General features: G+C 38.3%; 4 protein-coding genes across 10 annotated transcripts in view; all 4 read left to right on the plus strand.

Annotated features, from left to right (window-relative positions):
* LOC131301773 (cleavage and polyadenylation specificity factor subunit 3-II) overlaps positions 1-7926 on the plus strand; it is a 16846-nt gene extending 8920 nt beyond the window's left edge. For all 4 annotated transcript variants that reach the window (XM_058328185.1, XM_058328188.1, XM_058328187.1 and 1 more), the window contains 5 exons: positions 132-201; positions 1063-1167; positions 2167-2308; positions 4770-4866; positions 6937-7926. In XM_058328185.1, coding sequence (XP_058184168.1) covers positions 132-201; positions 1063-1167; positions 2167-2308; positions 4770-4866; positions 6937-7677 — 1155 coding nt within the window. In that variant the 3' untranslated portion in view covers positions 7678-7926. The remainder of the gene's footprint in view (positions 1-131; positions 202-1062; positions 1168-2166; positions 2309-4769; positions 4867-6936) is intronic.
* Positions 7927-27850: 19924 nt separating this feature from the next.
* LOC131301775 (E3 ubiquitin protein ligase RIE1-like) lies at positions 27851-32977 on the plus strand. 2 transcript variants are annotated; one of them, XM_058328189.1, is made up of 5 exons: positions 27851-28433; positions 29339-29467; positions 29596-29728; positions 29827-29985; positions 32461-32977. In XM_058328189.1, the coding sequence occupies exons 1-5, from the start codon at positions 27937-27939 to the stop codon at positions 32617-32619; spliced, it is 1077 nt and encodes a 358-aa protein (XP_058184172.1). In that variant the 5' UTR covers positions 27851-27936; the 3' UTR covers positions 32620-32977. The 2 variants fall into 2 exon arrangements, with proteins under 2 accessions (XP_058184172.1, XP_058184173.1); XM_058328190.1 differs by having other exon boundaries at positions 29348-29467.
* Positions 32978-41074: 8097 nt separating this feature from the next.
* Positions 41075-60150, plus strand: LOC131299918 (nuclear pore complex protein NUP155). Of its 2 annotated transcripts, XM_058325491.1 has the most exons (13): positions 41075-41460; positions 42726-42895; positions 44356-44482; positions 48953-49215; positions 49902-51516; positions 51842-52054; positions 52423-52670; positions 53023-53434; positions 53757-53965; positions 55136-55490; positions 56357-56575; positions 56917-57245; positions 59380-60150. In XM_058325491.1, exons 1-13 carry the CDS (start codon positions 41302-41304, stop codon positions 59495-59497), a joined length of 4437 nt encoding a protein of 1478 aa, XP_058181474.1. In that variant the 5' UTR covers positions 41075-41301; the 3' UTR covers positions 59498-60150. The 2 variants fall into 2 exon arrangements, with proteins under 2 accessions (XP_058181474.1, XP_058181475.1); XM_058325492.1 differs by lacking the exons at positions 41075-41460; positions 42726-42895 and having other exon boundaries at positions 44363-44482; positions 48966-49215.
* Positions 60151-65080: 4930 nt separating this feature from the next.
* The window catches only part of LOC131300497 (protein VAC14 homolog), a 15221-nt gene continuing 11426 nt past the window's right edge, over positions 65081-68875 (plus strand). The window contains exons 1-3 of one of the 2 annotated variants that reach the window (XM_058326375.1): positions 65081-65559; positions 65647-65760; positions 65865-65930. In XM_058326375.1, coding sequence (XP_058182358.1) covers positions 65470-65559; positions 65647-65760; positions 65865-65930 — 270 coding nt within the window. In that variant the 5' untranslated portion in view covers positions 65081-65469. The remainder of the gene's footprint in view (positions 65560-65646; positions 65761-65864; positions 65931-68875) is intronic. The other variant, XM_058326376.1, reaches the window with a different exon arrangement.

The following is a 68875-nucleotide window of genomic DNA, read 5'->3' on the forward strand; positions in this document are numbered from 1 at the left end:
GTATATTTCATTTGTTGTACTTGTTTTACGCATTGGGATCTAGAATGGTGTTATGCAAATTGAATCATTTTAATACTTGCTAGTATAAATCATGCACTCTTGTGTGACGATAATTATCTATCATCCAATAGGAACTCTGCATACTGTTGGATGATTACTGGGAGCGCATGAATCTTAAGGTTCCTATTTATTTCTCAGCAGGTTTGTAATGCTTATGCTTTCTAGTTACCTGTTTGACAGTTGTACGATGTTGGTTTTTAAATAGATATCCTGCCCATCATCTGATATTAGTAGCATGGATAGCTTGTTTTTACAAAATTGGCTACCTTGCTGGCACTGTTTTATTCAGTTCTGGTTACGTGATTCGTGGAGAATCTGGAGATGTCACGGCCTTTATATATGTAGATATTACTGCCTATACTTTGCATGATTTTGCTTTAAGAGATCTTACATTTTGCATGACTTTCTTCCTCTGATCTTCTCCTATTCCTTTTCATCTTAACATTTGTATCTTTTTTTGTTAGGTTTCTTCTCCAGTGTGGGCAAAGCTCACTCCTTTTCTCCTCTTTTCACATCTCTTCTCCTTCTATTTTGGCCCTCCCTTTCGCATTTTCTCACTGTCTTTTTTCTCTTCTCTGGTATACCATTTTAATATTTTATGAAGAAATTCAATCGAAGAAACATTTGAGAACACTTTATCTGCAAGTCCAATGGCGAAATATCTAGGAAGGCAATATTAAAATCTGGAGGGGCATTTTCAAGAGAAGAAATTCTAAGCTATATATTGATAGAACTTAGAAGTAATGTTCCAGTTTGCAGATACCTACTCATTTTATAGCGTATCCATTGTGAGTTTCCGTGATAGCATTTTAACTCTGACCATTGAAATAGCAATACTTGTACAGTTGTACTTATTTGCTTATTCCGACAATTTTTTACTTGTACCATTTTGACTGCTTTGTTCTCTTTCAGGTTTGACCATTCAAGCAAATATGTATTACAAAATGCTCATCAACTGGACTAGCCAACTTGTACCATTTTGACTGCTTTGTTCTCTTTCAGGTTTGACCATTCAAGCAAATATGTATTACAAAATGCTCATCAACTGGACTAGCCAAAAGGTGAAAGATACATACGCTACTCGCAATGCATTCGAGTTTAAAAATGGTATCCCTACAATTCTTGTTTTTCAATTAGAAGGGTGGAGATTGTTGCACTATTGTTTTAGGCAATGCATGCTTTCAACTGTCTTGGGGATGGTAGTCAGTGACTGTTTAATACAGTTCACTTCAATGTCAACGAAAATTAATACAGAATTCTTAAAGTCACGCTGCTTGTGGTTTATCGTGATTTGTGAGTATCATTAACTTGTGAGAATGTGTTAAACTATTGAGAAGCATATTCAAGGTGAGTACTTTAATTGTTAGAAAATAGTCAACCAAGACCATGTCTTTTTGTGTGAAGTGTGAACTTCTCTAAATTGAAATTCTGAACAAATTAGCAGCATCGCTGTATTTTAATGTTGACCCAAAACTGTAACTCTGCAGCCCGCAGTTGTTCACCTTTTGGAGGTCAAACTTTAAGTTTCCAAATATTAAGCAACAAGTTTGGTTTTGCCCAATTTACTTAAATCCGTGCTAAGAAGCTCGATTTTTTTATTCTTATCAAAATCTTCCCTGTATTTGTTTTTAAAGTCGCTAATTTGAGAATCACGTTTGATCTCATGACTTTGCTTTGGTGATATATCTTGTATTTTAGTATATGAACCTCCTGACAGCGTCAAAAAATCCATGGTCTCCATTTCATTTGTACTCCTGCAAAAATCTTTTGAGGTGACCCTTGAGAGAAGACTTTTGCATTGCCCATGTCCGTGTGATATCTTTCCCAATGAGCTTTCTGAAAATGTTGACAAGATATAGTACCACAGGAGTTGTAATTTCAGTCCTTTTACTGCATCCTCTATCTTTAGTGTGGATTTTTTTTGGAACAGCAAAAAGATATCTTTAGTGTGGATGGTGCAGTATTATACATCCATTGTTTGCAATTAAATTTCAATTGGATTGATCAGCGCCTGAAAAAAATCTTGTCGAGCTTTAAGTAGGTATTTAGTATTGGTTATGATGGTTGTTACTGGGTGCTTCAATGTTTGGCATTTTGATGTTGCAGTTCGCAATTTCGATCGTTCCTTGATAAATGCTCCAGGACCGTGTGTTCTATTTGCTACACCAGGCATGATCAGCGGTGGCTTTTCGCTTCAGGTTTTCAAGCAGTGGGCCCCATATGAAGAGAATCTTGTTACTCTACCAGGGTACCTTCGTTGTTACTTTGCTTATAGATTAAGCTTTAGTATCTGATGGAGATATATTTTTTGTCACACTGTGGGTCAAAACCAAGGAAACAGTCTTGTTTTATTAATACTCCAGCAAGCTGCTGGGTATGGAGGATCCAAGTTTCCTATCAACTCCTTGCTTTGGCTTTTAAGCTGGCTTTCCAGATTCAACTTTTAGAAAAAGCCAGCCTCAATGTTGGTAAGCTGAATCTTAGGCTTCTTTAAGCTGCTTTTTGCGTTTTGGTGAAGAATCTGGAAAGCCAGAAGAAACCCAAACTGTTAAATAGCTTGATATACATAATACATCCGTTGCCTTCACTAGATATTTTTTGATAATCAATCGACTTCACTAGATATGAACACTGCAATTCCTTATAGACCCATCTACTCCCCAGGACCAAGCCTCTTGAAAAGAGATGTAACGACATTATAGTCACTCCCATGTACCAGAGGCAATTCCAACTTTGCCTTACTAAAGAGTTTTTACCACAACCACCTCCTATCAAGATCATAGTTGGGGTGAGACAAAACCATTCTCCACATTCTCAAAAAATATAGGAAACCGCAAATGTGCCCACTGTTACCGGTTTTCACTAAGTTTTCCTAGGCAATAATAATTCCCTCTCACTGTACCTACAGCTCTCAATTCGTCCCAAAGACTTCCGACAATCTCTACAAAAATATCATCCTGTTTTATTTCTTGAATATATGCCAAACCTCTACATTTCCTTAGAAATGATTTTAATACCTTCCTTTTATCTGGATCATTCATCCCCTTACATTCCAAGAGACACTGGGGAACTTCATGAAGTAATGGCTAGATTCTCCAAACCCTTCCTCTCTCCTCCACAAGTTAACCTCTCCATTTTCTCTCTCCTAGCTTCATAGTTCACATAAAAAACAAGATTCTTTGATTTCCTCTCCTTTTTGGAAGCTGAACAGTACCCCCTCATTTTCTCCCTTAAATGCAAGATTTTTGATGTAATTGCAACATTTGAATTGACCGAGATTCTGCATTGTAATACTTATCACTCTGCGCTTCATAAATGTGGCAATTGTCCACTACTCCTCCATACAGATATACTGTTTCTAGTGGCCGAAGCCAGAGCTGTAAGCCATTTAAAAATGATTGACCTGTAAGTCCCAGAATTTGCCCTATGTATATATATTAGTAGACCTGGGTAACAGGTCGTGTCGGGTCGTGTCAGTCGGGTTCGTGTCACAAATCACCCAACCTGAACCCGACCCATTTAGAATTCGTGTTTCTCGAGTCGTGTCATTTTCGTGTTTCGTGTTAGAAATTGATGCAGCGCAGCCTCTTTTTACGAAACTATTTGCAAGAAGAGATCACGAATTTGCTTATGTTAAAGATTCTCTCTTTGAAACATAAACACAAATGGGTATGAACTAGAGGTACTCCCTCTTCAAACACACGATATGAGATAAATCTCGATTTTTCTTTAATTCAATAAACAACTAAATTTTAATCTCACCCTACAACTTATTTTATACTAAAAAACTAAGACCGAAAAGGAATCAGCAAAACAGGAAGCTGAATCTCGGTAAATCTCTTATTGACTCAATAATTACCAAAATCAAAAGATTTGAGCTATTCTCAAATTTGATTTCCAAAGAATAAAAGAAACTTACCAAAACAAAGAATCTCCTGCAAGAATTTATGACCAAAACAATAAAAACTAAATATTCTATTTCTCAAATGATATAATATTTTCATTCTACATCAGAAATGCTCAACCCTAACCCGTTAATTTCGTGTCCGGTTCGTGTTATCATGTCTGTTGCCCAACTCTATATATATGTTCGTGTTCATGGGTGACACAGATTAGTAACCGTGTTGGTCGTGTCAATTTCGTGTCTCGCGTGTTCAACCCGAACCCGACCCATTTAGAATTCGTGTTCTTGAGTCGTGTCATTTTCGTGTTTCGTGTCAGAAATGTTCAACCCTAACCCGTTAACTTCGTGTCCGGTTTGTGTCGTGTTATTGTGTTTCGTGTCCGTTGCCCAGCTCTATATATTAGGGCGTTTTTGGTTGGAGGAATTGCAATCTAGTCAGATAAACAAGTATAGTATTCTCATGAATGAACTTGCTCATCTATAGTTGTCATATCTAGTATCCATTTCGTATTCACAAATATCTTTTTGTGGAGCCAATAGATTATAAAGTGGCCAATTTTTATATGACATTTCTATTGAAGTAAGTTTCGTTTTCCTATCTAATAATTGAAAGCTAAGTGGCTAGTCAAAGAAGTACCTTGTTAAGTAATTGGTTGAAATTTTATTTCCATGTCTAAACCCACTTACCTCCCTTTCTTTTCTAAGGTTGCTGGCTTGCTGCTAGTTTGCTGCCAATATGGATTGTACTAAAACGAAATTCGCGGATTCAGTTCTCTTAATGCATGTTTCAGTGTTTCCTCCCCAGGTACTGTGTGGCTGGAACCATAGGGAATAGATTGATGTCAGGTAAACCCACCAAAATTGACTTGGACGAAAACACTGTAATTGACGTTCGATGCCAGGTACTTTTCTTCTTCACTTCTCACTTTGCACCTAATTTTCTTATATTGTCCACCTTTTCTTATTATATATGATCCTGATAAATTAGTCTTTTCCTGAAATTCCCTGGATTCAAGTAGTTGACCAGAGTTGCAAAGACCAAGGGCCATAAAAATGGATGAACATTGATTTAACCTTTCAGCCCATTTTATTTTCTGCTAACCTCCACCAAGGCTTCATGAATGTCTTAGGCATACTTGATACTTAGATGATCACACTTTTTTTTTTATCGGCAAAAAAAGTTTCCAATTCATTAAGAGTATGAAAACCTGTAACAATACAACAGGAGTAGAGATGCATTGAGCTCCTTCATTTCGCGAAATCTAAACCTATCTTTTCACCTCTCGATTTTCGTAAAAAACCTGTTAGCAAGACACCAACAGGACCCAATGGGCCTGGCCCAATCTATCTACTGTTTGAAACCCAAACCCAAATGCCCCGAACCCAAGAAAAACACCCAAATGCCACCAAACTGGGCCAAGCCCAAACTGGCCGGCCCACACCTTAAACGAACAGCCCACACCTAAACCTAACACCTCCACCGCACGCTGCCGATCCACTGATTGCCACCGACACATCTTCACCTCTACTCCTTTACTACTCCTCCGCTCCATGCTGCCGCACCACCTCCACATCACCACCGCTGCTGCAACTCCACTCCTTTATCGCTGCCACTACGTCTCCACTGCTCCTCCGCCTCCAAAATGCCATCCTATTCTTCCCGTACACCGCTGCTACTCCTCCGCTTCATCACCGCTGCCTCCGCTGCTTGCCGCCGCTGCCGCTCCACATCATCACTGCTGCTGCTTCTCCGCATCATCTCCGCTACATGTCGCCGCTACTCCTCCGCATCACCTCCGCAACTTCACCGCTGCCCCTTTGCCTCCACTGCCTCTCCATCTCCAAATGCCTCCCATCAGAACCCCTACATCCAACACACCACCGCACACCATCAGATGGAAAGCCTTCACCGTTAGGCATCGCCGGAGCCACCCATCAGTGATCACCAGCGGCTTTCACATCACCGCTGCCAACGACAACACTGCCACCGCTTCACCCCGACGCCGATCGTTGACTACCCCGCCGTTAAGTCTGTTCTTTTATGGTATATTAAAATTATGGAAAATGTTCGGAAGCATGACCTAGCTCCCTAGATTTAGAGGATAAAGCTTCTAGGAGGATTTTGTATGGTAGTTGGAGACAGTTTTGTAATAGTGGTGCTCCATTTGGTCCAGAGGGGCTTGACCTCCTTGTTGAGGACACTCTCTCTCCAGTTTTTTTTGGTTTTATTTGATGGTCTAACTTTGGTTTTTGTTGAGTTTTCCTTCTGTAGCTCGCTGTTGAGCTTCTGTGTATGTGAGTTGCTCCTCTCTCTCTCTCTCTCTCTCTCTCCGGTCTTTTTTAGTTTTATTTGATGGTCTAACTTTTCTTTTTGTTGAGTTTTCCTTCCGTAGCTCGCTGTTGAGCTTCTGTGTACGTGAGTTGCTCCCTCTTGGAACTTGCGGATCTTAAAAAACACAGAATCTCGGCCTTCTGGTTCTCTCCCTCGCTCACAGGAACACATACACAAGCGCACACATGCACTCGCCCTGGCACTGGCACATGCACTTGCACACATCATTCTTCTTTGTAGCCTCTTTCCTTTCTTTTGTGGCCTCATTTTGTTTTCATTTCTAGGGTTTGAGGGTGTGGTGTCCGCAAGCTCCTCTACTGGGCAAAAGCACAAATCTCTATACTGTTGTCTGTTTCCTTCCTCAAGTACTTTCTCCAGGATACGTTGTTCTCAATATCACATATGTGTGTGCAACAGAAATGCATGAAAGTGCATCTCTACTACCCCATCCTTATTCTTTACTTGTTTATTCTACTTGTGCTCCTAAACACTCAAGTTGTTGACTGCTTTGATACTGTTCGATTGAAGTGAAACAGTGTATACTCTTCTCTCTTTCTTTTTTTTACCTTTTGTGATACTCTACTGGAATTAGATTTTAGCTCTGTACCTTATAATCATCCTTCAATTTTGGCATTATCAGATTCATCAGTTGTCCTTTAGTCCTCATACGGATGCCAAAGGAATTATGGATCTGGTAAAATTTCTCTCCCCCAAGCACGTGATTCTCGTACATGGCGAGAAGCCTAAGATGGAGTCACTTAAAGGAAGAATTCAATCTGAATTGGGGATTCAATGTTACGATCCTCCAAACAATGACACGGTCTCCATTCCTTCAATGCACTACGTAAAGGCAGATGCCTCGAATGCATTTATCCGAAGTTCCTCAATTCCGAACTACAAGTTTCCAAAAATTCCAGGGGGGAACTCTGAATTAGGTGACGAAAGAGTAGCAGAAGGGGTTCTAATTATGGAGAAAAGCGAAAAGGCTAAGGTTGTACACCAAGACGAGCTTTTGGAAATGGTAGGAGGGATGAAACACGAAGTCCAGTTTGCTTACTGTTGCCCAGTGCAAATTAGCAACACTGAAAGGACCTTAGACTCGGAGCTTTCATCCCAAAACTTTGGCCTACACAAATTGCTGGCAAAACTTTCAACTGAATTAACTGAAGACAGCATCCAAGATTGCGGGGAACACCTTCAACTAGAGTCATTATACATCTCTGTTTGTTCAAGGGACAACTGCACTTACAGAGCGACGGATGACTGCGTTGGCGATAAATCTGCAACAACGTATTTTTGCTGCACTTGGTCAGCGGCAGATGAGAAGCTTGCCTGGGAAGTCATTTCAATAATGAAGAAATTGCATGTTACTGATACTTAGAGATATTTTAATTCGTGGAGCGTAGTGGAATTCCTGAAACTTTTTACCTTGAATTTATTGGTCCAACTATTTAGTTCTAGAGTTTTTCCGAGGTAGAGATCAGCTCCTATTTCCAACTCACTGTTTTGGGTTATATTTGGTGTTCATGTTAAGCGGAGCTATGTTGGGGCCCGGCCCCCCAGGCCCGATTATGAGTTTTAATTTTTTTTATTTAATTGATTTTGAATATAATTGATAATTATTTCTATATAGGTATTCATAATCTTAATAATTTTGGTTTGATTTGCTAAAAAATTGGTTATTTTACATTCTCAATTTTCTTTCATAAATAAAAAATAAACACGTGATATAATAAGTATACCTAAAGAAAAAAATAAAATGATTGGTATACTTTAACTGTATTAGACTATAATCATTTCAATGTACAAATTTAATGTATTGGAAAGCAAAATATTTATGATATAATTAGTATACGTTCCGATAAAAATATGTCTATTAAGCTAGCCCTTTGCGAATCAAAATCTTGGCTCCGTCATTGATTATAGGTTTATTCAGTTGGAGGAAGCTGATTTATTTAGAAGTGTTCAAATTTCTTGACAGTGTTAATGCAAATGCTATATAGGAGTAGTTACAAAAGGTTTTGCTTGACAATTAAATATTGAGAAGCATTCCTTGCGGGTTTTGGAAGCATAATTTTTTCTCTACTGTGTCGGTTTTAGGTATAGGCACCCTTTGGTTGAAGGTCGTTTGAGCCTTTGTTTATTGTTTTCCCCTCTTCTGTGTTGAAGATTAAACTTTTGTTCGTTTTTAAATACGGGGACTGGCCTAAAATCTATTCTACTATTTTGAGGGATAGCACCACTTTGGTGTCTCCCATTTTTAAAGCCCCGTTGTAACAATCCAAATTTTAGGCCAAATTTTTTAGAATAAAATTAAACATTTTATTAAATTATTTTTGTAGAAATAATAATTGTTTTTGTTAATTGATAAACCTAAACCTAGACTTTCTAGGAAACCCTAACCAAATCTTCTTCTTCTCCAAAATTTTAAATCTAGAAAAAGATATAGAAAGTACCTTTGGCATTAAACCCTAAACTTAGGATTTTACCTAAGATTTTTCTAGGATTTGCCATGATCTTTTAATCCTATGGATTGGGGATCTAGAAAACCTAGGTGCATGTGTGTGTGTTGGGCCGAGAATGAGAGGAGGAAATTTCCTCTTGTACCTTGCATATCTCCCTTGTACAAACCTTAAAGATTTGGCCATGAACTCTAGTTAGTATTTACTAAGAATTTGCCTAAGATTTGTTGTACAAATAATCACTAGATTTGATTTGGAGAATTAAATCTAGAAGATATGAAAGAGAGAGATAGGAGTGTACTTGAAAGATTTTTCCAAATCTTGTACATAAGATACATTTGTACCCAACTATTAAAACCCCTAAGATCTTTAACCTAAACCCTATAGATTTTCTCCTAGATTTTTCTCTTACAAAATCCTACACAAACTTGTACTTACAACTCTAGGCAATGCACCCATGTGTGAAAAGAAAACACAAAGAGAGATGAAAAAGGTGAGATCTTTGACAAATCTTGCACATGTAAGCATTGTACTATAGCCATTAAATCTTAGATTTGCCCTAAAACTCTAGGATTTTTCATTAAATTTCTTGCTAGATTTTTGTACTTTGAAATTTCCTAAATCTAGGAAATTTAAATATGGAGAGAGAGAGAGAGAGAGAGAGAGAGAGAGAGAGAGAGAGAGAAAAGTTAGTCGTGGGAGAGAGGGAGAAAGGAGAGAAGCCTTTGCCTATATATAACTCTCAATCCTTCACCAATTCTTCGCACCTCACTCCATCCTTTCTTTAGGTGTTCTTGCATAATGATTTGAGTTCTAGAGAGATAGAAAAGAGAGGGGAAATCGGCAAAAAGGGTGAGAGGAGAAGAGTTTTTAGGTTCACCACTACTCCACCATTCTAGACCACCCCCCAATCTTTCATTTTTTTCAAAATCTAGAAACTGTTAGATTCGTGGTAAAGATGAGAATTCTTTTTCTTTTTCTTTTTTAACCCAGGCGATGTTACTCCATTCACAATTCCATCCAACGTATAATGTTGATGTGCTATATGATTAAATATTGAAATTAGAATTTTTATGGTATCTCATGTTAAAAAATTATTTATTGATTTTAGAAAATAAATGATGAATACCGTTATTATCAATCACAAGGTAAAAACCTCCTATCTACTCACCTAAGTATAATGTTGATGTGCTATATGCTTAAATATTAAATTAGTACTTTTATGATATTGCATGATTAAACTGTTTAAGTTGAAAAGTTGATTCTATCGTTGTAATATTTAATTAATTGCATGGTTAGAAATTAGGGCTGCTCAAAAAATCCGGTGAACCGTGAAACCGGTCCGGACCGAACCGATCAGTACCTTTTAGATTTTGTCAGTGGATTAATGGTCCGGACACGGATTGAAAAATTAGAAAACCGTGACTCGCAATTCGGTCCACAGATTTTCATTACGAAACCGTGGACTAACCGAACCGGACCGTGAGATATTTATTTTATATAAATAATATATGTGTGTGTGATTAGCACCCAAAATTGTATAATCTTGGGGCTTAAATCCTCTAATTTGTAGCTTTGATGCGTTTAAGTAGTTGTTTTTATCCCATTTTGCACGTAAGGTATTTGTGTGTGAGTTTCAAGAAAAATGTGCTAATAAGGTGGTTTTGAACGCCAAGGGACGTTCCGGGATGTAACCAAGTGCTCAAGTGCCCGACGGCACTCATTTCATCGCTATCGGTGCCTAAATGGTGCTATAAGAAGCCTTGGAGAACAGCCGGTGGTCAAATACGACATGGAGTGAGCCGAAGCTCATGAAGCAAGGCAAACGCATCAAGGATAGTTCCGAGGACATCCGTGGGACCAAGGCCACATGGCATACCTCTGTCGAGTCCCGTTGATCATGTAATGAAGCATTGGAAGGCCGTCGGGGCACGACAAGGCATGATGGCCCAAGCTGACCCTATTCTGCAGTTTTCACACAGAGGTACCAATACCTCATTTTTTAGGTATTGGTACCATCATGCCGAATTGGAAGACAGTTCAGTTGGTACCAATACCTCATTTTTTAGATATTGGTACCAAAGCCCGTAGTGCAGATTTTTGTTAACTTTTTCAACCTTCCATATATGGAAAGTTTCTACTTCTAGTATGTTTTTGAGATATTTTAGGGACCTTTTGGTCCATTGTATGACTGATTTGTAAGGCCTATAAATAGCTTTGTAAGCCATTAATGGCCATAGATAGATAGTTAGTTTAGGCCAAAGTCTTTTTCTTGCTTTCTAGGATTTCCATGTTGTGTTCTTAGTTTTTCAAGCTTTCAATCTTCAATAACTCAAGTAAGTTTAAGTGTTTTGATGTTTTGTCATGTGTTAATGTTGTAGCTATTGTATGGATCTTCTCATAAATCAAGTTTATTTCCGTTTTTATCGGTTAATCATGTTTACCTTTCCAAGCATATTTTCTAGTCTTTTTGCTATGAGTGAGTAGTATATAGGTTTGGTTATGGGGTGAGGTTCACTCTATAATTTAGTGGTTTAAATGGTTTCTCTTAAACTTTAGCTTAATTTCAAGGTTTTGAATGAATTAAACCCATGATTTCTAGTTTTGATCATGGGGTTGATGGCTTCTTTGATCAATGAAGTTTATAGCCTCGTGCTACGAGCTTGATAATCCTACGTGTGCGAATGATTCTTTTTCGTCTCTCACTTGCGTTAAATGAGTTCAATTTGAATTAGAGCTTTGAATTAAGTTATAAGTAGTCTTCAGCTTTTAATTCTTTTAGTGGAATCCGGATGGTTTCAGTCCACTCATGAGTTAGATGAAGAAACCGTTTGACGGCTAAGTCGTGGGTAATCGATCCTTTTGACTTGACCATCTCTAATCTAGTTCAATTTCAAATTTAAATTTCGTTATTCAAATCAAATACCAAAGTTGGCCGCTTGAATGCCACAACTCTATGCGCAACATCTAATCCAAATTCGCTAAAGAAGATTTCTCTGTGGGAACGATTCCGGTCTTACCGGTTATTATGCTTTCAACGACCTCGCCCTACGATTGGGGTGTAAACCTTTCTAAGAGGTTAGGTTGAGGCGAAGCATTTTTGGCGCCGTTGCCGGGGATGTCTTATTATAGCTTATTTGGAGGTTCGACAAACCACTGTAAGTATTCCACTTTATTTTACTTTGCACAATTCCTACTTAATTCTAGCGGAGACCTCTAACCGATCATCTCATCAAACTTGAGGTGTAACGAAGCTAGATTAAGTATCGATTGCCTTTTCTTTTTGTTGTCCATATAACGTGGTGGTGGCTTAACCCCACAAAATTGTTTTGAGAAAGAGGTGGCGGCATAGCCCCTCTAGCCTGTTTATTTTATGTCTTATCTATCTAATAGAATGGTGGCGGCAAATGGGGAAATAGTCCCCATGACTATGTGGGAATACTCTTATCCCGATCATGCTTATCCATCTTCTTGCATGGTTACCCCCACCGCTCCTGCCGTCAATGTATTTAGGATATAAATGAAATTTTCCAATTTGTTGCCCCGCTTCCATGGCATGGATCACGAACACCCTTACAAACATGTTGCGGCTTTCAAGGACAAACTTGGTACCCTTGGTGCCATTGTGAAAACAGAGTCTGCGTGGGTGAAATTCTTTTCTCTCTCTTTAAGGGATAGTGCCAAAATTTGGCTCAATTCCTTGAACCCTCAATCTGTGCTGACTTGGGTTGATTTGCTAAATGAATTCTACCAAAAGTTCCTTCCCATTTTTTATACGTGGGTTCACAAGAAACAAATTCAAACCTTTGTTGAAAGAGAGAATGAGTCATTTTATGCATGTTGGACAAGATATAAAGATTTGCTCATTGCGGTCCCAAATCATGGCTTTGAAAATTTTCAAATTGCTAACTATTTTTATAACGGACTTTCTCCAAAGAGTCATGTTTTCATAGACATGTTGTGTGATGGAAAACTATTTGATAAAGAACCCGCTGAAGCCTTAGATTTCTTTGATCGATTGGCTCAAACTTTGCAATCTAGGGTTTTTGTTAAACATTGTCAAGAGTCCAACTCAAATGTCATGGAAGAGGGATTTGAGCCACATAACTTTGTTGAAAATGTTAGTTTAGATTGTGATAGCTCCTCAGAGTCTGCATGGAGTGATGAGCTTATTGATGAAATTGAGGTCCAGAGTTCTCCTCTTACAGATCCCCCTCTTTGTGATGATTTGGGGGGAGAAATGCCTCACCGCTAAGGCTGTCTCTTCCGATCTCTCATATCTTGATCCTTCCTCGGAGGAATTACTCCTTGCTCATGAGATGCACATGCTTAACGCATCGGGCGTCTACTATGACGATCCGTTGGCAAAACCTCTCACCGCCAAGGAAATGGATACTGAAGTGGATTACTTGTATTCGTTGTTGGCTAAACAAGATGGTTATGAACCAATCTTTGAAGAGTTGGAGCCCATGGAAGCTGCAATTGTCCCTTCGAATTCTCTGTGTGATGATCTTCTCACCGCTAAGGAAATGGATGGCAAGGTAGATTCCTTACACTCTTTGTTAGAAAAACAAGATGCATGTGAGCCTAATCGTGAGAAGTTACCAATCATAGAACTAATTGATTTTCTTGGTGTTGAGGATGTTGATTTGGTTTACAATCCTCTTATAGTGGAATTTCTCAACAATTTGAAAATTGATTTATTCTGGAATATGCACTTGGTGGAACTCAAGTTTATGAAACGAATTCGACAATTGCTATATTCTAAGTATCTTATCTTGTGGCATGGTCGAATTCAATTCTTGACAAAGAGTTTAGAGTTAGGTGGTATGTTCATTGTGATAACTTTTGATGATGTGATATATGTTCGAAGCCCACGTGTGGCTGAACACTCTTTCTTTCTCTCCCTCTCTTTATCTCTTTTCTTTTGCTCTTTTGATGGTCCGGTATAGCCATTCATTTCGAACTTGAAGTTGTTGCATGACTTGCTCTACGATGCTTTGAGTGAGAAATGGGGAGAAAAGTAGTACTTGTTCAATCACGTGACGATTTGGTGGATTTAATTTTACTTGTCAGTTTTTGAGCCCGGATAACACGAGTCGGGCAGTTCTAATGTCATTTATCTCCTAGTAGGTAGTTCGAGCTTAAGTCTTTTGCAGGGTGAACGTGCTACCACACCAGCCTCGGTGGATTGGGTCTAAAATCGCAGTGAATGAGGCATTCAGGAGCCCCTAAGCATGGGTGCGATTATGTGTCGCGGTTGTTAGTCCAATAAAGCTTTGACCATGACCCTGTGTGACTAGTTGTGGTTCCGTTGGAAGAGCCGAAGGAGTCGACCTTGGAAGTTGTTCGTATGACGAAACAAGACAGTGACACAAAAGCCTCCAACTTGGTCAAGGTATACGGGGGTTGACATTCCCCCGGAGGTACGATTTTTTGTTCTTTCCCTCTCAATACTGTTGTTCTCCATGCTATGAGGACATAGCTCATTTCAAGTTGGGGGGAGATATATATATATATATATATATATATATATATATATGCTTTTATTCTTTTGATAAAAAAAATTTCGTTTTTATTAGTGCAATCCTTCCATAGTACATATTTTTGGTATAACACATCTTGCACATGCTCATTAAGTTCTTAAATGACAAGAGTTTGATGTAATCTTGAGTGTTTATCTATATCTCAACTCATTTGCATGATTAAAGGATGAATGATCTTGGTGTTGAGTTGGTTCTTAAGTAAGTTTTACCCATATCCCGTCATTTTTATCTAATACTCTTAGTTTAGGTACATAATTTCATGTTCATGCCTAATTGTGTTAGATGTCTATGTTGAATCGTTTTGGAATCTATGGCGTACTTAGGAAGTGATACAAGGCATTCTTTGATTAATTAAACCACAAATGTGTCCCTCGTCCTATTTTGTATCCTAGTCCGTGTCCTACATTTTTCTCATTAACCTAGGGATCCGGATGTTTGGAGGGTGTGTGAGAAGGTGTGTACAAGTTTGCAAGGTGTTTTGGAGGTGTTTCGTGTGAGTTACAAGTGGTCGAGGCATGAAAGAGCCAAGGAAACAGTTTGTACAGGAAAACCAGAGAAAGGTACCAATACCAAGTGCATTTTGACAGGTTCCAGGTGTTTTAAAAGGCACGATCTTGGCCATTATATTCAAAACCCTCGGTTCTCTCTCTCTCAACTCCTCCATATCCAACACACCTCCCAAACCCAAACCACCTAATCCACCAAAATCCCTCCAAATCTCTCCAATATCGTTAATCTCCTCCATCAATCACCATGTGGCCATTCTGAAATGTTTATGGAAGAGTGAGGAGAAGAGGAAGAAAAATAAGAAGAAAAGGAGGCAGCTAGTTAGAGAGGTTGGCAAGCTCAGGCATAAGTTACAATGGCATACGCAATATGTTTTGGAGGAGGTGGTCGATAGTAGTGAGGAAGATGATGAGGAGGGTGATGACGGTGATGAGGATGAGGACTAGAGTCGGTGGTTTTAAAGTTAGAAAATTCCACCGTTTATCATGTCTTTTTATTATTTTTGTTTTAGTTAAACTTTTTCTAGTAAGATTTGCAAGTTTTTGTAAGGCCGGCATGTGGCCTTTGACTTGGTGATATCTCGTGTCGGTGGCGGTCAAGGGTATTTAACCAAGCTAGATATGGCCGCCACCCATTTTGCTAACCGTTCTTGTTAACCAAGGTCATTATATGCTAATGAAGTCCTTTGTTGATCCTTAGTACGCCTTGATTCCTTGTTGATTCAATGTTTGATGTTTGGCATAGTTAGTTTGTGGCATGCGTTTCTTTCGTAAATCAAGTTTTTAGTTGTTTAGCTATCACTTCTAATCTAAGTGCTCTCCACATATGAGGCGTAGCATTTTTGTTCACTATTGCCTACTTTTCGAGCACTTTTGTGGGATATGGCTGCTAGCGGGTGCGTGCGTTTGCAATATTGGCGTATCCTTTCTTTGGATGTAAATACAAGCCTTTTGTTACTTGCTTGGGACATGCTTTGTACTTAGTTATTCGTTTTGTATCCAGCTGCGAGTTGTGGTATAGATGAACCGTGATTATTGAACTCTTACTAGTTTGGATACGGAATGAGTATGTTCCTTAGTTGTGTTATCGGAAGGATTGTTAAGTTTTTCAATTGTTAAGTTTTTAAGTTTTATATTATGTTTGCTAGGGACTAGCAAAGTTCAAGTTAGGGGGTGTGATTAGCACCCAAGATTGTATAATCTTGGGGCTTAAATCCTCTAATTTGTAGCTTTGATGCATTTAAGTAGTTGTTTTTATCTCATTTTGCACGTAAGGTATTTGTGTGTGAGTTTCAGGAAAAATGTACTAATAAGGCTGTTTTGAACGCCAAGGGACGTTCCGGGATGTAACCAAGTGCTCAAGTGCCCGACGGCACTCATTTCATCGCTATCGGAGCCTAAATGGTGCTATAAGAAGCCTTGGAGAATGGTCGGTGGTCAAATACGACATGGAGTGAGCCGAAGCTCATGAAGCAAGGCAAACGCATCAAGGATGGTTCCGAGGACATCTGTGGGACCAAGGCCACATGGCATACCTCCGTCGAGTCCCGTTGATCATGTAATGAAGCATTGGAAGGCCGTCGGGGCACGACAAGGCATGATGGCCCAAGCTGACCCTGTTCTACAGTTTTCACACAGAGGTACCAATACCTCATTTTTTAGGTATTGGTACCATCATGCCGAATTGGAAGACAGTTCAGTTGGTACCAATACCTCATTTTTTAGATATTGGTACCAAAGCCCGTAGTGCAGATTTTTGTTAACTTTTTCAACCTTCCATATATGGAAAGTTTCTACTTCTAGTATGTTTTTGGGATATTTTAGGGACCTTTTGGTCCATTGTATGGCTGATTTGTAAGGCCTATAAATAGCTTTGTAAGCCATTAATGGCCATAGATAGATAGTTAGTTTAGGCCAAAGTCTTTTTCTTGCTTTCTAGGATTTCCATGTTGTGTTCTTAGTTTTTCAAGCTTTCAATCTTCAACAACTCAAGTAAGTTTAAGTGTTTTGATGTTTTGTCATGTGTTAATGTTGTAGCTATTGTATGGATCTTCTCATAAATCAAGTTTATTTCCGTTTTTATCAGTTAATCATGTTTACCTTTCCAAGCATATTTTCTAGTCTTTTTGCTATGAGTGAGTAGTATATAGGTTTGGTTATGGGGTGAGGTTCACTCTATAATTTAGTGGTTTAAATGGTTTCTCTTAAACTTTAGCTTAATTTCAAGGTTTTGAATGAATTAAACCCATGATTTCTAGTTTTGATCATGGGGTTGGTGGCTTCTTTGATCAATGAAGTTTATCGCCTCGTGCTACGAGCTTGATAATCCTATGCGTGCGAACAATTCTTTTTCGTCTCTCACTTGCGTTAAATGAGTTCAATTTGAATTAGAGCTTTGAATTAAGTTATAAGTAGTCTTCAGCTTTTAATTCTTCTAGTGGAATCCGGACGGTTTCGGTCCACTCATGAGTTAGATGAAGGAACCGTTTGACGGCTAAGTCGTGGGTAATTGATCCCTTTGACTTGACCATCTCTAATCTAGTTCAATTTCAAGTTTAAATTTCGTTATTCAAATCAAATACCAAAGTTGGCCGCTTGAATGCCACAACTCTATGCGCAACATCTAATCCAAATTCGCTAAAGAAGATTTCTCTGTGGGAACGATTCCGGTCTTACCGGTTATTATGCTTTCAACGACCTCGCCCTACGCTTGGGGTGTAAACCTTTCTAAGAGGTTAGGTTGCGGCGAAGCAGTGTGTATTTATATAATAAATTGTTGGTAATGTTAACACTTTTTTCCACCAATTTTAGTATTTTATCTTAATAATGGGATATAGTGTAGATGAACATAAAATATAAGCAGTTAATCATAGGTTTTTCTATAAATTACGAGTAACCTTAGTTGAGTTTCAGTAGTTCGCTTTTTTTCGGTTCTTTTATGTTATGTAATGTACTATAAGTACTATAATGATACAATCCTACCAGTGTTGTAGATTCTTTTGAATTTGATTTCTAAAGTAAGCCTTTGGTAGTTTATGTAACAAGTATTTTCTGGTGGTGTTAAACTTAATTCTGAATGTAACCTTCTTCCCTTTTATTGTGGGATATATGCTTGAGTTTTATTTTTGCTAAAATCCGTGGACAAAATCGTAACCGATTCGCGAGTCACGGATCGGATTGGAACCGGACCGTAGGACTTTTAGTCCGGACACGGATTTCATTTTGTAAAAACCGTGACTAGTGGTTCGGTCCTCGGATTCCTAAAAATTCGAACTAAACCGGACCGGCAGCAGCCCTAAATGTTGTGTTTGTTGATAAGTTGTGATGTTATAATTTTCAATGTTGTCAAAAATTGAAATACATGAAATTAGAGATTTATTATTATCGCATTATTATAGCAAGCTTTGAAAGAATAATGTAAACGCGAAAAAAATGATGCATGATTATGAGAAACGAGAAGTAGAATACAAAAGTAAAAAGAAAACGAAATGTGAAAAGATTAATAATTGTGTGAGCATGAGAACCCGATGGAATCTGAAAGATGGTTAGCAGAATCATGGCTCGGGTGTGCGTGTATGAGCATGAGAATCCGATGGAATCTAAAAGATGGTTAGCAGAATCATGACTCGGGTGTACGTGTGTGAGCCTGAGAGCCAGATAAAATCTGAAAGATGGTTAGCGGAACCAGTGCTTTTGGGTGGAAAAATTAGCCTGGGAGCCCGATGGAATCTGAAATATGGTTAGCGAAACCAGTGCTCATGGAGATATAATGGAAATTGGAATTGATACTTGAAAAATGATGAAACGATTTACGATACGCTGCGATAACTCTGAAAGGATACCGACACCTTTGTCTATCTCTGTGATGTGAATTTTTTTGCAAAATGATAAATTGTTATATGCTATTTTTGTTAGTGTATGAGACATAGGGGTAGGAGTTAGCTACTGAGTTTAAGCTCATGGTGCTACTTTTGTGGTCTTAGCATTTTATACCAGTCCTAGGTGACGAACAGGGACAATTTTTCCAACTAGAAGAGTACGGTGCTGATCAGAGGCTTGTTGAGGAAGAAGAACGACACAAGAAGAAGATTCACCTTAGTGCCCTCCCCTATTTAATATGTAATTGTAACTTGAGTTTTAAGGAGAAATTAGTTTGTATTGACTTTATATTTAATAAATGTTAAAAATTTATTAAATTAACATTTCTAAAAATCGAAGCGTTACACCCATCACAAAAGTAATTTTCATGATTACCCCTCTAAAAATTAAATATTTATTGCTATTTTTAAGTTATTGTTAATAGTTGTTATGGGCAAAATAGTAACCAATTTAAAACCACCCACCATATAACACCCCACTATCCCCACCTATTCTAAAAATGTGCACACGGCGTGTGCCCACCTTCTAATTAGGCATAAATCTGCAGGGGTGGTTGTACCTGAGAAGTTCAAGCGAACCTCTTGGAAAAAATACAGGATTTTTTTAACATGAGTTAGATTTTTCTTAGTATTGTCGGTACTTGGACACTTGTAAATTAAAAATGAAAATCACACACTAACAAACACGTTGCACTCACATGTTTTTTTTTTTATCAGCAAAAAATAATTCATTAACTCGGGAAAGAAATAATAGGGGCTTGGGTACACCGACCTGACCACCCAAGATCATTTTCTCCAAAAAAAACGGTGAAACTGATTTAGGCCCAACAGACTGAGCCCAAATTAGGGAAAAAACCCTAGAAAACCACATGGTTGGTAAGGAACCAACCTAACCCTAAACAAAAGGAACCCAGCCTAAACAAGTGGGCTAGACCCAAAACACCCAAAACAAACCAACCCAAAAAAAACTCCTTAAACCCTTAGCAGCTTCAACCACGCCATCGTTGCCTCTGCACCTCCACCGTCCGAGACCCACAACCACAAACCCCCTCCATCAGCAGCCACTAAAGTCGAAAAAGCGGCGATACATGCTTGCGCCCTCCACCGAACAGCCAAAAACACCGGACGAATACAGAAATGAAGACGGCGACAACAAGAGGAGACACCACCACACCGCCGCCACAAACCGCAACCATCACGAACCCCTCAAACCAACACCAACCCTCAGAACCGTATCCACACGCCACCTGCAAAAAAAGAAATCAAAACCTAAGCACAAACTCCACCAGTCCAAACCATCAATCTCCTCCTCAGCACACACCCAGCAAATCCACCGACACCGACGGCCAATCATCAAACACCCCCAACCCAAAGCCCGAACAAACACCACCTGCAGCCACCAAAGCCGAATCAACAATGCACGCTCGCTCCTGACTACCAAACAAAACAGGGCAAAGGGTGGACCTCGGAAAGAAAGAAAGATAGCTAGAGAAGAAGATTGCCAAGGATACGAAACCTTGCCAAGCCGTTAGGCGTACCGAAGTGAGGCCCAAGAACTGAAGTTGGAGGGGGATCCCGCATCATTGCCACCCACTGCCGCCAATCGGTTACCCTCGAAAAGGAAACCATCGGCGAACGGTAGATCGGGAGTGAAGCGAAGCAAACGCGAGAGAGAAAGAGGATGGCCGGAGAAGGCAAAGCGCAGCTAGGGTAAAGGAAAACCAAGAAGGAAACAAAATAGGTCCAGGGGGAAGAAGGAGGGAGGCGCCTCCCCTCCCCTCCCCTCCCCATCCCATATAGGTTTGAATACTTGAGAAACTTTTATGTATACCAAGGATACCAACACCCTTGGTATCCCTTTCGATACGTTTCTCATTTTTTGGTCATTTTTCGATCACATTTTGATGATCGGTTCTGTTCATTTCGTAGAGTTCAGTGAAAACCTTATTTATACCAAAAATCGCATTTATCGGACTTTATTTAATACATGATCGGTACACGTAAAGTCGCAAAAAAACCAAAATTAGGTTCCGATTCAATGTGTTTTTGGACCTAGTTTTGGTTTTCTTCAATTTTCACGTGTATCGATCATGTACCTACTAAAGCTCGATGAACACGATTTTTGGTGTGCTTAAGCTTCTCGCCGAACTCTACAAAATGAACGGAACCGATCATCCAAATGTGATCGGAAAATGGCAAAAAAAATGCAAAACGGACCAAAGGGGATACCAAGGGTGTTGGTATCCCCGGTATACATAAAAGTTTCTCTGAATACTTATGTTTACATTCTCAAAATGCATTCTTGGCCCATTATACCCCTAAATATATACATATATGTATATAGCTATTTATTTATAGATATTTATACCCCATTATGTTCCCATGAAGAATTTTTCAGCTCTGAGTAGGTACAACGTGATGCTCGCTCAGCGCATCCAAACGGTCCATTGCATTTTTGGACGGCTCGAATTTGGAGAGAGAAAAAGGAGAGAAAGTGTTTGGATGAGAAAAGAGAGAGGGTTTTAAATTTCAATCCGAACCGTCCAAAAGTGCATCGGACGGCTCGAATGCGCTGAGTGGATACAATGTGGGATATACCCACTCGGCACTGAAAAATTTCTATGTTCCCACAATTAGTGGGATTGGGCAATCACAATTGAACAATCCTAATTGAATTAGTTCCTATTTTTCCATTCATTCCTATTTCCCATAAAACTCTCTTTCTCGTAAAACTCTCTCTGGAATTGAAATTGCAGCACATCGCCTCGCTGGAAAATCTCAATGAAAAATCTCTTCCTTGCTGGCCATATCCTTCCCACGCACACTCTCTTCCCTCTCCCCATCAATAGAGACCAAAAACATGGGAGGCGATAGGACACCGGCGTGGCGAACGACGATGTCGTTGGCAGAACATTGTTTAGATCGAAAGGAATAGATTGAAAAGTTTGTACCGACAGCCATGGCCGCTGCTGCCATGGCCGTCACCATCTTCGCCTGCGTAAGCGATAAATAGGATTCTTCATGAGGTCGTTTTAGGAGGATCAAAAGTGGTTGTGCTTGTGTTGGTTTTTGTATTTGCTGATAAGCACCCAATAATGCATATTCTTGGTGCTTAAGTCCTCTAGTATGTTGTGTTTGTACATATATATTGTCGTTTTTATGCGATATTGCATGTAAAGTACGTTTTTGTGTAGGTAAAACGTGTTAATAAGGCGGTTATGAACGCCAAGGAATGCTCTGGATGCAACCAAGTGCTCAAGGCCACGTGCCACCCCGTTGTGGTGCCCGAAAAGTCATGAAGAGATGGTTTGGAGGTTGGTCGGATCGCCCAAGGGTCAAGGGAATTGAAGGAGAAATGAGGATTTTACCAAAGCAACTCATCTTCCGACCAACTGAGGGTAGAATTGTCATATCTTTTGATGTACAAAGTACTTTTGATCCAAACCACTTGGGTTAGAAAGTAGACTCGTCGAGCTTTCCAACGGTCCAAAGAACACCCAAATCCGAGTCCGGGAGTGTCCGGAGCGAGCCCGTGAAGTTTCCCAAAAAATCTGTCCAGTTGGTACCGGTACCTCAAAAACATGGTACCGGTACCTTGGTGCTAAAATGGAAGACAGTTGGATTGGTACCAATACCTCATTTTTGAGGTGCCGGTACCAATGCCCTTCGACAAGCACCTTTTTTGCTGAATATTTCAACCTTCCATAGGAAAGTTTCTACTTCTAGTATGTTTTTGGGATATTTTGGGGGCCTTTTTGTCCATTATAAGGCTGATTTTATAAGCCCTATAAAAAGGCTTGTATGCCATTTATGGAAAGGATGGCCATTAGTTAGTTTTTAGGCCTAAGTTTTCTAGTTTTTGCCCTAGGCTTCTCCATAGCTTTGTTCAAGCTTTTCTTGTCATTTCCTTCAAGAACACTTCAAGGTATTGGTTGTATGTTTAATTCTCAAGTATTAATGTTGTAGCTATGGTTTGGATCTTCTATAAAATCTAGTTTATTTTCGTTTTCATCGGTGAATCATGTTTTCTATGTTTAACTCTTTTTCTAGTCTTTTTGCTATGAGTGAGTAGTATATAGGTTTGGTCATGGGGTGAGGTTCACTCTATGATTTAGTGGTTCAAATGGTTTCTCTTAAACTTTAGCTTAATTTCAAGGTTTTGAATGAATTAAACCCATGATGTCTAGTTTTGATCATGGGGTTGGTGGCTTCTTTGATCAATGAAGTTTATCGCCTTGTGCTACGATCTTGATAATCCTACGCGTGCGAACGATCCTTTTTCGTCTCTCACTTGCGTTAAATGAGTTCGATTTGAATTAGAGCTTTGAATGAAGTTATTAGCAGTCTTCAGCTTTTAATTCTTCTAGTGGAATCCGGACGGTTTCGGTTCACTCTTGAGTTAGATGAAGAAACCGTTTGACGGCTAAGTCGTGGGTAAATCAATCCCTTTGACTTAACCAACTCTAATCTAGTTAAATTCCAAATTTAAATTTCGTTATTCAAATCAAATACCGAAGTTGGCCGCTTGAACGCCATAACTCTGTACGCAACATCTAATCCAAATTTGCTAAAGAAGATTTCTCTGTGGGAACGATTCCGGTCTTACCGGTTATTATGCTTTCAACAACCTAACCCTACGCTTGGGGTGTGAACCTTTTTAAGAGGTTAAGTTGCAGCGAAGCATTTGCCACTGATGCGAGGGTGGCCTTTGGATAGTAGTTGAAGTTGAGAAATTTTTCATCGAGCATTTTAAGGATCGAAAGGGAGAGGGGATTGGTGTGGGGTTTTGTGTTTGTCGTGTTCACAGTGACTCCCACCACCACCGACTAGACCTCTCCCCCTTTTTGGGTAATCAATTTGTATCTTTAATGTTATCATGTTTGTCACTAGTGTTTTCAAATTCATCATATTCATTAGTGTTATGCAAATAAGAGTAACGTTGGTTTTAGAAATTTGTGATTGTTTGGGTTTGTTTGAAAGTTATCATGATTTCTGAGTTTCAACGATAGAACTTCAAGAATTTTTATTTTATTTTATTCCCTTTGATTTGTTCGAGTTTCATGGTAGATTGGTTTTTCATGATAGTACATGGTAAGTATGAAAATGTGGTGTAATTAATTTTTTCCAAAATATGTCATTATAATTAATGGTAGATTATTGTATTTGTAACCTAATTCTATCATTATGTAACCTATTTATCATGTTTGGGATGCTCTAGGTTTATTTGTACGAAAGTTATCATGATTTTTTTTTGTAGTTTGATATTTTCTAATTTTGTATTTTGTTTTGAAATTTTAGGAGAATGAAAATGTGAGAGAGAGGATTAGGAAAGAAAGAATTTTAAAAAATTAGGTGAGAGAAAGGTTCGAAATGTTAGAGAGAGAATTGGGATAATTAGAAAAAAGACAAAGAGAGAGAGAAATATTTGGAATTTAAGAGAGAGAAAGGGTAATTTAGGATTATTTGAATTTGAGGATGAAAAGATAAGTTCTCAAACCTACTAGGATGAGAACTTAAGTATCTATATAGGACAGGATCTCTATTTAAGTTCCCCTTTATTTTTGCATAGATTTTTTCATGTTTTAACATGTCGGATATTTTGTCAGGAAAAATCTTGAAGCTGCACCCATAAAAATGTGTTCACCTATTTAATAATCCCTCAGTCCCAATTTATTTGCTCGCTACGAAAAATTCTCCAGTTTAATGGGTCAAAGCCTTTGAGAAAGTGTACATATTTTCAAACTTACCTAGTTACCCTTCAAAACTGAAAATAAATACTTATTCAATTCAAAAAGTGAAAAAAAAAAAAGAGTGAAAAGGATAAATTTGGTAGTTTGCCAAGTCTTTGTGACTTACTTTTGAGAGAGAGCAAACATTTTGTGATAACCCTAAAATTAGGACGTAGTGAGTAGTAGAATATAGAATAGTGGTGTTGTCTGACGAAAGATAGCGAAAGTGATTGCCTAATTACATGACGGAAAGAATATAGTAAAATAAAAGTGGTCGCCCATTACCTAATGGCAAATTAATACTACTAGTAGTAACAATAATCGTGACTCTTTTTTTTTATATGCTGCGTGTAGGAAAATTTTGATAGATACATTACACTTTATTGTAACTCTATTGTTTTGATCTTAAAATTTTAAGTCACCAATTGAACCCTGCAACCCTATCTCTCTCTCTCTCCCTCCCTCTCAATTTTAGCCACCACAACTTCTCCTCTCCCCTGCGGGTTCCATACCCTGTGCGGGTGCGGCTATGGGAGAGGAAGGCCATGGTATTATTTTGACTCCATTTTTTTGTTTTCACATTTTTTTCTTCCGTCTCTCCAGATCAACGATTTGTCGTCTGATCTGTGAGAGTTTTGTCTCTCGTTTACGAGAGTTGTTAGTTTCGTCTTTGGACGAATTTTGTCTACAGATCGGATTCTCTCAACCGAGATTGCTTCATAACGATATCTGTGCTTCAGTGTTCTATTCCTACACGATGTCTTTGGTGGAGCAAATTTTGGCGGCTTGGCAGATTTGTAGTTCTTGGGAGTTCATTGGTGTGTTCATCCTTGGTTGGAATGCACTGGGTATTTGGTGTCTTTTGTTGTTAACTTTGCACTTTTTCTCGTTTGTGACTCCTAATTAGGTGTTAGGCAGTTTAAAAGTGTCGCTGTTGCTTCAGGTCATGCCTGAGTTCGGATAAAAGACATCGATTGCCTTGTAATTTACTCGTTTTGTATTTATTAAATGATTAGTTTGGCTTTGTCCAAGTTCTTTGTAATGATCTCCATTTTGTAAGTGCCGTTGGGTGTTTATCAATACAATCTTCTCGCTTCTGACAAAAAAAAACTTTGCCCCGTTTCGATAAGTGTCTTATTTTTTATATACTTATTTTGTTTTACGAGGTAGGTCATTCTCTCATAAATACATCACCGTTAATTCAAAAAGTACTTATATAATGATCCACGTTAGCTGACCTACTAACCTTTAGCCTAAAAACATGGCTCAAAAGATTAACTTCAAATTATTAGTAGTTGGTGGGCATTTTTCATATATACAACTCGACAATTCTACACCTATTCGATGTGGGATTTGGGGTTCTCACAACTTCACTTATTTTCCTTAGCTGAATAAGTTCAAACCATAAAAACAAAAAAAATAAAATTTTAGTGATAACACTCTATTTTTCATCATTTGTACTCCTTTTTTTGTCGTTATTCATGTATGTTTTATTGATTTATTTTTTACGCTTGAAAGAGTAATGCAGTAAATTCACATGAGCTAACACAAAAAAATAAAGAGAAAGAGGGCAACTAGTAAAAGGTAGAAGTTCAAAGAGGAAAAGGAGAACGCAAAAATCAATTTTCTAATTCTTTTTAAAAAACAATGCTTCATCCAAGGATGCAAGAGGTAGTTTTCTTTAACTTTTTCCCCTCTCAGTTAACCATTTTCATTTTCTTCCAAATTTTTCTTTTTAAAAAAATCACTGGAAATCTGTCTTCCCATTAAACAGAGACCTTTTTAGCTTCTTTTTTTTTTTTTTTCCAATAAAAAAAGAGAGGACCTTTTAACTCCAGCGGGAAAGAATCGTCGTGGGATCTCTTTTCCATTTCAGCCGTTCAAATGTTTCGTAGTTCCCACCATGTCCCCGTTGAATTGTAGGTAGGTTACAAACACATTCCATTCCATCCATCTCCACCCATTCACTCATCGTTGCACACCCGCTAATGTTGTGCCACCACAGCCAGCTTAGAGGGAAAGTTGTCGCTTCCGACCCCTAATCTTTTGGTTCGAAGAGGGCCCCCAAATATACAGTTTATAGTTTTAAATAATGAGGAGTTCCAATTACAACATTTTCTTGGTGGTGTGGCAGTTTAGGTTATTTGGATGCTTGAGGAGTTGAGTTTGAATCTCCACCCCTTGACTCTTCCTCAAGTTATTGCATTGCAAAGATTCGTAACCCCCAATAGATGGTCCCATATTAAGACTTTCACATCGGACCCAAATATCTTTGAGTCAGCACTGTGTACCACATCAACACGCATCTCACAAAAAGTAAAAATTAAAGCAATGGCCTCAGTATTTTTCGCTCACATTTTCAATTAATCTTTGCTCTACACTTGAGCTGTTAGTCATCAGTAAAATTACACCAAATCATTTTACAAAACTAACAATTGTATAGTCCAATGTTTAACTGTAATCTGAATATAATTTTAAGTAGTTAAATTTGCATTCTTGAAATGATTTAATCTAAAAATTCAATTTTGTTTTTTTAAAATGGACAATTTATCTTTATAATTATTGACAATATCAAACCGTCCATTTTATAAATCAAAATTTAAATTTTGATATATCTACCGATGTCTGATTAAGTTGACTTTTTGCAAAACAATATTATTATGCGGGTCCTACAATATGAATACTCCAGATTATAACAATAAACCCTCAGTAAGACCCATAATGAGTGGTGGTGGAAAAGTGAGGGTTTCTACCGGCGTGGATAGTATTTATTCTTTAACAATTTACCATTTATCTGAATTCATGTTAGTTACTACTACTAATAATAATAATTTTAAAACCGTTTTCTCAAATGTTATTTGTCCATCCACCCGTATCAAATCGTTCATTTTATAATTTCAAGTTTAAATTTTGATATATCTATTGATCTTTGATTAAGTTTATTTTTTGCATAACAAATGCGGGTTTTACAATATGAATAGTTCAGATTACAACAATAAATCCTCGATGAGACCCACGATGAGCGGTGGTGGAAAAACGGGGGTTTCCACCGGAGGTGTATAGTATTTATTTCTATCAATTTACCATAACGGTTGATTTTGCCACTCTCCTACTCCTCTGCAAGTGTATGCAAAATCATTTTCCTTTACCATTTATCATAATTCATGTTTAGTTTAGTGGAGTACTACTTAATTAATACTTAAGTTCTATTTGGAACCCATAGAAAGGAAAAGAAAATAAAAGAGAAGGAAAATGAGAGGAAAAATTTATTATTCACAACATTTGAAATTCTTATTTTCTTTATTCTTTTTCTTCCAACCAAATGGAAGGGAAAATTTATTTTTTAATTTTCATTTCCTTTTACATGGGTTCCAAACAGAGCCTGAATTTTAAAACTGTTTTTTGCAAATGTCATCTGTCCATCTACCCGTCAACCCAGCCAGAGTGGTCCGAGAGCCCACCTTATTATCGCTCTAAAACTGTGACTTCCTCTCTGCAGTTCAATTTTCCTCGTTCCCGATGGCGGAGACGTCTTCGACGGCGGTGACCGAACCGGAGGCGACGGCGCCGCTCCTTCGACCGCGCCAGGAGTCGCGGCCGACGACGACGCTGGCGATGCTCCTTGGCCGCGCCTCAGGCAGGCGCGGCCCGTCGATGCTTGTGCGGGAGACCGCGGCGCGCCAGCTGGAGGAGCGCCGCGCCGACTGGGGGTACTCAAAGCCGGTCGTGGCGCTCGACATGATGTGGAACCTGGCCTTCGTGGTGGTGACGGTGGTGATGATGGCTTGTACGACGCGCGAGCGACCGGACGTGCCCATTAGGGTTTGGATCTGCGGGTACGCACTGCAGTGCCTGGTGCATGTGGTTCTGGTGTGGTTGGAGTATAGGAGGAGGAACGTGAGCAGTTTGCGGGACGAGGAGGCGGCGACGGGCGCGCAGTCCGATTTGCGGTCAGACGGGAACGAAAGCGAAGGCGACGAGGCGGTGGGGGCGATGGGGATTGGTACTCGTTCGAGGTGAGTCGAAACCCTAATTTGTTCGGGGTTTTTTTTTTGACTTGTGAATTTGAAACTTGTTTTTGTTGTGAACTGTTCTATTTGGTTTCTAGTGCTGGTGTGCTTTTAGCTTGGTGTTCCATATTGACATGCCATGAAAAATTAAGTTTGAATCGTACGAATTGCAATCGTGAGCTAAGTCACATAATGCGCGTGCGTGAGCCTGAAAGCGTCTTCAAATCACATCTCAGATAACTAAAATCCGCGAGAGCGAGGATTGAGAGTGCAAGCGCAGTGCGAGGATTGAGAGAGGGAGCATAGAGCATTTTTAAGGATTATGTGACTAAGCTTGTGAGGCACTAGATTGAGAAGTTTGAGAGTACAATAATTGCACTTGTTTGGTTAAATTGCATGTTATACAGGATTCATTTGTACCAATGGTTTCTGTTTTTCTTGAAGAACCATTATTTATGCACATTGGGGAAAATATCCGTTATCTACGTAGTGGGACAAGTAAATTCTATGGATGCTTACTTGAGATGCAGTATTTGAAACTAATCGTGCCTTGGTGTCTAGATATGTGGAACTGTCCACTGAGAGTTAGTTGGAGCTTGATATTGACGGTTTTTCAGGTTGTACATGTGAAATAAATAATTTTCAGTTTTTCTTTAACAGTTTTCTGAAATAGGATTGACCTATACTTGAGATGCAGTATTTGAAACTAATTGTGCCTCGGTGTCTAGAGGTGTGGAACTGTCCATTGAGAGTTAGTAGGAGCTTGATATTGATGAATTTTCAAGTTGTACATCTGAAAGAAATAATTTTCAGTTTCTGTAACGGTATTCTGAAACCTTATTATTGTGTTGTATATGCTGCTTCAGTGTCAATATTGGGATGCATTCACCTTGACCTGTTACTAATTTTAGGTATTTCAGTTTTACTAAGCGATGCGAGTCTGCGAATACAATGGCATCATTTCTCTGGTGGATAGTTGGCTTTTATTGGGTAGTCTCTGGTGGTGATATGCTTTTGCAAAGTGCTCCACGCCTGTACTGGTATGTGCTGAATCGATCTAATCTCAAGATCCTTTAATTTATGTTTGTTTCTGACCAAGTAGACAGCTAGCTGGGACATGTCTCTCTTTCAGAAAGACTCCAGTGATATCTTATTCTGGATTTTGCAGGTTGGCTGTGGTATTTCTCGCGTTCGATGTGTTCTTTGCCATCTTCTGTGTTGTTTTGGCGTGTTTGATTGGGATCGCTCTTTGTTGCTGCTTGCCCTGCATTATTGCAATTCTTTATGCTGTTGCAGGCCAGGTAACAAATAACCATTAGCATGACCAAAACAATGGTCTACATTGGATTGTGTATTTCTCTTGTTTTCTGCCAATGCTGATTCTCATATGAACAAGCAGGAAGGTGCATCAGACACAGATCTCCGTGTTCTTCCTAAGTACAGATATGTAATGTCTAGCAATGAGGAAAAGGCTGGTGGTGGAGCAGGTAGAATGATTCCTGTTGAAACAAGTGGTGGATACTTGGCGAATGAACGTGTTCTTTTACCTGAGGATGCGGTAAGTTGAATTCCTTCACTCGGTTGCGAGGCCAGTAGAAGTGCTTGTGTTTCAGCATGATTGAACTATTTAAAGGGAGCTCCTATTTTTTGTTCCTTGGTTTGATTTTAGCTATCACAGTTTGACAGGGAATTGGAGATTCCAGTCTTATTTTTTGTATAAGCTGATAATATACCTCATGGATGTATCTGTATTGTAATTTTTGCTGATTAGTCTTCGGAAAAGGTAACATGGCTTTTTAACTAATAAAATGATGAAATAAACAAGGAAAAGTAATGGCTTTCCATGAGTTTTTTAAGTGCAAGTGCTATCTGAATGCGCGTCGAACTGTTTTATTTGTACTTAAAGAAAGAAAGAAAGAGGAAAAGTAAATGGCAATTCGAATGCTGAAGGTTATAGTATTGGAAGTGAAATGTATGAAATATCCTTAGGATCCACCCTTGTATACATATTGAACCTTGGAATTTTAGTTCTTCAAATTAAAGACTGATTTTCAAATTTAGAAACAATTCCAACCCTCCTTAGTCCTCAGCTAACATGTCAAAAAATTTTTTTTGATGCACTCATGGCCTTATCCCCCTTTGCTCAACTTGATGTTCTATCCTAATTTACAAATCACTGAACACCCTTTACCAACCATTCCATCTGGAATCTGGAAATTGAAGAATCGGAAAGTGGAGAATGGAGATGGTGACTATCTGCCCTGTACTATATATAGTACTTATACCTAGAGTTGTGAAAAGAGCAACATGAGAATTAAGATAGCTATCCACCGTGTACTTTAAGAATTCTCCCTCTCTCTCTCTCTCTCTCTCTCTCTCTCTCTCTCTCTCTCTCTCTCTCTGTGTGTGTGTAGAAGTTTTCCTCAGTTTCCCGCACAACACATTCTCCACAGTTTAGAGACTCTAGACTAGTGATGTGTTTTCCTTGTATGATTTCTTGAAAGGTATGACAAAGCAGTTTGTTAAATATGTTTGAGAAGTATATGTAATTTTGTGTATACCTCTGTTATTGATGTTCAAGTTTTGGTTTAGTTTTTGCATATTTTCCTAGTTTTTTCTTGGTGTGAGTGTTTGGGGTTGGTGGCTCACGGGTTTTTGTTTTGGAGCTGGAGAATCTGTAGAGAGTAAGGGAAGTAGGCGGTCTTGGTGTTCACAGGTGAAGGGGGAAGAGGAGGGATGGTTGGTTTTGAACGAGAGTGAGGAAGAGTAGGGTGGGTGGGTAAGAGAAAATTGGTACTTAGAATGGATGGATGGATGGTTAGAAATGACTTAGAATGGTACCACTGTAAAAGGTATTAGGTTTGTTGTTAAATGAATTGAGAATGCATGTCTAATTTGTTACATGGGTCAAACACTAGGATTACTTTGATTATTTCCCCAGATTTTACTATATAGAATTTTTTATTTCCTTTTACTTGCTTCCATATTCAGACCATTAGCTTTTGTATGTGCATACTTTGGGTGTTTTCCCAAATTTTGAGCTATCAGGAGCACAAATACTTATTTCTCTTGCTGTCTGTTGGGAGATGGTAGGGTTTTTCTTGTGGCCTTCTCATGTGTGAGTTTATTATGTATAAATATTCTGGATAGAGCGTGGTGCATGATATGAAAAGGAATAATGGGGGTAGTATATAATAGAGTGCTATCTTGATAGAAATGCGTGCCTAATCTTCTCTTTTGCTTGCTTAAGCTTCTCTTGTGCAAATTAGTCTGATCAGGGATTGGTCTGTATGAATCTGCTTTGATATCAATTTCAGACAAAGTGCTGAGCAATATTTGACAGACACATGTGATTAAACCTTCAAGACTGGGATGCTCTTTCCTTTTCTTTCGTTCGGTTCTAAGTAATTATTAGCTGAAACAACGTAATTATCAAGCTGTACATTGAGCAATGCATTTACACTTGCTTTTACATGACTTTTCATCTTTTCCGCTTCTCTCCATGGTTACAAGTCGTTTACTTGTTTGCTTTTGTAAGAATACGATAGTATCTATGTAGAGAAAGGCTTGGTTTTACTTGAGGTGCATCAGTAGATTCTCTGGAGTCGGGATCATGTTCCCTGAGTTCCCTTGGATGTCCTCATCGTCTTGTTTTATTGCCTATGTAAATTGCTGCAGCTACAATAATAAAAAGATAACCAATACTATTTTAAAGTGAGGAGGAAACAATGAAGAGTGATTGGGTCTGTCTGGGGAAAAAGGGTGTTCGGGATTATTCGTAAGTTGATTGCACTAGTTCCAATTTTGTTTGCACGTGTTTAGAGAGAAAATTGATTTAGGTTCACATATTTCCAAAGATGCATTTCTGTCCTCTAAAAATATACTATTATTTGATTGTCGTGAAATAAAAGTGAGTAGATAATAATTTGCAGGATGACTAAATAAAAGTGAGTAGATAATGATTTAGGTTCACATATTCGTACATCAGTGCGTACGGACATATTAATACTTGTCCCTTGTCTTTTTCTTCAAGGAATGCTGTATATGTCTCAGCCCATATGAGGATGGAGCAGAGCTCCACGCTCTTCCCTGCAACCATCATTTCCACTCTACGTGCATTGTGAAATGGCTTAAGATGAATGCAACGTGCCCGCTCTGCAAATACAACATCCTCAAGGGACATGAAGTTTGAGAAAAGGAAGACCGAAGAAGGTTCTCAGAATGTACAGGAGAAATCGAGGCAAGAAATTCATCATTCCCGATGTATTTGTCAGAAATAAGTTGTAGCATTCATTTGATTCTGCTTCGATTTTGGGTGTTTGTTTTTCAACATTCAGGACACGTCTTTGTTTAGTGGCTTCATGCATATAGGCGTGAGAACACTTGCCCATTTCCAGCCTTTCTTGTTTTGTAACTGATTAGTAGAAAGAAGGAATTCCGGTTTACGTATAGACACATTACACTGTTACAGAACTGTAGTCAATTGTTGCGGTTCTTGTAGTTTATATGTAGGTACGGGTTTACGGGGAGTAAATTTGATCTGATTTGGGGAGATTTATAGTTTCCGTGATTCATATGCAGTATTGCATTGGCAACTGGCAGAGTCCCCTTTAATTACCTCTACCGGGGTATCACATCCGGCCTATATTTCGTAGCAATTCTTAGCAAGGGATCTATATCTTTATTCTGGCTGGAAAACAGAGATTTTCATTTCATGATCTATGGATATGAACAGGCTGCGTCCAGAAATATTAGTACTATTGAAGATGAAGTACGAGATACACTTGCTTGGCCGTTCGGTCCACTGGAATGCTTTGTCTGAAGGAATGCAGTTTTGGCCTCCCGTTGGAATGGTTATTCGTCTATATTTGTGAACGATGATTCCGCAACAATGCCCGTCTTGTCACTTGTTTGCGAGCCAAGCATCAGGATGAAAACTGGAAATGTTAAAACAGACCATTCTTTTTCTTTTTTGATCCGCTATATAGGAAACACAAATTACTCCCTTTTAACGTCCTAAAACAGACCGTTCGTTTCCGTTTTCATTGAAAAATGAACGAAAAATTACCGAGTCCTAAACTGGACATTTTCCCCCTACCCAAACCGATTGGATGTGTTTTGTCCCTCAATTTTTGTTGAAGCTGTAATTGGAGACAGTAGGCCGCGCACCTCAGACTAATTCATACTGTTCTTTCCACAGCCGTTTCACACCTTACGTGTGGAGGTAAGGTGACCCTAAGAGTTGTTGACAAGAAAAATCAAACCTGAGACCTTAAAGTAGAGCAAACATTTAAGTCTCAGACTAAGATCATTTGGTTAGTACCTTCAGGTTAACACATTAGTTGTATTACAGACGATCGTCCAAACACAGTAGTATATTACAGACGATCGTCCAAGCACTTGATTGTCAAACATAACAAGTTGTCTGCACGTAATTAGAAGTTAAGAAATTTCAAGCACGATAGTCAATATTTGTTTTCATTTTCAAGAGCACTGTTTACGCATATAAATAAAGACAAAATAACCGTGGGCACCAGATTGTGTGAAATCCATCTCTGGGTCCTACATAAATGATCAGAGTCGTTCAATTTGTTTAAAACATGATTTTAAAAGTCCAGAAAAAAATTAGTTCGTTCGAATATCAACAAGGGCTTGATCAATGTTAATCCCTGAATTCGCAGGAACAAAAATTGAATGAATTGAACAAACCCTTGACGATATCCGAATTAGTTGATTGTATGTAGAGACCATTAAAAATAATATTTTAAACAAATAAAACGACTCCGATCATTAGTGTAGATCCTCAAAATGGATTCTACGCAATTTGGTGTACACCAAAACTATGTACCCATAGTTGGGCTAGTGGGTATTCGGCTATTCACTCACGAACAATTATTGAATGTCCTTAGAGCACCGGCATGTGGTGTCCTGGCCCCTTAGTCTAATACACATTGTGGTGAGACTCAAGACAAAGTGTATGAATTCCACTACTTATAATTCCGAGAACCTTTAGTACTATCTTGTACCCCTGAACTAGCAGCCTTCGCGCGCAAGCAATTTGTGGTTGACAAAGGACCTGGTCGGCCTGGACATCATGTGATGATGCCTAAGATTATTAAAAATTACTCTTTGCCCGCATGTGATTTCACCTGGTAATCTTTTCTTTTTCTTTTTCTGTCACATTTTATATATCAGCGGAATCGGGGGAGTTAGTAAGTTTCATGTTAGTTTACATGAGATTCAGAGACTGTTCATAATCTTGAACTCTACCTACACCTCTCGTAGGGCTCGAACCAGTGCCTCCATCAAGGGAGAGGTGAACTTATGATCTAAGCTAACATGACAATTCTTTCACCTGCTAATCAGCCGATATCATTGTTGGACTTGGATTGACTTGGACCAAATTACCGGCTCTTCAATCGGTTCAGCCTGTCCGGGCTTCAAATATTTGGATGCTAGGAGCGTGCTGCACAGCATGCTGCGCGGCTGACCGTGCCGCCTTGTCGGCATTGGTCCGACGATCGGAGACGTCCACTGCGTAGAGTTTATCGAGTATTATAAGTATACCAAAAATTAACCTGATCAAATATCGTTAAATACTTCATCGGAATACATATAACTTGGAAAAAAATGAATCCTAATGGATACGAAACATTGGATCAAAACTACTGAATCCATTCTTTTCGAATTATATGTGTTCCGATGAGGTATTTAACGATATTTGATCGGGTTGATTTTTGGGACACTTGTAGTACTCGACGAGCTCTACGCAGTGGACGTCTTCGATCATCGGGCCGATGCCGGCAAGGTGGCACCGGCAGCCGCGCAGCACGCTGCACAACACGTAGCTGTGCAGCACGCTCCCAGCATCCCAAATAGTTGCCTAATTTGCCCGCCACTACTCTTGGAAGTTTCTTTTTTCGATTAAGTACTACTCTTGTCTTGGAAGTTGGAACTATAAAATCCAACAACAAAAAAACCGGACTCCGAGTCCCTACAGTGTTTAAAAGAATTGCAACTTGCAGCCCAACAAAACGGTGTTGTTTTGGACCAAGATGCACACAAGTCCACTCTCTGACGACTCTGACCCATTTGTCCTCTTCTCTCTCTCTCTCTCTTGTCAGACCCATTTGTCCTCTTCTTTGTGATGGCTCCGGCTGTGGTGCTCCCAAGTGGTTTGGGAGCACCATACTCCCAAATTGTACTCGCACTTTCTTCACTATTGGATTGAAGAACAATAGATCTCCACCCTTGAATTCCTAAAAGCCCAACAGGTTACCACCCGGTAACACTTTTCCCTTTCTCTTGGGACAAATTATTCAGTGCTCCTGACTCTTGTTACTTCCAACCAACCATTCATGTTAGCATTGGGCTACCTAACAAACTATACATTGGCACTTACAGTTTTGCTGGGCTCTTTTTCTTTTATTTTCTTATATATTTTTTCTAATTGTAAATGTAGTCACGTGGTGCACACTCTTGTTCTCTTGGGTCAATGATCATTTACATGAATTTTTGGTATTTTTTATTTTGGTATTTTTTTCCCGTTGGTTTTAAGAATGGTTTGATAAATTTACATTAAATTTTTTTGAATTAATCATTTGTCTGCCTACATAGTGGATTATTCTTATTTATCCAAAAAAAATTGTTAAATTTTAAGAATAATTCGTTCATCTCAATGAGAATAATAAATAAAAGAATAAAAACATGAGTCAACCTTAAAAAAATTGTTTGTTTTTATTATTTTTATCTTCAATGAACTTTTTTAAGCATTTGGTAATACTATTAAATAAGGATGGATAGAGGATAAGATGGTAGAAGAGAAGATTATGTGATTGGGGGATATAAATTTAGTATGGATAGAGTTGGAGGTGACTATAAATTGTTCTACTGCAGAGGGACTTTTGCCTTGAGAAAAATAAACATTAAGAACTACAAATAAATAGTTCAGATCATTATGTGCAATCGTGGTGGATCCAGTTTTGCATCATATGAGGGTTGCATGAGAGGATCCACACTCATTAGTATCATATTGTTTCAATCCATAATAACTAATAAGTACTACCATATAAAGTGGTATGTATTGTCATAAACAATGGTAAGCGTAACCTTAAAAAATTATAAAAACATGAAAATTAAAGCATGGTTAGATTATTGTGAAACACTTATTTTTGTGAAAGCCTATGAGCTACCAATTAAAAGACTGAAATGGCTTCCAATTCAAGAACCAGGTAGCGATGATTGTGGCGTGTACACTACCAAGTACTTTGATTTGAAGCAATTTAATGAGGAAGAAGCCGCTAAGGTATGAAATTAGTCTTTTTATTCATCTTATGGTTACAATTCGTTTAGGCCACTCATTATTTTTAATTTTTGGTTATTTTATTAAATGTAGTTGAAATTCACTTCTGAAGAGGGTAGGAACAACTTGATTTTGGACTTGATCCTTTGTGGGGAGAACATAATCAGGAATGAAGTCATTCGAAAGGCTCAACAAAAATATCGCAACACTAGAAGGATAACTTGATAGCAATTGGAGTTCTTTTTTATGACAAATGTAGTTAAAATTCAGTTATGGAGACAAACAATGATATGGCAAATGCTGTCTTTTTGTGAACTTGATGATATGGCAAAATTCTACCATGTTGTAAACTTGATGAATGTGAGGTGCCTTGGTTGCTTTTGTTGTAAATTTGATATGGCAAATGCTGCATTTTTGTAAACTTTGTGGCTCTTGGTGTTTGGTAAATGGTGATCTTGGTTAGTATCTTTTTGGTGTTGTTTCGTGTGCCATGAACAAGTTGTACCATTTCAATACCCATATGTACAGAAATCTGGGCACACCCATACTTACAGAAATTCGGGCATACTTCTTATTTCTATAGCAATACTTACCATATAAACAGGGTATGCTTACTAAAATCTGGGGATTCTTACCATTTCAATAACCGTACTTACAGAAAATCTGGGGACACCCATACTTACAGAAATCCGGGCATACTTCTCATTTCTATAGCAATACTTACCATATAAATAGGGTATACTTACTAACATCTGGGTATTCTTATCATTTCAATAAACGTACTTACAGAAATCTGGGCATACATCTCATTTCTATAGCATTACTTACCATATAAACAGGGTGTGCTTACTAAAATATGGGGATTCTTACCATTTCAATAACCGAACTTGCAAAAATCTGGGCATACATCTCATTTCCATATAATTACTTACCATATAAACAGGGTGTGCTTACTAAAATATGGGGATTCTTACCATTTCAATAACCGCATTAATCGAACTTACAGAAATCTGGACATATTTCTCATTTCCATAGCATTACTTACCATTTCAATAATACTACTCACTGCCTTTCCACGACTATAGATAAGTTCTTATTCAGATCATTGCCTTAGTTTTACTAAATTAAAAGATTACAATAAACTTCTTATCCCTCTACTCACTGACTTAATACAAACAAAAGGTTACATTTATCCTTCACAATCCTTGTCTGAAATCATCTTCCCATCCTCCAATGTTGCTGCCTTGGAATTGGGCTTGCACACTATCGGGATTTGTTGACAGTTCAACTTTGAAAATTAGTGAATGGACAAATAAATAATAGTTTATCAACTAACTAGATAGTAAGAGGCTTACCACGAATACAAAGAACTTATTCTCTTAATACTTCCTAAATACGATTTCATCCGTGATAAAAATACCATAAAAAGAGGTATAAAACGCAATAGGCAATGGTAAGTATAACCATAAAAAACATAAAAACCTGGGAAGCTTTAGATTATTGTAAAACACTTATTCGATAATATTCTTCAACTTATGATCTTTTGGTAAGTTCGTATGAGGTAATCATCACAACTACATTCAGTTTGTTCTTCAAAAAAACTTACTTGGTGAGCTTCTTCAACTTCTTATGGAGGTTCTTCTTAAATTTTCATTTTTTCTTGGACAAGAAGAGAGATGAATGGGAGTTAGAGGAGTTAGAGTGGATAAGTTTGCAGGGAGATAGAGTGAATAAGTTTGCAGGGTTTAAGTTGGTATGGAGAAACCTAGTACCATAAATGTCATAATTGGTGGTAGGTAAACAAAGCAATTGGCAAAAGGTGATCAATTTGTTTGGTAAAAATGGTTTAAGCATATAGTCATTTTGTCCTTATTTCATGGTAAGTATTGTCAACCACGTAGTAAGTATTATCAACGAATATTAGTCCATCGTAAAAATTCAGTTGTTGTGGTATCTCTAGCCTTGTACTTTGGTAAGTAAACTATTTTCCATAGTAAGTATGGCATTAATGACGTGTAGGTATACATTTATGTATATCATCATTATATCATATTACCTACCACATGAAATTTTATTTGGATCTATTTTATTACTTTTAGGATAAATTAAATAAAAGCATTTATATTAATAAAATTACTTTTAAAAAATGATCAAATAAATGAGATATTTCAATTTACTGGCTCACTAATGGTTATTCCTACATTAGCCAAGTGATCAATGTTAACCTCAAAGACTGTTACTCATTCATTTGCTAAGTGATCAATGTTAACCATCAAATAACCATTTTTGAAATTTGCTAATTGTGTAACTTGAAAGATTGAAATAGATAAGTCTGTCGTTAAGCAATTAAACAAATTAGCCAACTTACTTTAGTCAATTATATTAATTTTCACTAATCACTATCAATCAACATCATTATTAACTACCCTATCTGTCAAATATGATCTTAATTGATTCAAATTGTTTGATCAATTGGCTGAACATATAACCAGATCAATCAATTACAAATGAATCAATCTTCATTGATTGATTGCTGCCAAGTATATTAGTATTAATATTATTAATTGTTAGATTTGCAAAATATATCATATTGATCACTATAAACTATATTAATGAAATTGAATAGCCTAATTTCATTAAATACTACCATAAATTTAATTAAGAATCCTACAAAATTATTCAATAGCTATTAAACAAAAATATATTTATTGTTCAATTCTGTTGTGACAATCAACTTGTAGCGTTATTTTATAATATATATTCATTAAATTTGTAAGCTATCAAATTATTAAATAAATATCCTATTTTTTTCATAATATTTAAAACTAAGTTACTTAAATATATCTATAATAAATGACCATTTGAAAATTAATTAATTAAATACATTTATAATGTCATTTGGAAATTATGAAAAGTATTTTTCAAATTTTTTTTAGATAATTCTTCTAATTATATTTTCATAACAAATTAAAATTTTAAACTAGATTTATAAATGAACACCATTTTTCAGATAATTCTTCTAATATATAAATCCCTAAAATCTCCAAATTTTCCCGCCAAATAAAAAGTTACTATTTTTTTTTTAATTTCATGGTAACTTGTTACCTAACCAACCGGTTGTAGTAAGTATGCCTGTTTGTATGATAAGTTTTACCTTATACAATAGTAAGTGTTGCCTTACCAATAGTAAGTATTTCCTGTTTCTGTGGTAAGTAATCTTCCGTTTTTTTGGTCAAAACCACATCGTTTTTACGGTCAAAACCACATCGTTTTTACCAAAACCACTCTACTTTTAGTTTTTGGTTTTCATCCAACGACTGTGATTTATCTATTTTCAATCCAAAGACTATAATTCATTGAGAGTATGGTGCTCCCATACCACTTGGGAGCACCACAGAAGTTTTGCTTTGTGATGGAGTACTCCAAACCAAAATCTATAATTTCTGATCAATTTTGGCCATCAAGCAAATATTTTTTTTTACTTTTATAAAAACTTCAATTCTAAATCAGATATGGGAAAAATGCTCCTAACTAAAACTCATTCCACTAGCACTAAAAGGACTTTTAGGACTTTTTTATTTTTATTTTTGTCCTTATTCGAATTTTTTTTTCGTTTGTTAGTTTTGCGCAATTTTTTTTTGACTTTTTGATTCGTCTTGACTAAGAAAAGTAATTTTTTTTTACTTTTACGGAAATATTTTGAGAAATAACCATTTTAAGTAAAAAATATTGACTTTTTGACTTTTTTTTCTTTTGTAAAAAATGTTAATTCTCAAAATATTTAAGTAAAAATAATTTTCTTTTACTTTTCCGATTCGTCTTGTCGAAACCAATAATTCACAAAAAATTAACATAAAACGAACAATCGCAGAATTCTTTTGAATAAGGACAAATGTTATAAGAGAAAAAGTTCTTAGCGAAACTTAAAATTAATTTGAAAAGGAACCAATTTATAAAATCTAGTAATTCTGGATGAAGAGATCCAAGTAACCAACTTTTTTTTTCCATGGAGTTTATATTCTTGTTTAGAATCTCTAGCAAACTAGAGTGAACCACAAGAACAGATAGAAAAAATCCAATCAACGATTAAAATTCATCAAAGCTTTGCTAAAAGTGTTCTTGTTCCTCTTTTTGGATATTACCATTAATTATAATTGCTCACGTAGAGAAAGAAAATTTGCGGAAGAAATAAAAAAGAGGGGTGTCTCCATATCAGAGAGAGAGTATATGTGCGTGTCAGATAAAAGTGAGGGAGAGGGTTTGGCCCAAAACGGCGCCGTTTTGATGGGCTGCAAGCTGCAGCTCGTTTAGAGCACTGCAGGAACTCGTAGTCCAAAAAAACCCTACACAGTATAGGGTCTCTCTCCCTCCAAAACCCCCCCCAAAACCCCCCAAACACCCCCCCCTCCAATTTCCCTCCAGCTGAGTCAATCTCTCCCAAGTTAATACTGCGACACATCCACAGTTCCTTCTTGCGGTCCACTCTAAACTGAACCCTAGAACTCTAGCCTCCACTAACGGTCTGGCTCCGGCTTCGTTCTAGGGTTTCCGCCGTTACAAACCCGCGGAAACATGTCGTCCGAAAACGAGATCGTATTGCGCGACGTCACGAACGCCTGTCTCGTGGTGAGCGACCGCATTGGCCGAGACCTCGCGGCTCACAGCGACCTCGAAGAAGCACTGGAAGCTTCCAGATACGCCAGTCATCCCTACTCTACTCACCCCAGAGAGGTATACTACAAGTTTAAGAAAAATCAGAATTGTTTAATTTTTCAGTATTTATGTATTTTTTTAAGGATAATAGTATTTATGTCTTTTTTTCAATGGTAATGGGAGTGCACTAGACATAAGGGGCTAAGGGCCTTTCAGTAGTTTGTACGGTTGGGATTAGAGAGAAGTAATCCTTTCGTTGACCACAAACCAGCTTCTTGAGGTATTACTTACCAAAAACAATTCTTGATCAAATACTAGTGTATACAGCCCTTCTGCTGGTTTTCTTTTCCAAATACGGGTGATACTCCGTTTCTTTTTCTTGTATGCTCATAACTTATTAAAGGTGAATTTTTTAATGTTCTCTTGAGATATGATTATATATTGTTGTCTTTAAGATGTTGAGTACAATTTGAGGTATGTTCGTAGTAGATGATCAAGATACTTTTGAGAATGACTATTTTTAAGGGTTGGGTCCTGTCTTTTGATCTGTGAAACTACATCAAATAGTATTAGGATGTAAATCATGGTGAAGGAGTTGAAATTGAAACTGGCGGCCGCGAGGGATGACTGATGTCTAAATCCACATACCCAAGAATAAAAGGGCATAAATTTTGGAGGGCTAGTGGAGACAGAAGGCTAGTTCGGTGGAGCACGAAATTAATTTGGGATGCACCATTTTGTCCTTTTCATCTTGTGGACATAAAACATGCATATTATTTGGATTTTCAAGAGATAGGAATGCCCAAATACGTAAAAACCCAGAAATGGCTCAAAACAGAGCTCACTGTTAAAGTTGTGCGTGGCAAAACTGGCTTCCGATGTATAGTCTCGCCTGGGGTTAAGTTCTCATGTCCACTTTCAAGTCAGGGACAAAATTGTGTTCATTTAAAGTCATGCCTGCACTGTATTATTCATCCAAGGGAAGTTCAAAATATGGTTCATTCATTGGAAATCATTTGAGGTTCTTGTTTGGCGTAGTGATTTTCCCTTCTTTGGAAGGGAGGCTCTGAATTTTCCTTGTCTGGTCATGGTATGGCACGTTCATATATGCATTCCATTGGCTTTTTGCAAGCTGGTTTATTTTTAAAGGAAGGTGGTTTCCATTTTGCACCGCCCTCGTTAATAAGTTATGAGCCTGGTAACCAGTGCTCCTTTTGATAAAATGTATTGGCGTGAATGTAATTTCCTCTGTACACGACGTCTGATTATTTATTTTGCTTGCTTGTGGCAATGGATTTTCTTCATCATGTTTTTTATTTTATTTAATTGTAATGCCGCTGCAGTGGCCTCCTTTGGTTGAAGTGGTAGATACCTGGGAGCTGCCTCCTGTACTTATTGAAAGATATAATGCAGCTGGTGGGGAAGGAACTGCTCTGTGTGGAATATTTCCAGAGATACGGAGAGCTTGGGCAACAGTAGATAACTCTCTGTTTCTATGGCGTTTTGATAAATGGTGAGATCTATTGTACATGAGGAAGGTTTTCCTATTTTTCATTTTTTCTATCTCGAGGTTCCCTTTTCTAAAAACTAGAATTCTCTAGTTAGTTAGTGCTTTGATGAGCTTATAATCAACAAATCAATTATGCTTCTTACTAGGGAGCTGAATTTCACCCCATTATATCATTGCACTAAATACATGGTATTACATTGTTAGAATTTCACCGCATTATGTACTATCTATCTGTCTTCCTAATTACAGTATGTTTGGGAAGTAAGAGATTGTGTTGTGCTACGTCTATAAAAGATTTAGTTTGGTGAAAACTATTTCCACAGGGGTTTTCTTGCCTTTAGAATATACTAGTTACAATAATGATGCATTTTCTTTGGAATCTTTCCTGTTTGAGTGGATCCCAAAATATGTGATTGTGTTTTGAAGGCATTTGGTATGTCAAATTGCATATCAAGGTGTCTATTGCCTCTTAGTATGGACACTTGCTTTGTCAGAAATCCCGGCAGTTGACAAGTTTTGGTGTTGAATGTGCAAGTGGAAAAGGTTATTGCATTTGGGTTAGTTGTTGGGTTGTTGGCATGGTAGTTATCTCACCAGTATAATTAGTTTGTAAACCGTATGGTTCGTTGAGTGTTAGAAGGAGAGTGTCAGACACACATCTGAAGATTGAGACCTTGACCTTAAAGTGAAATATTTCACTTATGAAAAGATGTTCAGCGATCGAGGTCTTGTTCTAAAACTGAATAAATACTGCCTACCGTGGTCCAGTTTTTATCGGAGTTATGTGGAGCTTGCCTTTTCTTTATACTTTTTGTTTGCATTGCGTATCCCTTTTTGGTTCCCCCCTCTTATCTGCCTTCCAGTGTTTTGTAATACTTAGCGGTGTACGTAATAGCTTACTTTTTGTCTTACTTTCTGGAATCTGTAAAGAAACTACACGACCCTTGTCAATAGAGGAGTAAAGAATCTCAATGACATCCTGTGTTTAATCATTCTACATGATTCTTCATGCAGGAAAATTCATTATCTGACTTATAATATCTACTACTGAGAGAGGACTTGAGATCGATGAGTTTAGTAACATTAACAACCAACTTGTGAACCTATTACTCTATATTGTGCAAAAGGTTTGAAATTTTTTGATATGTAAAGCGAACAGGCGAACAGTCCTCCAATTTGCTTTCGTATTAGTGAGCGATCTCATGGCCCATTCAATTGTATCCTGTTTACAACATCTTGTTTCTTTCCTAATATCTGTTTTTTTCTTTTTCGCTTGGCGAAAGTCAGTATTTTTAGTTGTAGTAAGTGAGGTTTGAACCTCTATCAAATGCATGGGAGTACATGGTGCCTACCATTTGGCTACCACTCCACTTGCCTTTCCTATTATCTGTTGAGGGTTGCTGCAAGATATTATCTCCGCATGCTTTGCATTCCTTGTTTTAATTGTTTGCCTGTTTGTTTAGGGATGGTCAGTGTCCTGAATATAGTGGGGAGGAACAAGCTATTTGTGCTGTTGACCTGGCCAAAGCTAAACCTGGCATTTTTGTTGAAGCTATCCAGTATCTTTTGGTCTTAGCAACTCCTGTTGAGGTAGTGACTTTCCCCAACTCTTCTATTCTTTTCTCAAATGGCTGCTTTCTGATGTATTCTTTGCTTGGATAACCCCTTTTTTGCTTACTTGCGCTTAATGTCACTCAGTTTGTTCTTGTTTTGTAAATCATAAAAATGGAATATCTTTTATGCTGATACTGAATACTGAATTTTTGAGGGAGAAATAATTACCACTAGGCATTCATGGTAGTCATTCTCTGGTTTCAGTTTTCCCCTAATTTAATGTGGAGACCCCAGATGGCACCTTGTTATGGGATAAAATTCACCAAGGAATTTTGGTTCGCTTGTTTCTTATGATTAGACTGGATGGGAATTGGCAAATTTTAGGGGCATGGAGGAATACTTAAATGATTTTAGAGATGCTGCTAGTTAGATCACCTGTTTCTTTTCTCTTTTACGCATACTGTTTCCTCTCTTTCAACTGGTATTCCAAGGAGCAACTTCGTCTACAATCCTTTGCTTTTTTGAAGACTAAACCCTTGCTTCGTCTCCTCCACTAGCAAGATTTGATAAAAGTTAACTTGTATAGAGGTTCACACTTGGCTCAAGTCATGATCAGCACTAATCTTACTCTCTGAGTGGTGCCTGGTGCCCTACTTTCACACTCACCTCAATGTCACTATTGGTTTTGAAGTAGGTTCTGAAATTGGTTGGGCAAGTGGCTGCTCAACCTGTGAACCTGTTTATGATTCTGGAACTTCTAAAATTCCTAATGTGGTGAATAGAAAGGATTTTGTTGGTATCATACCAAGACAGAGGACTAGGGCTTTTTGATTTAATTTATCAACTGCTCCTGGTTTGAATTAGGCACATAATTTTAGTCTTTTTGAAGCATAACTCAGAGATGAAACTATAGGCAAGACACAAAATTCATTGATTGGATGGCGCCTTTAGAAACATTATTAACCTTTAATAGCAGCACAATTTATGAATTTGCTTTAAGTAAAGACACAAACACATGACGCGACACAAACACGCCGACACGTCGATTTTCAAAAAATGCAAGACAAGCTTGATACTTGGTAGTTTTTTATATTTTGTAAGTATATTGATGGTCTATGTGCTATACGTATGCATAATTTATAAGGAATGGAAACGTGCTGCATGACACTAATCAAATTAAAAGGCTATATATTTAATATGAAGATATGAAGATCTCATTCACAGAATTACTGGAATGAAAAAAATGCCAAACGATTGCAAAACAATTAATACACATGATGACTCACTATCCAATTGTTTGGAAGTATGGTTTGAGGGCATAACTTCCTTTCTGTAGAATGAAGAACATGGTTACCATGAAGAGATTCATCACAAAGGACATGTTCAACAAGTTCGCCGAATGTCTGCGCAAGTGTCTGACATTATGACATCTTTTAATTGAGGGGCATTGAAGAAGTTTCAGATTGGCTTTTATGATTTTGATGTCTCTCTCACCAGTGCCTCCTCTATAGGAGTATATTTGTTCTCAGAGTCTTTGCCATGGAAGAACCTGGCTAAGGACCAACTTTTTGGGTTTCGTTCAAATTGCTTGATTCTTATTTCTTCCTCTTCATATTTATTTTGATGCTTACATTGCCAGTAAGGCACTGTAGGTTTATAGATTGTGTCCTCTCTAGAAAAAAGTGACTGCGCGATTTCTATGGTTAATTTGTGAAGTAGACATCCATTGCTTGACCAGTAACGTAGTACTTGAAAATTAGAATTTTATGCTTTTTCTTAATAATGTATTCAGTATAGCCAACAATGCTTCCCTCTCGGTCCAGAGGCGCTGGATCACCTAAGGACTGACTGACATGGTGGATTACATATGGTATTATATCTTCGTTGGCAGGAGGATCCTTTCTTGCATTAGGTTAAGTATGTCATTCGAGTGGGAAGACACTAAGATGGAATAGTTGGGTAATATGCCCCAGATCCCTTGCCATATGAGGCTAGGAGGAGAGGGTATTCCTTCCGGAGTTCCTAAAGAGTGAACCAGATATGAGGCCTTCTACTAGCCAAGCATCTTGGAAGAAATTTAAGAATGATATTTGTTGAATCTAGCATATTGGCTGAAGGCATGTTGTACATGGTATTTTGTGACTATGGTACATTGGTCAGTCAAATATGTGATTTGTCATAGGTTTGAAATTTGAATCCTTCTTGAGGAGATTTAATTTCTGAATTATAGGTCCATTTAACACTTCGATATGGACATGAATACACGATACCCAAGGAAAACCATGGAAATACCCCTTTATCAAAGAGAAAGAGGTATTACACAACTTTTTCAGGCACTCGGGACTGAAACACGGCCAGACTCCTACCTGGGTATCTTACTATGTAGACACTTATTGAAATTTGTAGAATCCCCGACTCAACATATGTAGGTATTAGGTAGAAGAATTTATTGGAAAGCATGTTTTTATAAGAGAACACGGACACTCCCTCCGCTTCAACTTCACTGGCAGCTTGAATAGTGTGGTGTGCCCTGCCCTAGTTAACAAGGCTGGTGTAGTTGACGTGACCCACGGCTTCTATCTCTTGAAGTCAAGTCGAAGTTCAGTCAAAGCTGGTACTTCCGATTGCCTCCATGCAGAGAAGAGAGAAGTCGGTTCTCCGCCTGCTTTGCTCTCACCCGAGGGGGGAATGGAGTAGTTTAGTCTTGCAGCAGAGTCGAGGATGCTTCAGTAGTTATTCTGTGGCGCCCCTACTCTAGTTGTCTTTCTTGATAAGTTAAGTGAATTCCGATTCATTCGGTCGTTCTCTGCTGCATTGGTGTTTGTCCCATTTTGTTGGGCCTCATTGGGAAACAACTACTTAAGGGCAGATAATGTTAATTTTCCAATTTTGCCCCTTGATGGAATATTTCTTGAAATCCTACATATTTAAGGTAAGAGGAAAGGAGGGCAAAATGGAAATGTTGCATTACTTTTTTGGAAACTTTTCAAAATGGACAATCTTTCTGTACATCCAAAAATGGAACCCTTGACCATCTTTGCGGGACAAAGTCACAAAGGGAGTATATCCATACTTGGTGAATATGAAAACTTTATGGGACATGTTTGCATAAGTAAAGCAGATATATTCGTACTTGGTAGATCCGTAGTTGACTAGATTCAGAATATGAAGGTCCTATGGAACATTTTGTAACTCCTCGTTTAGCTCTTCTTCGTTTTTCTCTCCTTACAAAATCTTGGGGATTGTAGGGTCATGAAAGGTCTGATTGCCTTGGGTTCAGCTGAGTTAACTTTCTTTTTGCTGGAAGTGGAGTTTGAATATGCTTCGTAAGCTTGTTTTGTGCCTGAACTGACCTTGCAGTCTTCGAAATGATGTGTTTTGACAGAGCTGTGTAAAACTTCAATTTATTCGATTTAATTACTTGCTCAAACAAGGTGTTGTGTTCAATATCGTTACGTGATTTAACTTCATGATGTTTCAATTGCTATTGTGAACCATCTTACGTTTGACTGGTCAGAGCAACGTTATTGATCTCGTACCATACCGCTCGGTACCGGGTGGTACATAATAATACCGTACCGGCACAAAAACGAGAAGCTCAACAGCCTGTTTTGTACCACTCATTTTACCGTCCATTCTCGGATTGTTCTGGCTGTACCGGCATTTCCCGTGCATTCCGGCCATTATCCGGATAGAACGGTACAGAGACAAACTTTTGCTTCTCCTCACTGTTCCGACTTTCAGCTTTTTCTATGCTCTGATAAGGACAGAACCTACCAACTAAAGGAGACCTATCTGACCTCACTAGTCCCTAGACTCCATACCTCCTCCTCCTCCTCTCTCTCTCTCTCTCTCTCTCTCTCTCTCTCTCTCTTTGTACGGTCATACATCTGTATATATGTCATAATTGTCGTTATATTACTCAGAACTACCCCAGAACTTCTGTGGAGAGTAAAGTGGCAGGGATCATTTATCTTAGTGCTAGGCTTTTTTATTTTTTTAAAGGAAATGTATTATTACAGTACATGCACATATATATGTATGTATGTATATTATCGAGGTTCACAAATTAGTGTATTTACTCAAAAAAATAAATCATACTATATATAGAAAACATATATAGACTTCGTACAGTTAAACGTAACGCTAAATCCGAAAATGGTACCATTAAATTCCATGGTACCGGTACATACCATACCAGTAACGGTACGCTGTCCTGTACGAGATTGACATCTTTGGGTCAGAGTCAGTCTTGGGCCTCTTGGATAAGATTTTGGATATTTTTCTGCAAATAGTCAAACTTGTTGACTAGCTCACATGGATGGTTATTCTACGTTGTAATGCAGTTCTTGTGCATCTGCAATTATTCTACTTCCTCCTACTGCATAATTTACTTTTAGCCTATTTTCCACACAGTTTTAGATCCCAATATATTTCTTCGTTGAGAACTTTCTATCTTATGTCTGTGAATTTGTCTTCCTTTTATCTACATTCTATTGTGGCCAGTTGATTCTTTTAGGAGTATGCTGTTCTGGAAGTGGTGATGGTATGGATCCGTATGCAGAGGTTTCACTGCAGCCTTTGCCAGAGTATACTATACCATCTGATGGCATCACCATGACATGCATCACTTGTACTGATAGAGGTCACATTTTCCTGGCTGGCCGTGATGGCCACATTTATGAGTTGCAGTATACAACTGGTTCAGGTTGGCACAAGCGTTGTCGTAAAGTTTGCCTGACTGCAGGTTTGGGAAGTGTCATTTCGAGGTATCGTTTCCTTCTTAACACCTTCAAAAGTTCATGGTTATGAGGTTTGTGGATAACCATGAGGTATACTCTGTCTCCCTCCTTCCCATATTTTTGTCCTCTATGAAAATTCCAAACATTTTAGGGGACATGCAATTAATGTATTGAGTTCAAAAATGGCATTTTCCATACTTAACACCCGCCTTTTCCGATATCCAAATATATTTATTAGCTTTATAGAATGGATAGCTTTGGAATATTACTAACTTCTTGCCGAGCAAAAAAAAAAAATTACTAACTTTTTGGCTTTGATTTTCCTAAATGGACAGATATTTTGGGGCATCCCAACATGGAATAATGGACTAGCAATCTGGAACTGAGGGAGTATTATTGGATTCCCCTTAAATTTCGTGAAACTTAAGCTCCACTCCCCTCTTATTGATTGCAATGGAAAAATCTTGTATAGACTATGTCACTACCTTGGTCCGTCGATTGATCCAATTCCACTATTTTTCTATAACCCAAATTTAAACTATATTATGGATAAAGAGTTGACCTATCGGTGGGTTCAGAATTCCATGAGCAGTTGGGAACTGATACTCTTGCTATTGTGTCTGAACCTGATACCGGAGCTGGACCCTGTCACATATCTTAATCTTATAAGCTCAAATAGTTAACTCTTTTTTTCCTCTTTCAATTCTGAACAGGTGGGTTGTACCAAACTTATTCAAGTTTGGAACTGTGGACCCTATTGTTGAAATGGTGGTTGATAACGAGAGACACATTTTGTATGCACGCACTGAAGATATGAAAATTCAAGTGTTTGTTCTTGGGCCACAAGGAGATGGTCCACTTAAGAAAGCTGCAGAAGAGAGAAATTTGATAAATGCACATTATGGAGGTAGACAATCAGCAGGGCCAAGAGCCCCTTCTCGATCGGCAAAAACATCAATAGTTAGCATTTCGCCTTTGTCAACACTGGAGTCAAAGTGGCTACATCTTGTTGCTGTTTTGTCAGATGGCAGAAGATTGTACCTATCCACTACTCCATCTACTGGAAGCAGTGTAGTTGGAGGTTTGGGTGGATTCAGTACTAATGGTCAGAAGCCAAGCTGTTTAAAAGTAGTAGCAACTAGGCCTTCTCCTCCTTTGGGTGTTGGCGGTGCTTTCGGTGCCCTATCTCTTGTTGGTCGATCTCAGAGCGAAGATTTATCCCTTAAAATAGAATCAGCATATTATTCTGCTGGAACTCTTGTTCTTTCTGACTCATCTCCATCAACCTCTTCTTCGCTTCTGATTGTGAACAAAGATTCAAGCACACAGTCTTCTTCATCAGCTAATATAGCAACAGGTGCCAGGAGTTCTCGTGCATTACGAGAATCTGTATCTTCTCTACCCATTGAAGGACGAATGCTTTGTGTGGCTGACATTTTACCTCTTCCGGAAACAGCAGCTATTGTGCACTCACTATATTCCCAATTGGAATTCTGTGGATTTGATAACTCGGGGGAATCCATTGAAAAGGCATCCCGAAAACTCTGGGCTAGAGGCGATCTTTCAACACAACACATATTACCAAGGAGAAGAATCGTCCTATTCAGCACAGTGGGCATGATGGAAGTTGTTTTCAATAGGCCAGTTGACATACTGAGGAGGATATTTGAGTCCAACTTGCCAAGATCATTGTTGGAAGATTTTTTCAGTCGCTTTGGAGCTGGTGAGGCTGCGGCAATGTGTTTAATGCTGGCTGCAAGAATAGTCCATTCTGAAAGTTCGATAAGCAATGTTGTTGCTGAGAAGGCAGCAGAAGCTTTTGAGGACCCTAGACTTGTTGGAGTACCTCAACTAGAGGGTAGTGGTGCATTAGGGAATACAAGAACAGCAACTGGCGGATTTAGTATGGGGCAAGTTGTCCAAGAGGCTGAACCTGTTTTTTCAGGTGCACATGAAGGGCTATGCTTGTGCTCATCAAGGTTGCTTTTACCTGTATGGGATTTTCCTGTTTTTGTGGTGACAGGTGGGATAGTTGCATGCAGATTCTCTGCTGGGGCAATGCAAATTCTTGAAGACAAGTTTCGATCTTTAGAGAGGTTTCTAAGATCTAGGAGGAATCAGAGAAGGGGACTGTACGGTTGTGTTGCCGGCCTTGGAGACTTGACTGGTTCAATATTGTATGGAACTGGTTCAGATCTCAGTACTGGAGATAGAAGTATGGTACGGAACTTGTTTGGTTCTAACTCTCGGATTGAATCTGGTGATGGTGGCGCATCTAATAAAAGGCAAAGGCTTCCATATAGTCCGGCTGAACTAGCTGCAATGGAGGTTAGTTGACATTCTGGCTTAGGGTTTTTTCTGATAACACATCACCGCCATAACATGAAAATAACAATAAAAACTTCTCGTTTCAGTTGCTTATGTCAACAATTTCATTTCAGTTCTGCACGGAAAAAGCTCTATCAAATAGCTTCTAAGCTTAAAAAATTCAACATTCAGTTTCCAGTTCTTAATTTTCAGATTCAGTTTTACCAAACACCATCTTAGTATGTCTTTAAGGTTGTACGCTTAGTTTGATTTACTTCTGTAGTCTTAATTATGTTTACGTTCATTCGTCTTGATTATTGGAAACCTCTTGGGCTGCTTTCTGCAGGTAAGGGCAATTGAATGTATTAGGCAATTGCTCCTTAGATGCGCCGAAGCTCTTTTTTTGCTACAACTTCTTTCACAGCATCATGTGACGCGCTTGGTTCAGAACATTGATGCTAATTTGCAACAGACATTGGTTCAGCTGACATTCCATCAACTAGTCTGTTCTGAGGAAGGAGATCAACTTGCTACAAGGCTCATATCTGCTTTGATGGAGGTAGTTCTCTACGATTACTAAAACAAATTAGTATGACTTCTATCATTTGGTTAACCTTTTCTTCCCACTCTCTCCCTCATTATAATTCCTCTGTCCCTTTTTGCTGGTCCAATTTGGGGCTTCCCACTTTTCAAGGTGATCTCTGTCATTCGCCCTTAGTCCCCACTTTCAAAAGTACTTTCAATCATTTTAAGGGTTAGTTTTGGAAATCTAAACATTTTCTTTGGCTTTTCAAAGAGGACTAGCCATATTGAAATGCAAAAGAGGGCTAGCAAATAAGGAACAAAGGTATGAGAGAAAAGATTGCTTGCTGCCTTTTGTTGTACTTCAAATTCTTGTCTTATGAAAGATACCATCCATGCCTCCAGTATTACACTGGACCTGATGGCAGGGGAACAGTAGATGATATCAGTGGTAGATTACGCGATCGGTGTCCAAGCTATTTCAAGGAAGCAGATTACAGATTTTACTTGGCTGTGGAATGTCTTGAGAGAGCTGCTGCAAGTTCTGATACTGAGGATAGGCAAAATCTAGCTAGAGAAGCTTTCAACTACTTGAGTAAAGTTCCAGAGTCGGCAGACTTGCAAACTGTTTGCAAACGTTTTGCAGACCTGAGGTTTGTCCACTTGTGTTAATCTGAACTCTGAACTGCCGCTTTTTCCCGTATCTGTATTTTCTAGGTGGAATTGTTTGGAAGAAATTATTTCCTTGTTTGATTGTAGTTTCAAATTCTGTTCTTTCCAATTATTTTTTGGAAAATCCAAAAAAAAAATGTTTGATTTACAGTTTTCAAAACTTGTTCTCTGAGTTTTATTTTTTCAAGAATCCATTGTGAGAAAATATTAGAGTATGGTTTAATATTCTGGTAAACTATTCTGCTAAAAAATGATACAGTATGAACAATGGGTGTTAATGTTTTAAATTGCAATTTATAACAAGTGTTTTGCGGAACTGATGTTGGATTGCAGATTTTATGAAGCTGTGGTTCAACTGTCTCTGCAAAAAGCCCAGGCCCTTGACCCTTCTGGTGATGCTCTTAATGAGCAGATAGATGCAGGAATGCGAGAACATGCACTTGCTCGGCGTGAGCAGTGTTATGAGATTGTTACTAGTGCTTTGTGTGCTCTGAAAGGAGAAACTTCTCAAAGGGAATTCGGTTCTCCTATCAGACCTGTTGTGCAATCTGCACTTGATCCAGCCTCTCGGAAGAAATATATCTGCCAGATTATTCAGCTTGGTGTCCAGTCACCTGATAGACTATTTCATAAATACCTGTATCGGGCATTAATTGATTTGGGCCTTGAAAATGAGTTGCTGGAGTATGGTGGCCCTGATTTGGTGCCTTTTCTGCAAAGTGCTGGGCGTGAACCTGTACAAGAGGTGTTGCTTTTACTTTGTATTTACCAAATTATTCGTTGGTTCTTGGAGTTCAATGCATTCACTTCTCTTCATAATTTTTAGTTGGTCATGCTAACAACTGTCCAATGGGCAGTGTTTAAGCAAAAAAAAAAGAGTACTTTCAATACACTTCTTTCAGTTATCAACACACTTATACACATTTGCAGTTGTTTTCGCGTATTTTAATTCCTTTTTGAACCTTAACTACTGTCCATTGGGTTGTGGTTAGCATTTTCAATTTGCTGTTCAAAAACAGCGGTTAGCATTTTCCATTTTGCATAATTTATGTCTCTGTTTTATGTAGGTTCGGGCTGTTCCTGCAGTGTCATCAGCAACATCTCCAATGGGTCATTCAGGAGTACACATTTTGTCCAATCATCAAGCAAAATATTTTGAGCTTCTGGCACGTTATTATGTCATGAAGCGGCAGCATGTTCTTGCTGCTCACGCACTGTTAAGACTTGCAGAAAGGAGGCCTGTTGATGGGGGGGATGTCCCTACACTGGAACAGAGGTCATTGTCTGCACTTTTGGATATATATATATATTGTAGTCTTTTTTCATTTCCCCAATGGATTGGGACATAAGGCCCTGTTTGGTTTGGTTAGTCTTTTTTCATTTCCTAAGTATGCCAACGTTGAAAGACATTTCAAGTATGGCACTCCTGAAGAAGTGTTGACTTAGAAATAAGCTTACCCTTGAGTATAGCACCCCTGAAGAAGTGTTGACTAAGAAATAAGCTTACCCTTGCTTAAAATATTTCGATTGAACTGCGTAAAAGTATATGGTCTAGTTCAAAGAGGTTCATATCTGGGTTTCTAAGTGTCAATCAATTTGCTTAGTTTCCTTGTTAGGGATAAGTTGTATCAGTTCACTGTATTCAGTTGAAAGGAAGGTTTTCCTACTGTAAATGACTCGAGTATTCCATGGTATGTTACAGTCTTTCAGAAAAGGTTATGCAACAGATCCCAAATTAAATAGTATTCTAATATGATTGTATAGTGTAGAATCTTTAGATTAGAGATGCATACATGACAAGCATATAATTTCGTATCGTGGGCATCAAAGAGGGCAAAGGTGACCATATTGTTTTACTCACCACTTACGTACAGTTAACATTCCTAACAGCTGGATTGTGTGGTTGCCTGGGGAAGCAAATTCAGTTAACAGTTTCCTGTTGAAGTTCTGATCAATTATCTTGTAGAGTTGCTTAGGGTGCTGTTCTGTGGTGTTATTTACTTTCCTTTCTTTACATGATCTTTTCTAATGTTTTTTCCCCTAAGTTTTATTATTTCAGAGATGATGATTTCCTCCTATATCATTTCTTCTTCTCCTTGTGAAGTCTTATCCTGTCTCAAATGACTGGGTGCAAGTTTTATTATTTCACAGATGATGATTTCCTCCTATATCATTTCTTCTTCTCCTTGTGAAGTCTTATCCTGTCTCAAATGACTGGGTGCATGTTTTTTGGATGGACCAAGAGTCAATTTACCTTAGCTGTCAACCTAACCAAAGTATACTCATAGTAACGTCTTGCTTTCTGATTGTAGAATAAAGCCAACGCATTTATAAATTTTGAGGTGAAACAAACTTAGAGGCTAATCGTTTCTTTGTTAAATGACCTGAATTCTTCCTGTACACTGGCCACTTCTGATACTTTTATTCCTCATATCAACTTTTTCAGGCGTCAGTACCTAAGTCATGCAGTTCTGCAGGCGAAGAATTCAAGTAACAGCGATGGAGTAGGTTCTACCCATGGTGCTTTTGACGATGGCCTGCTGGATTTGCTTGAAGGAAAGCTTGCTGTTCTTGGATTTCAAATAAAGATAAAAAAGGAATTGGAGGTCATGGCATCTAAGTTGGAGGCAACTCCTAGCACATCTGAATCTGCTCCAAGTGACTCATCTCCTGATGGAAGCCATGTTCCTGATGCCAATTTTGTGCATTCTATAAGAGAAAAGGTCAAAGAGGTATCATTGGATTTGAAGAGCATCACTCAACTGTATAACGAGTATGCAGTTCCGTTAGAGCTCTGGGAGGTATATCTTCTCCCCTCTATGAAAACTCAGGATTATGTTCATTTATCTACAAATAATAGGGTGTGATATTTTTGTATCCCTTGCTGTCATTGAATGCTATGAATGATTTTGTTTTTAATTTACTGGCACCTCTACTACTTGGTTTCTGTGTCCGTTCTCGCTTAGTATCTGGACATATATTGGTGGAATATCTACTGAAAATTTTCTTAGGATACTTTCTTTATTCATTTGTTATCGTGTAGAATCATATATTCAATGGTTTTCCTTCCCTTTTCACGTTGTTAGAGCTTGTTCCACATTGGTTAGTTATAACCTCCAAAACTAGTTTATGAGCCAAGGCGGCCTCTTCACTCATTGCCAATTGGTTTTGAGTTGGATGCTTTAACAGGGTATCAAAGCTAGGCTTTCGGAGGCTTTTGGACAAGACTCTTTGATGTTTTGCCCCGTTGTTTGTGCCTTAAGTGCAGCATGTTTCGAACCTCTCCACATGTAGGTCAGGGGTCACACGTGTGGAGGAGTGTTGGAGCTTGTCCCACATTGGTTCATTATAACCTCCCTAGTATATGAGCTTGGGAGGCCTCTCCACTCATTGTCAATTGGTTAATTGGTTTTGAGTTGGATGCTTTAGGTTTTTAACACACTGCATCTGTCATCTAGCCTGAAGCTTCATGAAAACATTTCCTAATGCACGCAAAACTGTTTTAAGTCCCTCAAAAGATAACCATAATCCTGGTAGGGGTGTACTCTCTCTCTCTCTCTCTCTCTCTCTCTCTCTCTCTGTTTGTAGGTAGCCATTTGGCCCCAAGTTACTGCAATTTTGATTTACTATTTCCCTTTGTTTGTCTGATGGGTTTTCCTGATTTCAGATATGTCTGCAAATGCTGTACTTTGCTAACTATTCAGGTGACACTGATAGTAGCATTGTTAGAGAGACATGGGCAAGGCTCATCGATCAAGCTCTTTCAAGGGGTGGCATTGCTGAAGCTTGTGCAGTTCTGAAAAGGGTTGGCTCCCATATTTATCCTGGAGATGGAGCTGCATTACCTTTAGATACATTATGTCTTCACCTTGAAAAGGCTGCCTTGGTACTTAATCTCTACTTTACTTGCTGTTCTTGTTCTTTTTTCTTTTCTTTCTTCTTTTTTTTTTCTTTTTTTCATGTGAGAGTTGCCCTTGACAAAGTGCAAAGGCAAAAAAGGTTTTTCCTGGCCCTAACCCCCACTATTTGGAATTTCGTATGGTTTTGTTCTTCTCATCTTTTTTTTTAGTCTGCAAGTTTTTGTTGTTTTACTTTTATTGTTCAGTTTCCTCCCACCCCCAGCTTTTCATGTCTCATTGATGATTATTGTTGAACTGAGTAAATTCCTGATATCCTCTTCATTTTTATTGATGATTAGAAAGATGCAATGTTTTTTGTTTTTTGTAGGAGCGATTGGTTTCAGGGGTTGAATCGGTTAAAGATGACGATGTGGCAAGGGCTCTTCTTGCTGCCTGCAAGGGTGCAATAGAACCTGTCTTGAACACGTATGACCAGCTGTTATCAAATGGAGCAATTTTGCCGTCCCCAAATTTAAGATTACGGCTACTCCGTTCTGTGCTGGTAGTACTGCATGAGTGGGCAATGTCTGTATTTGCACAGAGAATGAATACAAGTACTACTGGAGCATCTCTAATTCTTGGCGGAACATTCTCAGTAGATCAAACAATAATATTTAGCCAAGGGATTCGTGATAAGATCATAAGTGCAGCAAACAGGTCAATTTCTTACTTTTAGTTTCTTCACTTGGGTTGTATGAAACTAGATGTGTGCATTTGTGAAGCTGTTGTAGCCTACCTCTTGCTATGAGCCAATTATGATGTTGTATCCGTAGCAAAGATTTATGTTGATAATGAAGTAACAGGAAAATGGTCCATCGTTAGTTTGCTCATTGCTGAACTTATCTTAAAGTTTAAAACTCTGTTTCCACCTCACCCTTATTAAACTTGGATATCAAGTGATGAATTTTCAAACTTCGATTGGACTTTTCAAAACCCGCACAAGTATTCGAACTGACGAGAATATTGGTAGGCTATGTTATGAAGCACTTCAGACTTTTTAAGCGATACGTTTGTGACAATTTGTTAAGGTTCTCTATGATATAGAGCTTGCCAGAAGATAGTGGTACTTAGATGGGGCCTACTTTGGACTTCTGTAATCATCTTTAAGGTTGATTTAAGTCCTTATTTTGCTTAGGTCATATATTTTGCTGCGAAACTCAACGTTTTGGTAATTCCTTAACAATTCATTGTACTTCTAACTTTGCTCTCTAAACTCGATATTCATTTTGATGAGAAAAAGAAAAGAACAGAAATACGTAATAATGGATTAATTATAAGTTTAGCTATAGTTTCGCAGTAAGAGACTGCTAGTTTACTTTAAATGCAGGCATTGCGCTTGGATGCTGATTTGTTGCCGACATTGGTTATGCCCTCCTTTTATCCATGTTGGGAGTTCCAGCTTTGGGGAGGTGCCTTTTATGCGCTTAAATCACATCAACATGTATTGATTACTAATGTTGCCTCTTTATCTCCACTTTTGATGTTTTGATGATCATTTTTGTGGGTAGTTTTGGTAAAATAAAGTTTTCTACTTGTAGGATTTTTCAAAGTGGATATGTATTTTGGGATATCCGACAGTGGATCGATATTCGATTGACCCTACAAGAAGGGATGGAGGGAGACATATTTTGGTTCTATTGCTTGATATATAGAAAACATAGAAACCAACCATGTTAAGCCCTCTTGAAGATGAGCATCCTTGATAAATATTAGTTCTAATTTGGAAGGACGAGGGGCTATTCGATGGATAGATACCCGATATCAAATGACTTAATATCCTCCTTGTATAAATGCTAATATCAAGTGTTCGAAATCGTAAATTCGATGAAATTTCTGTTGGCTGACGTGTTTACTTATGAGAAGGCTTATTGCTGTAGGACTATTTTCTCGATGATGTTATGATTTATTGGTTCGTTCATGTGCAAATGTGTCCTTGGGCTGGGTATATTTAAACATAATGGTAGTTATTTTGTTCTTACACCTCTCCTTGACTTATCAAAGACCCTCATTTTGTAAAACCTGATGTCCTATTTTTTGTTCTTATGCTTGCATTTTGCCCTAATGGCTAGGCCGTATCCCTCGCAGTAAAGAGACTCAAGTTCGTTTATCCTTTGTTGTTGAGGGTCATCATTTACTCTCTGGAAGTCTCCGATATTTCTAGAACATTCCAGATTGCAATGTCCCCGGCTATGCTAGTACCTTTCGGATTCTGTCGGATTGTTCTAGACTATGATGGAGTAGTCTAGGTTTCTCTAGAAGTTTTAGTCTTATTCTAGAATTGACTTGTTTCTAGAATGTTCTATATGTGGTTATAAATAGGATAGGTGAGGTCATTTGTAAGGTTTGTAGTGAGAGCACCAAGTGCAAGAGTGCATTTTGGGTGAGAATACTCAAGAGTGAGTGTACTAGTGTTGTGTCCTTGAAAAGTGTCTTGTATACAAGTGAGTGTACTTGTGTAATTTTGTATTGAATAAGAGTGAGGATATTCAATACATGTATAGTTTAAGCTGTCCAAACTCAACATTATTTACTTAGCTGTATCCGAATGACAAGGAAAAGGAAAAGGAAAAATAAAGATCAAAATCTCCCATACAATGACAAAGTTGCACATTTTAACTTACTGCATCTGAATGATAAGGAAAAGGAAAACTAAAGATCAAAATCTCATATACAATGACAAAGTTGAGCATTTTATTGTGGATGGACCAGACGGGCTGGACGGTCTACATGTTTTTTTTTTTGCCTGATGCTTCAAATTCTAAGTCTCTATCTTGTTGACAAAATGTGACAGGTATATGACCGAGGTTCGTAGGTTAGCCCTTCCCCAGAACCATACAGAGGCTGTCTACCGAGGTTTTCGAGAACTTGAAGAGTCACTTCTAACTCCTTTTTCTTTAAACCAATTTTGATTGTTCTCATTACATGTGGAGTATGAAATGCGTGTTTCTGCATATTTGGGGTTCAATAAGGTTATATTGTATTAACCATATCACAGCGTCAGGCAACATTCCTGTACTAATTTTGTGTAAGTGCGGTCTTCATCTGAAAAGAAGCACATCAGCAATATTCAACAAACTAGGATTTCTTGTCCACTTTGATGGCGGTTGGAGTATGGTTCTGTTTGGTTCTGAAATAAGAGAAATTATGCTGGAAGCCTGGGATATGTCTAGTTCATGGGAAGACAAAGCTATTGTTGCTGGAGTAGCAATACCGCACGATATGAGATTCCGGCTTTTACCTCCAGCCTATGGGAAATCAAGGTAATATTTCTATTTTAGGGTTGTATTAGGATCTAACCCTCCAATCATTAAATTTTTATTTAAAGATCCATTGGCTTTGGCTTTGTTGTACCTTTGTTCTTACCGAGATGCAGCGTAGGAATATGTTCTTCAGGGTAGGTGTTTGTGGTTTCTTTTTGAATCCCATGTGATTGAGCATTTTAGATGGCATATCCCAGAATTTTATGAAGACCTCCCCCCCTTTTGCGTTGTATACATTGTTTTAGCATAACTCATATTCATAATCAAAGTCATGTCACAAGAAACTATTCCTAGGATCTAAATATTTGATGGTTTTCAGTTACTTAACGAAAACCCCTCCTTTATTTGGGTTTGGGGCCAATTTTGGGAAGATAAGATGAGAGAAATTTATTATTATTTGGATATGTCTATTGTATATCTGTTAATGCATCGTCAAGCGGAATGATAGTAACTGTAGATAATTGCCTAGGATCCATTCTCTCTTCTTCTTTTTTTGTCTCTTTTGTTGTGTATTTTGTTCGTCTTTTTTTGAATTTTGTTTGATTTGTGTTATATTTTTCGGATTAATTATCCATCTCGATAAGAGAAGTCTAAAAAGTACAAAATTATGGCCAAAATAAATAAAAGTAAACTAAAAATAAAAAAAGTACCAAATAGCTTCTTTCTCCCCTCTAAAGTGTCGTCTTATATAAACTTTTTTCAATATTGACTCACATGTTTACACTTCTTTGATTTCTCTCATTGAGATGAATGATTTAACCCCAAAATCTACGATGAAAAACTCAACTATAAGTTACAGAAAGTAAAAATATATCTGAAGAAGTTTAGACAATAAGTTTAGGAGAATGGAGCCTTAAGGGAGGGCAGACCAAGATTGATGTTAGAGGCAGAAGTTAGAAATGATTGTTTTTTTCTTTTTCGGATATCATGAGGCATGATTCTCTCAATAGAAATCAGTGGAGAAAACAGAGTAATTTAGCCGATCCAATTGATTGGGACTTGAGACTTGATTCTGTTTGGTTGAGTTTGGTTTATCTTGTTTTGGAAAAATAGTGAACAAATTGATTTGTGGCATTACCCCCACCAAATGCATAAAAAGCAAGGCATGCAATCAGGACTACAAATCCCAAGCAGTTGGCCTAGTGTCAAAGTCTGAGTTTTTAGGAATTTGTTTCTTTTTAAATTTGAGGTTCGAAACCTCTAAGGTGCTCAACTCTATGGGGCCGGTTCATATGAGATTTTGTTTCAACTTATTACTGGTTTTCATGCTATTGGACGATAGAATAGGTTTCTCAAGGACTAGATGTGCGGGTAAAGCTCATCCAGAGTTGGTTCAAATACCATGAATTATTATAATGACAATGGACCATAACATAACTGAAATATCAGTCAATGGTTAGCGTCTAGTGGTCGATGGTCTGTTGGTAGGACTATGAGGCTATGAGCAATTTGTGTAGCCTAACATGAATGATTTTCTGTTTTTACTCTGTGACAAGAGGCAATATCATTTCATATCAATGCCCGAAGGCATTACATATTTCATCATAGAATAGAACCAAAATTATCAAAATTAACCAAAACTATCAAAATTTAGACGTGAGCACATGCAGAAATTAGCAGGTTCAATGGCGCCCTCTGTCCAAACAGGCCACAACACGGAGGATCGTTCACATCAGATGCCTTGAAATCAGCCCCTTGCCGCCCACAAGGAGATCGAGTGAAGTTTTCTGGAGAAGTAAAAAAGAGCTTTGCTTGTTTAACAAAGAGACTGTCTTATTTATGGAGGAAGTGTAAACGGCATGTTTACAGTACTAATCAATCACATTCGTTCAAATGTGTTATGGACAGTTCGGATTTTAATGAAACTTTTTCCTAGAAATTTTTTATTAACATTCCGACCGTTCAAAACACTTTTGGACGGTCAAAACACTTTTGGACGGTCACGATTGAGTTGAGTAAACAAGATTTTCTCTTTAAGAAAGAGATCTTGACTTGGCTTCAGTCTTCAGATAAGAATATACAAGTAGTACTTCCTTCCCTCGCGCGTGTTGAATCATAGCCGTTTTTGTTGAAAATACAAAACCTAGCTGGAAGTGATTGGTGAAGTCAGTTTACTTTCTCACGAGAAAAAAGGAGAGAGACGTAGACGGTTTATTTGTTTATTGAGAGGTGCTAGGGACACATCGGGTGTGGCACACCTCAGTCATACTTCTTTCATATATAGGTAGGCCCGTTCCAGTGGATCTCACCTGTTTGTGAAATGAGTGTAGCTGAGGTGTGCCACACCCGATGTGCCTCTAGCATTTTTGTTGTTTACTACGCGTATTTTTTTCTTCTCTTTTTTGGGTCAAAGAGTGCTATTTTAAGAGCAATGCTACTGGTACAGCAGAAGTGGGCATAGACAACGTGTATAGTGTGCATTTGGGCCCATCTCAGGTCTAACAAAAATAATCAGGGCCGCTCATTTTGTTCAATATATTTTGCTTAAGGTCTCCGTAAAAAATCAGCAACATCCGGTATCGATAAAAGAGTTTACGAAGCATCCAAAATTGCTTATGAAAATTTCTAAAGCGATTTTTGACGTTTCGTAAACGCCCTTATTGATGTCGGATGGAGCTGATTTTTTACGGAGACCTTAAGCAAAATATATTGAACAAAATGAGCGATTCCGATTATTTTTATTGGACCCGAAACGGGCCCAAACGCGCGCTATACGCGCTCTCTGTCACTTCTGCTGTACCAGCAACATTTTCTTACTTCTGCTGTACCAGCAACATTTCTGTTTAAACAATGAACTTCTTTTTGCCGCATTAATTATTGTACCATCTTCAAATTTTGACATCCCAATTAATTAGTAATTTAATTAATTTGTTTTAGGCCTAAAACGGTGCTGGACTTTAACTCAAGGCACTGTGTTCAACACTTCCTACTACCAATGCTAATACCACCATTGTTATCAAGATTGCAACCAAAGGTCAAAAGACTCAAAAATCCTCTCCTATGTCTTAAAAAATAATCTTCTTCCCGCGGAGCCAATCGTATCATTAGCAAATTTCGACATCTAATTATATGATTGGAGAGCTTGTCCTTTTGAATTAGATTTATTAGTTAGGAGTATATATAATAGTACTAAAGGGTAAAAAAATCGAAACCAATATATTCCTCTTAAGGAAACAGTGGGTCCCATATATTGAAATTTGTGTCCTGGGGTTGAGAATTTGGAGATCATGATGACTACCCAAAGAAGAACTGATAGTTGAGTTTTCTTCAGAAATATAAAAAGTAGCGGATTGAATTCCCATTTATAAATTGGAAATTAAACCGATAGAATAAGATAATGAAAGCACAGAAAATACGATGAAAAGATAAGGTCGGTGCTTGTCGTCTTCCTTGAAGTAGAGTTTGTGGAACTTTCTCTACTCTTTAGTAGTATTAAACAATTTTCAAAAAGGGATAGGTATTTTCAATTGGATATTGATCCTTGTCATGGCTGCTTCAGTCCCTGATTCCTTGAGGTTCCCTTCAGTTGCACGAGAACAATGAAAAAGATGGAAACCTTTTTTGGATATTTCTTGTGTGTTCAGTTACTAAGAAATTTGTATGATCAATCACTCTAACTTCCTCACTGAAAAATACTTTTCTGCAAAATAGATCATGTTAAAATAAAAAAAATTGACATACAAATGAAATGTTCTTTCTCCCTTTCTATAGTTTTGGGGATAACATGATTTTCTTTAAATTTAAGTTACCTAATTTGCAATTCCAAAGAAAAAGGCTACCTCTTTTTTTTTTTATCAGCAAGAAAAAGGCTACCTTATTTTGGACTAAATATCCGTAAGATTGAAGAAATCAAGAAAGTTGTGTTATGTTAGCCAATTCTAAGTTGACAATTGTACCAATGGAATATCTTAAATCTGGCCGGGTTGAGAGTTATGGGGCATGGGCCAATGTTATGGTGCCTTAGTCTCAAACCTAGGCCGGTTGAGGCGACACTTTAGCGGTACTTCCTTATCTACTCGGGTATGTGCATGCACTTGGACCAAACTTCTACCTGCAAGGGGCTCGTGGAAGCATGTGACTCTTATTTTTTGGTGAAATGGCAAGAATTTCAACAGTTAGTTTACAGATATAAGCAACTAGGGGTGTAAAATGAGCTGACCATTGTTGAGCTCGAGCTCGACTTGTTTACGAGCCATGCCCTTAACGAACTGAACTTAGTCATCTACTAAATGAGTCTCTTTAATTGAGCCGAGCCGAGCTAAGCTCGTTTAGTAAACTCAAGCTTGAGTTTGGCTCGTTTACTAAACAAGCCGAGCCGAGCCGAGTTCGCGAGATGCTCTGTTCATTTACAGCCCTATTAAAAACATCACAAAATTAAAACTAAAAATGAATATGAAATATCAACACCAACTCTATTCAAAAGGTGGTGTATGTCTGCAACTCGAGACTGAATAAAAGAAAATAAGGCCCTCTTCACTAGACAATGAGCTTGCTGTACATTCTTGCGCTCAACCTTCATAATTCTGCAAAAAGCTAACTTCAAAATCTCCTGTTTGAGGGTGCGCAACTTGAAGTTATCAGAGAAGTGGCAATCATTGCCCTCATATCCGCAAGACAGCAGTTAAGCAGCTAAAAATAATAGTATATGCAGCAGTAAAATTATGATGAATAGATAATTTAACAGTGTGTAAAATTCTAGAATCGATCTCTGTTTGGAGCGGGCTGGAGCTATTGCGGGAGATTGAGAAGTTCAGCATTATCGAACCATCAGGTTGGCTAGCCGGTGGAGATACCCAAGCCACTCCAAGGGCTTCCCTTCTTCCATACCCCATCCCCAGGGAGATTAACCAGACAATTTTGAGAACTTGGAGTTACTGAATTTTGAAGAATTACTTAAATACTGTTGCATGATTGTACTATCATACTAGTCTAAAATCCCTTGAATTGTAGAATATATGAGGATTTTTTAAAAACGGTTTATCTAAGTTTTCTTCAAGAGACTGGTTAAATACGGAAGAGATATTTCTCGAAAACGATGTATATAGGTGTCTTCTCGTCTCTTTTTGTTCATGGGTAACATCTTCCTTGAGTCTTCACTATACATTCTACATACATAGATCTACTAACTAATCCAATAAAAAGCATTGACAATAGTAAAACTTTACTTTGAAAAATGCCTAACAAATTTAGACCAGGTTGCCCTGCCAAAATATATACATATACATACTCCATATTTGATATATGGGGTATTTGTGGCATTCAAGGTAACCCCAGTGGCAACCTGTGTAATAACACATCTTTTGCTCTCCCAAAGCTTAATCGCACGGCGGTCTTCGTCGAGACCACAATTAACCGTTGTCGATCGAGCGCCGGTGGACTCTTTCGATAGCGAAACTTCGGAAAACCGAACAAGGAAAGCTTGCTCATCAGAATCCCCTTGAAAATTCTCTTGGAGATCTGTGGATTCTTAGGGCAGATCTCGGAAACCCTCGTTATTACACACACAATCGTATACGCGTATATTTCGTACGTATGTTAGAAATGTTCCGGTTTCAGCAAGAGAAGGTCAGAAAACGACGCCGTCCTTGATTTCCATTTCCTGATCGTTCTAGGGTTTTGCCATGGCCGACTCCATCTCCCCGATTCCCGCCGCGGTCCTCCGAAACCTCTCCGACAAGCTCTACGAGAAGCGGAAGAATGCTGCTCTCGAGGTACTATGCAGTAGAAGTTAGGGTTTTGTGTGGTGTTTTTTTTTGTTTTTTTAGATCTTGATTTCGAGCGAGTGTTTTGTGGTGCAGGTTGAAGGAATCGTGAAGCAGTTAGCGGCGGCCGGAGATCACGACAAGATTACGGCCGTGATCAATTTGTTGACCAATGAGTTCACATACTCGCCGCAGGCAAATCACCGGAAGGTGAGTTGATGGGAGGGGTTTGAAACCTAGGGTTTACTCGTCTCACTTGTGAAGTATTTTGTTTATTTGCAATTGGTTTTGATGTTTTTGTTTGTTTGGGCTAGGGAGGATTGATTGGGCTGGCGGCGGCCACTGTTGGTTTGACTAGTGAAGCAGCTCAGCATCTCGAGGTACGGGGCATGTAGTTTTGGATAGAACACTAGTTCAGATGTTTGTATAACACTTAAAATATGCAGCTTCCCACTTTGAGTCTATGCAAAGTATGAGAACTTGTGTATGTTCTGAAATTTTAGTTAACATAGGCTAAGGGGTACCATTTCCTTGTTTTGACCTCAATAATTCATTGGAGTTAGATTTTATCTCACATCGCTCATTTAAGCCACCCAAGCTTGGATAGTATGTTGTAGAAGCTACTCTACCTTTGCCAATTGGTTTTAGGTTGGAAGCCTCATGGTATCAGAGCAAGGTCTAGGGTGATCTCACCTCACGTGGTCTAGTCTCCGGGGCTAATCATGTTTATTCCAGTGATGCCTATTCATGGATTTTGAATAGCTCAGGAAGTAACCATTTCTCCCATTGACTGTGTTGATGATTTAGGACTCCTCTTTACTAGTTTACTTCCTTGAAGCTTTGAAACGTTTAGTTGTAGAAATATACTTGACAAGACTGTAAACTTCTATAAATAAAAGTTTTTAGCATCTTATGCGGTTAAGCATTAAAAAAAAGTATTAACATTCCTTCGATTGTACGCTGAAATCTAGGAATTTGTGTTGTCTACTTGTCTTCTTGCAGTTATTCCGTAGACTTCCCTTAGGACTCTTGTCTGGTGGTTTCCTTGACCGCCGGGATATGGTGAAGTAGTGTTACTGATGTTGTATCATAACGAGGTGGATAAACCCAAGAAAAAGTTCCATGGGGCCTTTTTTTTGGCATTTCAAAATCCTGTGCTAAAATAATTCTCGTTTGCCCTCCCAATCCCCCTCTCCCGCGTGGACAGTTTCATGAGCTTGTAGGGAAGATTTTGATGGCAAAATAAGAAAATGAAACAATTGTTTATATCGGTACAAGGAGAAAAAGATACAACTGAATGCGTGAAATTTGAGTAAAGAGCAAAGACTCCATACATGATTTTGAACATTCAATCCAACCTGTAAGCAGCTTGGGGGTTCATTTTTTGTACCACTTCTTTGCTGTGTTGACCGAATTCTATTTGGACACTCGGAGATAGGGATGCTGGTGGTTGGGGTTTATTAACTTTAGTCTTTAGATATGGGTCTCATAGGTGCACATAGTGGGAAATGGATTACCATTAATGTTGGAGAACCTTTTCCATTCATCATTTATTGGAGTTCATAATCTCACAACTTCCTAAAAAGGGGTTCAAAATCCTCATGAAATGGAGGTCATAAAAGAAAATCCGCATGAGATGCCGGTGTAGCATTGTTGTTTGCACCTTAGTTATACTTGTTGACTCAGTGGTTTTTGCTTGTGTTTAAGTAAGTTATAATGTATTTAGTAGGTCTTGGGGTTTTTAAATATTTTTGGTCTGCTTTAGAGATAAATTGTGGCTTGTATTGTGAAAGTCTCCTCATAAACTTGACTCGTGTCTATGTGTAAACACTATCTCTCAAAAGTCCAAGCAAGGAGGCAATGAAGTATGGGATACGGTGACATACTCCACGAATATCCTTGGAAAATTGAATTTGGTATAACTAGTGACTATGATATGATGGAAGCTTTCCTGGTTATTATGTTCTTCACCATCCTCTCTCTTCTCCTTTCTGTTTTCCTAATTGCTCCTTCCTGCTGCTTGTGACTCTAATCTCCAGCATTGGGTAGAAATGCATAGAAGAAAATATCATTGTTAGTTCACTATTGTTATCTAATCTTGTGGAGCCGTATCATGGGTTTTTCCGGCCATGGTGATGGAAGCTTATTCAAGAATGGGATGGGGCCAGAGTGGGTAGAAAAAGACAAAGCGTTGGAGGATGATTCCACTATAATTGATGTGGCCCATTTGGCAAGAGAGAAATTGCAGATTTTTTGATGGGGACGAGATCTTGTTGCTCAAAATTAAGTGTCTTTTCCTTTCTAGTTTGTTCAGTTGGGAGTCAAGGGGGGAGCAATGCGTCCCTCGATCAATTTCTTGACATTTTAGATATTTTGGCATATAGGGATGTCATTCGGGGTGTTCGGGGCGGATATGGGGATTCCATCCCCGATACCGATACACTACCCATATCCGCCCCGATAACCAAACGGGGAGGGGGAAAATGAACCATAATCGAACCATTCGGTTTTTGGATAGTCCCCGAACCGAATGGGTAACCGAACCAGATCAACAAAGGAGAAAAAAACCCCCAAAATTTCAGCAAAATTTCAATTACAGATTCAGCAGAGATGAACACACGCACGCACACACACAGACTCAGGTGTGGAGACTGTGGAGGCGAGAGAGGGTAATGGCGTTCCAGCCGATTCTGAACCCTAGAGAGAGAGAGAGAGAGAGAGAGAGAGAGAGAGAGAGAGAGAGAGAGAGAGAGACTCAGGCGTGGAGACTGTGGAGGCGAGAGAGGGTAATAGCGTTCCAGTCGATTCTGAACCCTAGTCACCCACTGACCCACTCTTAAATATATAAAGGGTTATCACACTCCAGGTCCTTAGACCCTAACACATGCAACAAGTTGGTCCCTAATTTTTTTGGAAGTTTGCACTTAGACCCCTGGCTTGTTTTATTATATATTATATTATATTATGGTTTCGGTTCGGTTCAGTTCGGTTTGGGGGTTTACTAAATACTTGCATTGATACCCGTTCGGTTATCCAAGGCCTCAACCATACCCATACTCACGGGAAATTTTTTGGTTATGGTTCAGGGAAAATTTTGGGTTACGGTTCGGGTACCCATCGGTTCGGTTCACTTTGCCATGGTATACGCTTTTTTGATTGAGTGGGATTTTTTTGGGGTTGTCGGCTATTTGGTCTATTGTTCTTTGCTTTCTTGTGTACATTGGTGGCATCCCCTTGATGCATTTTCAATAAAATCATTGCTTATCCAAAAAAATAGATATTGTCATTTGTATATGACAGAAGTATTTTGTATGTGGTTCCATAC

This window comes from Rhododendron vialii, chromosome 9a, assembly GCF_030253575.1.
Source record: "Rhododendron vialii isolate Sample 1 chromosome 9a, ASM3025357v1".
Taxonomy (NCBI): Eukaryota; Viridiplantae; Streptophyta; class Magnoliopsida; order Ericales; family Ericaceae; genus Rhododendron; species Rhododendron vialii.

Excerpts from the sequence above, each read along its gene's own strand:
- LOC131301775 (XM_058328189.1), top strand. The coding sequence starts at position 27,937 with ATGGCGGAGACGTCTTCGACGGCGGTGACCGAACCGGAGGCGACGGCG. Across the intron at positions 28,434-29,338 it reads GGGATTGGTACTCGTTCGAG|GTATTTCAGTTTTACTAAGC; the intron begins GTGAGTCGAAAC and ends TACTAATTTTAG. Across the intron at positions 29,729-29,826 it reads TTTATGCTGTTGCAGGCCAG|GAAGGTGCATCAGACACAGA; the intron begins GTAACAAATAAC and ends ATGAACAAGCAG.
- LOC131299918 (XM_058325491.1), top strand. The coding sequence starts at position 41,302 with ATGTCGTCCGAAAACGAGATCGTATTGCGCGACGTCACGAACGCCTGT. Across the intron at positions 53,435-53,756 it reads GGCGTGAACCTGTACAAGAG|GTTCGGGCTGTTCCTGCAGT; the intron begins GTGTTGCTTTTA and ends TGTTTTATGTAG. Across the intron at positions 57,246-59,379 it reads ATCATAAGTGCAGCAAACAG|GTATATGACCGAGGTTCGTA; the intron begins GTCAATTTCTTA and ends AAAATGTGACAG.